This window comes from Cannabis sativa, chromosome 6 (assembly GCF_029168945.1).
Source record: "Cannabis sativa cultivar Pink pepper isolate KNU-18-1 chromosome 6, ASM2916894v1, whole genome shotgun sequence".
Lineage (NCBI taxonomy): Eukaryota > Viridiplantae > Streptophyta > Magnoliopsida > Rosales > Cannabaceae > Cannabis > Cannabis sativa.
This window is the reverse complement of record NC_083606.1, coordinates 1,363,474-1,435,562: the sequence shown is the minus strand read 5'-3', so window position 1 is coordinate 1,435,562 and position 72,089 is coordinate 1,363,474. Positions and strand designations below refer to the sequence as shown.

Genomic DNA, 72,089 nt, shown 5'->3' with positions numbered 1-72,089 from the left:
TAGGGATATAATTGAGGAACTTATTGAATTTCACAACTTGGGAAAAGTTTATTTGAATCTTACTCCATCAAATATTTTGGTTCAAAAAGAAGTGAATGGTATTCTTAGAGCAGAATTGGCCAAAAATACTTGTATGACTAAAACAAGTGAATATTCTTCATCAGGTAATTAATTAGTTGAAATATTTATTTAACCCACTTTGTAATAAAGTTTATATATGTATATTCATTGTACTAACTGAGAAATTATAATTATATATTATGTTAGATTGTAATAAATTTGGTTGGAAAGCAAATGATGCTGCGGAAACAATCAAAGGAAATATGTTTAGTTTCGGATGCATTTTATTTTTCATTATCACCAACGGTAGACATCCTTTTGGAGACAATTCTTACTCTCGCCAATACAATATTGAACATAATAACATGGTGAATGAAAATATTTTGATCAATTTTCCCGAAGCCCTAGGTCTTATTTCTCGCTTGTTGAGCGTCAATCCTCTAGACAGGTACTTACATATATAAATATAATATATATGAATGGATTTTATTTAAATTATTTATTTATAGAAAAATCAAATGCTTTGTGTTGTTCAAATATATATGAATAGAAATTTTAATGTGAAGTGTACTTAACAAATTATAACTAGTATATTGAATTTTAATTGTTACAGACCAACAGCTGTAGATGTGTTAAACCATCCGTTCATGTGAAAATCAGAGAAGAAAAAAGACTTAATATGTGATGCTGGTGATCTAGAAAAGAGTCATCATTTACTATCGCAAGCACTTGAAAGTATTTCTATTGAAGAAATAATTGCAACTGATTATCAAAAACGTACCGATTCCACCACTACTTGGGATCAATTTATTGACGAGGCTATAATTAGTCATATGACTCATTTTAGTCAATATGACTTTACAAGTGTGCGATCGCTCATACGTTTCACCAGAAATTTGTGCATTCATTACAAACAACGTCCTAAATATATTAAGGTACCTTACAATAACCTAGATATAGAATTGAATATCTATTTCAATATAAATATAATTAATTAATTAATTGTTTTGATTTCATATCAGGATCTTATAGGTGTAAGGAATCGGAACGATTTGTACGACAATTATTTTACAATTATATTTCCAAAGCTTTTTATGAAGGTTTACGAAGCAATTTATATATATTGTCGAGGAGAAGAAGACTTTGAAGAATACTTTGAAGATAACAACCAAGAAGACTTCAATATTCTACTACTTTATCAAAATAAAATTGAATAATTTATAGTACATTATAATAAACTTTGTTGGGATTAAACTTACTTAACCTGTCAAGTCAGCATGTCCATCTATTTGCTCATCAGATGAATCTGAAGAAAGCTGCTGCAAGTTATAACAGTTGGCTTTAATACCAACTTAAAGGGGACCCACCAGCAACTATATATAGGGATTCCTCTATTCTCAAAGACAGGTTTGAGTAGAGAGTTCTGATCTCTAATCTCCAAAGCTCATACTTTAGATTCAGTTTAGAGAGAGAGAGAGTCCAAGATCATAATGAGTGTGTGTGGAGGGATGTAAAAGGGAGTATCACTCTTGAAGTGATTTTCCTTAATGTGAGGTATTTCTTTGTAATTACTTACTGTGTTGAGTTGTAATTTTGGACTCATTCTATTGTGTACTACTGACTATTCCTATTCAATAAAGATCCACAATTCATTCATTATTGAGTTACGTTTTTTTTGTCTTATTTTCAATTAAGTTCAAGTTTTAGTTTTGTGATTTGTTTTAATTTTGAATTATTTTTTTTGGACATTATTATTGTTGTAACAACTTGTTTTAAGGGTGGGGATTCACCAGAAACTTATTACCTAATTTTTTGTTTAAAGAAAAAGTTATTGGAGGGATTTAGTATTTATGTTTTAAATTAATTTTATGGTTGAAGAAAGGTATTATGACTCATATTATATACAATAAAATCTTAATCAACTTCAATTTCTAGTAAATTAGACAAAGTGATTAGTTGCATCAAATTAAAAGGTATAAGTACAAAAGTGATTAGCTAAGGAAAAAGATTTCCTCACAACAATTGAACTGGCCATTTGGAGTCATTCAAGATTAATCGAAATGCTATAATAATTATTGATCAATCTTGTGACTTTGTGACTCAAAATAGTCTAAATAGTGTACGAAATTTTATACAAAATGCATAATTTTAGAAAAATGTTGTACAACACAAAATTTTTAGCACCATCTTGAATTGTACTAATTAGATATTTGGATTGAAATTTTTTTTATAAACGCTGAAAGTTTAGGAGTACGATTTGATAGATATTAAATTTTGGAGGTACAATTCAGTACATGGGCAATCGACATATTAATAATATTGAACAAAATTAGATAGAAGTCTTTGAATCTAACAATCTAAATATTTAAAAGGAATTTTTAATGAAATGAGAAATTTGAGGACATGATGTGGTACATGTCAAAGTTCGATTTTTTTTTAACGACCTAAAAGATTTGGTAACATGATTTGATACATATTAAAATTCGATAGACAAAATCCTAACTAACCCAAATAATTAAATATCAAATCACATACATTTTAGAGATAATTACGCCAGCAGACGAAAATTTGGAAAAAACATCATAAGTAACGCTGATAATTTTTATTGTAGAATATACCCTTAATTTTATAATATTTTTTGACAAGTATATACATGCTTATTGTTTTCTTTTTCTCTCTTTTTATATGTACGCTAGTTTATTTTTTCTTTTTTAAACATATATATGTATCTCCTCTCTATTTTTTTTTTTTTATAGACTCATGTATTTCCAAGCTATATATATGTATATATATATATATTTTTCATTTTATAATAATAGTCTGATTCTTTTTTAAAAGATGGGATACTTATCAATATTTTCTCTATTATTTTTTTAATAAAATCTTTTCTAATAACACAAGTCATTGTTTGGTCTCAAAAGTTATACCATTACAACATACTCTTCAATTAAATTATTTGAATATGTGGAAAGCATATATTTCTTTACCGTTACTAGAAAAGATAATCGAAATTAAAAGTAACATTTTAATTTCTTTTGGTTTAATTGACAAACAAAAACAATCAAAATTTATGTTTAAACAAAATAAAATATAACTAACTAATTTCATTGGTTATTAAAAAATATTTTGATATTTAATATTTAAAAGTTACTAAATTGTATGCTACATAAGTTTACTTTATAATGCAATGTTGATCGATTTCTGTAATATATTTCAGTTACATCTTTTGATATGTGGGAAACATATATTTTTTAAGACTAATATTTTTTAGTAACATTTTAGTTACTAAATTGTATTCTCTTTTTTACAGAACAATTTTGGTAGATTTTTAAAATAACTTATAAGGAAAACATAAGAAAAATAAAATTCAAGTTACACGGCTATTTGTTTGAGCTCAAGAGTGACACCATTTTGATCTATTTTTTCAAGATAATTCTTTTGATATGTGGAACCATAGATTTTTTCACCGAATAAAATTTTCAGAATTAACCTTATAGTCCTTTTTATATTTTTTAATGAAAAAAAAGCAACCAATAACTTAAATAAAATCCAATATGTCAACTAATTTCATATTACTAAAACTAATTTGTAATTTTATACATAAAAGTTACTGTATGGTATACATTCTTTATAAATTTATTTTATAGAATTATTTCAATAACATCACACAATAATTATATAAATATTAAAAAATATGTATTTATTTTGCTAATATAAACTATTTAGTACCTTATTAGATTTTAAATATATTTAAAGGTAACGTAAAAGTTACTATAAAAATAAACAAGTAAAAAAGTAACATAAGTGTATTTTGATCAACAATTTATACCTATTTATTATTATAATTATAATTAACTAGCGAGAATAAGAAATAAATATATATGAGATAATATTATCTCACAAACTATTTAATATCTTAGTATCTTATTTTCTTTAATAACATCTCATAATTTTTAAATATAATTTTTTTTATTAACAACATTTAATAAATTAAAATGTTGCTTTTTATTTTAAATATATATTTTCCATATATTAAAATGGTTACATTAAGAAATAGGTTGGAATGATTATATTTTTAAGGCCACTAAACTAACGGTGTAGTTTGAAAAAATAATAAGGATAAATATTAAAAAAGAAAAAAAATAAATTGTTATTAAAAAAAGAAAAGAAAAGAAAAAAAAAAGAGAAAGAAAAAAAAAAGTGGACAGAAAAAAAAGATAGCAAAAGTGGCTCACAACACAATACAAGAAATATGAGTAATTGAGTATATTATTTATATTTCGGTAGAACTAACACTCTTTTAAACTAATTAAATTAATTTTGTTATTTTCATAAATAATTATGTAATCAAGTATATATATGAAAAATCCCCTACATTTTAATTGAATGATTAGTATAAAACTTCACTAACCATTTCCAAAATTTCACCATATTGAAAATCACTTATAATACCTAAATAATTTAGCAAATCTAAAGATTTTAATGTCAAAAATAAAACTTTAGTTTTTTTCTATAGTTTTCTAAAAGGTAACAAGTAAATTAACAATTAAGTTTCAACTTTCACGTGCCAAAAAGTCACAAAGCCAAAATGTTCAATCATATCAATAAAAAAACATATCTTTATTCATCAACAATGAATAAAAATTACATCTTTACCAAAAAAAGAGAAAAAGTTTAATCTTTGAAAGTGTCAAACAAGCTTAGAGTAGAAGTTAGAGACAATAATCTCTGCCATTTTTGAGTGTAATAAAGAAAAGCTTCAAGCTTCAAGCTAAGGTTGGTTATGGCTGATTCCAAGGTTGAGACCATATCTGGCTTAGCTCATACAAAAAATCAGACCCATTTAAGGTTGGCACTAAACTCAATAGCCATTAATGTTTTATCTGAGAAAGTTTGAATTTTGATGAAGTGGGTTTTGAGTTCAGGCATTTGTCTGTGGAGAAGAATCGTTACAAATTAAGTAATGTTGGTTTCTTCTAACTTAAGTAATGTAAAATTTTCTTTTTCTTTTTCCAAATTAATAACTTAAACTCAGCCTTAAAATAACCCCAAATACGACAAAAGAAATCTTTGCATAAAGACCTCCTTGCCCTTCAAGCTAATTTAAATAATTATAAACTCCAAAGGGTAAATTGGTCAATTACCAAATCCCAAAAAATTCTAACGCCTCTAATATCTAACAATGATATCCCGATAATATTCTAAATCATATAAAATACGACTCTCTAAAGACCCAACGTCGCTTTCCACAGCTTCCGAACACAATCACAGAAATTGAGAAATTTACATAAATAACATAATAAACATATACGAACTCAAATAAATTCCCATAATATGTATTATATAAATAATAACAAAATCTCATAGATAAACCCTAATTATTTAATAATCCAAGGTATTAATCATATGCGGTCTTTACAGTTAGTCTTTGTATAGAGTTAGTTATACAGTTGTTTGTAGCTGTTAACTAACACCTTTTTCTATTGAATTTAGAAGTGGATGATGAAATTTGTTTGTTATTTTTTTTTTTTGGGTAATTGAGTTTTGGGCTTGTAATTTTTGGAATAAAGTTTGAAACTTGATCCGTTGTTCTTTCTAAAGTTCATTAGTTCATTAGTTTTCCATGCTTGTGTTTTTGTGATATCTGAGATTCTAACCTAAGCTTTGATGAAAAAGGGAAAAGGGTGTTCTTGTTTTTTTGGTAAAATTGTAGTTTTTGGTTTAATTCAAGTTGGAAATTTGACAAGTAATTTGGTTGTTATTGTTTATAAATTATAGTACTATTTTGGAAGTTAGTCAATCTCTGTGCAGAGTTAGTTATAGAGTTGTTTGTAGATGTCAACTAACACCTTTTTGTTTCTTTCAGTTAATTTTGGATTCTTGATATGATTGTATCAGTGTAAAAATATCAATGAGACTTTTCTTTCTTCTTCTTTATCTCTTTCCTTTCACTATCTCAGCTGTGTCTAAACCCTATAACTAGGATACTTCATTTTCTACTGAATATAGAAGTGGATGCTGAAATCGGTTTTTGTTTGGGTAATTGAGCTTTTGGGTTTGTAACTTCTGGATAAAGTTTGAAACTTGACAAATAGTTTTGATTTGGACTCTGTTTTATCAAGAGGGAAACCAAATTCATTGTTTTTTCGTTTTTTAAGATGGTAGTTACTGAAAGCTTTGATAGTGTCTTTCATGAGCTTATGCTTGTTGATTGTTACTACATATGGTTTTCGGACTATTACTGCGTAGAAATTTACGTTCTTTATAGCGAATTTAGAAGTTGATGCTGAAATTGTGCTGTAGTCTCTTCCAGCTGTAGAAAAGAGGAATTTTTTTTAAGGAGTAATTACAGCTTGGGATTGCAATTCTTGGAATGAAAGTCGAAACTTGGACAATTACTTTGATCTGGGTTCTGTTTATCAAGAGAGAACCTAATTCATTAGTGTTTTTTAATGGTAATCTTATCTCATAAGTTGATGCATGTTGATTGTTACTAAGCATGATGCCCTATTATACTTAGGTTGGTAAGTTAGCTGGTTCGATGATTTTCCTTGTTTTGAATTTCTGGTTCGATGATTTTCCTTGTTTCGAATTTCTGGTTTCTATATATTAGTCTTTTGTTACTCATAGAATTATTCGGAAATCTCTATACTATCTCTAATACTACTTAGCAATTTAGATTCTTCATCCTGAACTTAGGCTTGCTTCTAAAGATGTCCTTGAATTCTTTCGAGGAAATAAGGAAGCAAATCTCAAAAAGTTGAAGAAAATGTTGCAGTCTGCTAATGTTCTACTCAATGATGCCGAGCAGAAACAACTTGGAGATGACAATGTGAAGAAGTGGCTTGAAGATCTTAAAGAAGTAGTTTATGAAGCTGATCATGTGATGGACAAGATCAACACTGAAGCCTTGCGAATCAAGATGGAGAAAGGTGAACTCGAAAGCACAACAAGTAAGTCCTTGAGCTTTTTCAAAAAGTTTTATAATCCATTTAAAAAAGCTTTGACATGTGAAGTAGAGAAGATTCTTGATACATTAGATGATCTTTTAGCTCACACAAAATACCTTGATTTGAAAAAAGTAGATATGAAAACAACTTTACAACATAGACCACATGCCCCTTTGCTAGAGGATTCTAATTAAGGTCTATGGAAGGGAGAGTGATAGAAAGGCTATTGTTAAGCTAGTCTTGTCTCATGATGTTGGTGACCATAACATCTCTGTTATTTCTATAGTAGGGATGGGTGGTATAGGCAAAACTACGCTTGTCCAAAGCGTGTATGCAGATGCCAGTGTCAAACAACACTTTGACTTGAAAGCATGGGTAACTATCTCCGTCGATTTTGATGTTTTAAAAATAAGCAAACTTATTTTGGAGGCAATCACTAAACGAAGATGTGATGCAGAAGAGGTACATCAACTTCAAAATGAATTGAAAAGTGCATTGTTTGGGAAAAAGTTTTTTTTTGTTCTTGATGATGTATGGAATGAGAATTATTTGTTGTGGGACTCTTTGAAAAGTTGTTTTCAATTTGGCGAGCAAGGAAGTAAAATTATTGTGACCATGCGGAGCAAGGATATTGCATTGATGATGAAGACAAATGTTCAACCTTACGATCTTCAAGTAATGTCTGACGATAATTGTTGGAAGTTGTTTGCAGAACACGTCTTCGATGATATAGACTCCAATGAGGTACATCTAGAATTGGAGGAATTTGGAAAGCAAATTGTTGAAAAGTGCAAGGGTCTTCCTTTAGCTGTAAAATCGATGGCTGGACTTTTGAAATGTACGTCAAATCATGAAGAATGGAGGCATGTATTGCAAAGTGATATCTGGGAGTTGCCAAATCGCCTTAACATTAGAATTGTTCCGGCTTTATGGTAGAGCTACCACTTCTTACCTCCTTATTTGAAACCATGTTTTTCTCATCTTTCAATCTTTCCCAAAGATTATGAATTTCAAAAAGATGACAAAGATAAAATAATCTTAATTTGGATGGCAGAAGGTCTTTTGCAACCTCAGAAAGGGAAAAGAATTGAAGATGTTGGGGAAGAGTATTGGAATGCTTTAATATCAAAATCGTTTTTTCAAAGAAACAATACATGGAATCTTAATATTTCTATGCATGATCTTATGCATGATTTAGCTATGCATATATCAGGTCAAAGTTGCTTTATTTATGATAGTTGTAACGACTCTGGCAAGCTAATAACCAATAGCAAGATTCGCCATCTATCATACATGAAGGACTTGAAAGATACAATAGAATTTGACAACTTCTCTAGAGTGAAGCATTTGCGTACCCTGTTGGCTTTGCCATTACGACATATATGGAGATCACTTGAGACCCAATTTAAGCTTGAAATGGTGTTAAAGGATGGAGGATGCTTAAAAACTCTTTCTTTGTCACAATCGCATATCACAAACTTGCCTGATTCAATTGGCAATTTAAAACAACTCAGGTATTTGGATGTCTCTGGCACAAAAATCAAAGAGTTACCTCTTTCAATTTGTGAGTTATACAATTTGGAAACACTCTTATTGATGTATTGTAATGATCTCACACAATTGCCAACCAACATTTCCAACTCAATCAACTTGCGTCATCTTGTAACAAGGTGGACTCGTTTAAAAGAGATGCCACCAAATATCTGTAATATGACAAATCTTCAGAGGTTAAGTGATTTTGTTTTGTGTAAAAGTGGTGGATCGAGGATCAAAGAGTTGGGTAAGTTGGAGAATCTGCATGGAAGCTTACATGTTTCAGGCCTTAGCTATGTTAATGATGTGAGTGATGTTTTGGAAGGCGAACTGAGGAACAAAAAGTATCTTGACGAGCTCATTCTTTCATGGAATGGCACGAAAGATAACTCAACAAAGGAAAAAGAAGTACTTAATGCACTCCAACCACATGTAAATTTAAAGAAACTCGAAATTATTGGTTATAACGGTACAAGTCTGCCAGATTGGGTAACGCATCCATCATATCGTAACTTGGAAGAGGTTGATCTACACTGTGAAAATTGTTGCCAGCCGCTGTTATCATTTCAACAACTAAGTTCACTGAGATATTTTCGTGTTACCTGCATTGATATGCATGATGAATTTCGTAGTATTTCTTTGAATAAGCCCTTTCTATTCTTAGCAAGATTAGAACTTGTTAGAATAGATATGTTGGATTGGTCGTTTATTAATAAGAGTGACAAACAAGTGAGATTTTTCGTTGTTTAAAGCAATTTGATTTGAAAAGATGCGGGAAGCTAAATGTGGCATTACCTGGGTGTAATTTTCCATCATTAGAAGTCATCAACGTTGTACATTGTGATGAAATGGTAACTATATTTCCAACAAGTACTCACATTGACTCTGCATATTCTTCCCTCAAAACGTTGAGCATAAATAATTGCTCAAGGTTGGAAACCTTTTCAGTGATGGGGTTGCCACCTTCTTTAAGAAGTCTATACATCACATCATGTGATATGCTCGTGGATAATCGCATGAAATGGAATTTACAAAGTCTCCCATCATTGAATGATTTAGATCTCTGCCGTTGTGAAGTTGTGGTGGATTCATTTCCAGAGGAATGGCTGCTCCCACCATCTTTAAAAGCTCTTAAGGTTTTCAACTGCAATAACCTCAGAGCTCTAACACCTCACCTCCCTTCGTCGATTAGAACTTCGATTTTTGGAAAAGCTGGAGTGATTACCACCAACAGAACTGCCTCAAAGTATTAATTATTTGTCAATAGAAGGATGTAGTCTGTTAATTCCGAGGTGCAAGGAAGGAACAGGGGAAGATTGGTCCAAAATTCAACACATACCAAACATACTAACCCAAGAAACAGAACATAATAAGACATACTTTGAAGACAGGTAATTGATTTCAGCAAATACATTTTGATTTATATATGTTTGTTTGAATACTAATCAACATATTTGCAGGGAGGAAACAGTACTTATGGGTGATGATGATTATAATTGAGTCTCAAAGATTTTCATCAAATTGCTTCTTTTAATTCACTCTGCCAATTGGGATTATTCAAGCTAAAGTCATGTTCAAACTTTTAATAGCAATAATTAGTTTGATGTTTTGGTTTTAATGTGTTATTCTAATTTCAACCAGTTGATTGGTAAATAAGTAACTATTTTGACAAGGAGTAATGGTGATTTAAATCTTCTTGTATATTTACTTAAAATATTTCACAAAAATGTAACAAGTTGTTAAATAATTACAATGTATAATCTAATGATAATTTTCTCTTGCCAATTATTTTTTTTTTGGGCAAAAGTTAATTATTAGAAATAATTATGGGTGTGTTCTCTGACTCTTAACCATTTTTAAACATTTTTTTTATTTCTAATTAGAGAAGTGGAGATAATTTGAAAAAAAAAATCATATTTTGTAAAACTATTTTTATATTTTAATTTAAAAATTTTGAAAACAAATAAAAGTCACTTTTAACCACGAATGCTGGCCCCGACCCTAAAATTTAGTGGGTTATAGGAAAAATAAAATATTTTAGGCTTTTATTTAAAAAAAATGTGAATTTTTAAAAGGAGATAATTATTTTTAAGGTGCTGGGCTAGGTGGACTCTAGGCACAGGCTTAGTCTATGCTTGGGGTGAAGCCTGCTCGGCTTCTGGTCTGAACCTCAACCATGGCCCCGACTTGGATTTAGGCTCAGACCGTGATCCCAGTCTAGCCTCGGGACCCCGACTTGACTTGACCCTTGAACCCAGACCCGACTCAAATCTGGACCCAAACACAGACTCGAATTTGAACTTGAACCTCAGTCCAGATCGAACCTTAGCCCTGACTTAGACCCAAAACCCAACTTGATTCCCGACCCTCAGACCCTGACCCTCAAACTTGCACCACGACCCCTATACTTAAATTGCGACGCTCGACCTTTCCCCGAATGTCAACCCTAGGTTGAACCCTTCCTGGACTTAGACCGCGACCTCCTGCTGAGACCCTATCCTTAGTTTGAACCCAGACCTAACTTGGACCTCGGCATCCAACCACCAATCCTAGCCCCAACTCGGACTCGGACCCTAACACCCGATCCTGAAATGAAATAATCAAAAGCAATTGAGTCATGAATAAGAGAGTAGTATAGATCATGAAATGAAATAGGATGAGTACAAAAAATTTTCTGCTTGTTAAATGGTATTTGGAAATTTTATACTTGGAAGCTAAGTAGCAAGTAATTTGGATCTCATATTACATATTTTATGTCTTTGAAAGTTTTATCCCATATTGATTAGAGAGTACTAACTTTACTCTTTATTTTTTATATAATCAAATCAACTTAATATGACTCATATTATATACAATACAACCCTAAGCAACTTCAATTTCTAGTAAATTAGAGAAAGTGATTTTCATATTAGCTCCGACAATCATTACCAAGTACCAAAATGCATACCTCTTCCATATGTTAAAAATAAAACAAAATCGAAAATTATTAAAAAAAAAACAGAACATAATATAGACAAAGTTAACATATCCCTGCCATTCTGAAGATTGCACATCTGCACTCGAACTCAAAAATGATCAGCTTCTCAATGTTTCTTCGTATTATTATTATTATTATGGTCAAAACTCAAAAAAAATCTCTTCACAATGATAGATCAGACCAGAGCAAGCTCCAAACCAAGACCACGAATTTCGTCGCCAACCTTAAAAATCACAGTCTCCTCCCTTCGCGTTGGTTTCTCTTCCGACGGAGGTGAGATCGGGAGCTTCATCGCTGGCTCCCTTCTCTCTCTTTCTCCATGCTGCGAACCCCTCTCACGCTCTCTCCGTCGTTCTCTTAGCCACTCGATGCATCTCGACCTTGTTGGTCTCGGTCTCTTCCATTCTCTCTATCTCCATCAGCTTCATCTAACAAGGAGTATCTCAATGATGAAGCCACCGTCCGCATTGCCCGCATTGAGACCAACAAGATCGTCCGCCGCCACCGTCCGCGCCCACTGTGAAAAATGTGTTCTTTTGATATATGATTCTTTTGCTTTATTTATATTATTATTATTTTAGGGGTTTTAATTAACTAATTTGTATATGTTTTTAGTATATTTGGGTATGTAATTTTTTTCTTTTTTTTTAATTTCCAGAACATTCTAGCAACCGTATAGATCTCCCACATATATATATAGTATTTTTGTACTTTGTGTGAGTAGATTGCTTTCTCTCTCTCTCTCGTAGTGTTCAGTGATCATAGCCTTCATCGTTTTACAATTAAATCTTTCTTCCTTTCTTTTACGATTAATATAACTTGAAAAGGTAAAGTATTATATATATATAATCCATCTAATTAGTTATAATTGTAGGTAAATATGTCTTATAAATCAAGAAAATAACTTTTATAAACTGTTTTTTTTTTTTCAAACCTTGATTTGAGTTTTTGTACGTAGGATTCATACATTATTCTTCTTTATCTATATATTTGAATATTAATGTATTTATCCTATATTAGACTCTTTTATTCTTCTTTTTTTCTAATATAATTATTAATTAGTTTAAAAAAACCTATTAATTTTTTGTCAAGTTTTTCTTATAATTATTTTTTTAAGTTTTTAAAAAAAATAGGATCAAAAGAGATGGAAAAAAAGAAAAAAAAGAAAATTTGTAGATAGAAATAAGTTGTAATTTATTTTTAAAAATAATTACTATGATAACTATTTAATTAAATTGTTCACTTTATCTTTTTCACATTTTTCTAAAATATAAATTTTTGATCACTTTAACTTATCAATACTTTTTTTTTTTCAGTTTTAAACAAAATATCTATAAGTAAACTTTATTTATGTTTATAAAACAAAATATCTATAACTATTTTTTTTTCAAAAATAATAAAAATAAGTATAAGATACTATAAATTGACATTAGCATTTTAATAAAATACTAAATTCTGATAGATTTTCAGTTATTTAAATCTAAATTCTTAATTTAATATTATTATATATTTTTTTCAAAATATTTTAAAGTATTCATGATATTTTTTTTAATGAAATCATAAATTTTTAAACATTTATAGCTATTTTAAATTCAAATCCTAAATTTGATACTTAAAAATTTACTAATAAATTACAAAAAACACACAAAAATGTGTGTAATTAAAAATAATATCATATAATAAATAAACAAATTGAACATGAGGATAGGGGTGCTATTTCTAAGCGCGGTTTGTTTCCTAATTATCAAATAAACATTAGTAAAAAGAGAGTATATATTTATTTTATTATAAATTTTGGTAATAATTTAATGATAATATTTTTAAAAGACTATTATTTTTTACTCTCCAATAATAATCTATGTCATTTTTTTTATTAACCTAATTATTTTTTTTTTCATATATTTACAGATTTTTCAATAATGGCAATTTGTTCTTCAAACCTATACTACCCTTCCCAATCTCTTGGGTGGGGAGTGTTGACACCTTCAACAACACAAATAAAGGTTTTTTTCTTTTAAAAAAATAAAATAAATAAATTTGTTGATTTTATTAATGGTACAAATTAAAAAAGAGAAATTAATTATTATTATTATTTATTACGTATACACGAAAATAATATTTATAAACCAATTTGGTACTTACTATGGGAAAAATTATGCGGCAATATTCGATGTTGGAATTGCGTAAGTAATATTATTTTTTTCTTTATATTTAAAAAAAATTAAAAATTAAAAAATTATGATATAAAATGTTATAATATATATTAATACATAGAAATGTTATTGAAATACAGAATGCAAATATAACAATTTCTGGATATGATCACAACCAATATATTGGTAATTTGGGAGACTTGATGGCTAATCAATTTGAAAATATTACTGAAACTTTTACTGCTCGACCAACTTCTAAGGGCTTAATATTCATAAGGTATAAATAATATTTTCTATTGTGCTATTTTTATATTGTCTTCTTAAATTATTTAGAGATTTTTACACCACATACAAGTTTTCAACTTTTTTACCTTTTTATTGTGGGACAGAATTTTTTTCAAAAATAATGTATAATTTTTTTACTGTTTACTGTGATAATTTTTCATTGTTATTCGGTTGTTTTTTAGTTATTTTACTGTTGTTTTAATTATTCAGTTTTATTATTTTACGGTTGTTTTATAAAAAAAAAAATATTTTTGTAAGAAATTTTATGTGACAGTAAAATTATAAATTTTTATCAAAAATTCTATATTTTTGTAAAAATCTTATTATTTATTTAATTAGTAATTGCACACTATGAAATTTAAGAGCATTGGAATAAATATACAATATTTTAGGTTTATATATATACTAATTATATATTTTTTTCAGCAGCTAATATACTTAATATCAATTTTTGTCTATTTTTGTTATTACTTATTACTATACAATATGTTTGACTTTGTCTTTGGAGAAAAAATGAAAATAAAATATTATTAAAAAATTAATAATTTATTTTATACATGTTATTTATTTTGGTGTTAGAACTGTGTATGAAAAAAATATAATTAATTGTTAAATAATTAGTTAGAATATAGTGTAAGTTTGCAACAAAATATAATTAGAAATAGTTAATTAATTATGAAAAAAAAAGTGAGTGGCAATACTCTTAATTTTGTAATTAAATAAATTAATATATATTTTATTTGTTGTGATTAAATTTATTAAAAAGAATTTGATGAATTTAAAAATATTTATATATTTATATTTATAGGGATATAATTGAGGAACTTATTGAATTTCACAACTTGGGAAAAGTTTATTTGAATCTTACTCCATCAAATATTTTGGTTCGAAAAGAAGTGAATGGTATTCTTAGAGCAGAATTGGCCAAAAATACTTGTATGACTAAAACAAGTGAATATTCTTCATCAGGTAATTAATTAGTTGTAATATTTATTTAACCCACTTTATAATAAAGTTTATATATGTATATTCATTGTACTAACTGAGAAATTATAATTATATATTATGTTAGATTGTAATAAATTTGGTTGGAAAGCAAATGATGCTGCGGAAACAATCAAAGGAAATATGTTTAGTTTCGGATGCATTTTATTTTTCATTATCACCAACGGTAGACATCCTTTTGGAGACGATTCTTACTCTCGCCAATACAATATTGAACATAACAACATGGTGAATGAAAATATTTTGATCAATTTTCCCGAAGCCCTAGATCTTATTTCTCGCTTGTTGAGCGTCAATCCTCTAGACAGGTACTTATATATATAAATATAATAAATATGAATGGATTTTGTTTAAATTATTTATTTTTAGAAAAGTCAAATGCTTTGTGTTGTTCAAATATATATGAATAGAAATTTTAATATGAAGTGTACTTAAACAAATTATAACTAGTATGTTGAATTTTAATTGTTACAGACCAACAGCTGTAGATGTGTTAAACCATCCGTTCATGTGGAAATCAGAGAAGAAAAAAGACTTAATATGTGATGCTGGTGATCTAGAAAAGAATCACCCTTTACTCTCGCAAGCACTTGAAAGTATTTCTGTTGAAGAAATAATCGCAACTGATCATCAGAAACTTATCGATTCTACCACTACTTGGGATCAATTTATTGACGAGGCTATAATTAGTCATATGACTCATTTTAGTCAATATGACTTTACAAGTGTGCGATCGCTCATACGTTTCATCAGAAATTTGTGCATTCATTACAAACAACGTCCTAAATATATTAAGGTACCTTACAATAACCTAGATATAGAATTGAATATCTATTTCAATATAAATATAATTAATTAATTAATTAATTGTTTTGATTTCATATCAGGATCTTATAGGTGTAAGGAATCGAAACGATTTGTACGACAATTATTTCACAATTATATTTCCAAAGCTTTTTATGAAGGTTTACGAAGCAATTTATATATATTGTCGAGGAGAAGAAGACTTTGAAGAATACTTTGAAGATAACAACCAAGAAGACTTCAATATTCTACTACTTTATCAAAATAAAATAGAATAATTTATAGTACATTATAATAAATTTTGTTGGGATTAAACTCACTTAACCTGTCAAGTCAGTATGTCCATCTATTTGCTCATCAGATGAATCTGAAGAGAGCTGCTGCAAGTTATAATAGTTGGCTTTAATACCAACTTAAAGGGGACCCACCAACAACTATATATAGGGATTCCTTTATTCTCAAAGACAGGTCTGAGTTGAGAGTTCTGATCTCTAATCTCCAAAGCTCATACTTTAGATTCAGTTTAGAGAGAGAGAGACCAAGATCATAATGAGTGTGTGTGGAGGGATGTAAAAGGGAGTATCACTCTTGAAGTGATTTCCCTCAATGTGAGGCATTTCTTTATAATTACTTACTGTGTTGAGTTGTAATTTTGGACTCATTCTATTGTGTACAACTGGCTATTCCTATTCAATAAAGATCCACTATTCATTTATTATTGACTTAAGTTTTCTTTGTCTTATTTTCAATTAAGTTCAAGTTTTAGTTTTGTGATTGATTTTAGTTTTGAATTTTGTTTTTTAGACATTATTACTGTTGTAATAACTTGTTTTGAGGGTGGGAATTCACGACAAACTTATTCACTAATATTTTGTTTAAAGAAAAAGTTATTGGAGGGAAATGGTATTTATGTTTGAATTAATTAATTATATGATTGAAGAAAGATATTAACCCAGCTTAATATGACTCATATTATATACATAAAACTCTAATCAACTTTAATTTCTAGTAAATTAGAGAAAGTGATTAGTTGCATCAAATTAAAAGGTATAAGTACAAAAGTTATTAGCTAAGGAAAAAGCTTTCCTCACAATTGAATTGGCCATTTGGAGTCATTCAAGATTAATCCAAATGCTATAATAATTATTGTTCAATCTTGTGACTTTGTGACTCGAAATAGTCTAAAAAGTGTACGGAATTTTATACAAAATGCATAATTTTAGAAAAATTACAACACAAAAATTTTGTAGCACCATCTTGAATTGTACTATTAAGATATTTGGATTGAAATTTTTTGTGTAAAAGCTGAAAGTTTAGGAATACGATTTGATAGATATTAAATTTTGGAGGTACAATTTAGTACATGGACATTAATCGACATATTAATAAAATTGAACAGAATTGGATAGAAGTCTTTAAATTTAACAATCTCAATATTTGAAGGGAATTTTTAATGAAATGAGAAGTTTGAGGACATGATATGGTACATGTCAAAGTTCGAAATTTTTTTTAACGACCTAAAAAATTTGGTAACATAATTTAATACATATTAAAATTCGATAGATAAAATTCTAACTAACTCATAGTAAGATAGTTAAATATCAAATCACATACATTTTAATTGAATGATTATGATAAAACTTCACTAACCATTTCCAAAATTTCATGTAATGATATTGAAAATCACTAATAATACATAAATAATTTAACAAATAATCTAAAGATTTTAATGTCAAAAATAAAACTTTAGTTTTTTCTATAGTTTTCTAAAAGGTAACAAGTAAATTAACAATTAAGTTTCAACTTTCACGTGCCAAAAAGTCACAAAGCCAAAATGTTCAATCAAATCAATAAAAAACATATCTTTATTCATCAACAATGAATAAAAATTACATCTTTACCAAAAAAAAAAAAGAAAAAGTAAATCTTTGATAGTGTCAAACAAGCTTAGAGAAGAAGTTAGAGACAATAATCTCTGCCATTTTTGAGTGTAATAAAGAAAAGCTTCAAGCTTCAAGCGAAGGTCGGTTATGGCTGATTTTGAGACCATATCTGGCTTAGCTCATACAAAAAATCAGACCCATTTAAGGTTGGCTTATGGAACCGGTACGTACTACACTAAACTCAATACCCATTAATGTTTTATCTGAGAAAGTTTGAATTTTGATGAAGTGGGTTTTGAGTTCAGGCATTTGTCTGTGGAGAAGAATCGTTACATATACATTCGTTTATTTCCAGGGCCTTCTAGACTCTCCAAAGATCAACTAAAACCTTTTTGGTTCTTTCAGTTAGCTTTGGATTGTTGATATATATGATTGTATCAATGTGTAAATATCAATGAGACTTTTCTTGCTTGTACTTTATCTCTTTCCTTTCATCATCTCAGCTATATATGCCTAAACCCTAGGGTACTTCATTTTCAGGTAACTATTCATCTCGACCTCAACCTTGAATTTATTTCAGCAAATACATTTTAATTTATATATGTTTCTTTGCTTATATCAATTTAAGAATCTAACATAACATATTAATTCAATTATTCCAACTCTCACAAGTAAGCTTCTTTAAATTCTCTCTTTGAACATTATTGCTGTTGTATTGTTGTGACAATTAGTTTTTTGTATTATCTTTTCTTAATTTCATAATGTTTTGTGGATGGGTGAGTATGAGATTGTATGTTAAAAACTATATATAGCTTAAATGTATGTGTAGGAATCAATATGAATGTTTCACATTATGAATGAGATGAGAATGTTAAGCTCCTTGTTTCTTAATTATTATGAAAATTAGTTGTTTGAAATTCTATAGGCATGCAATTAGATAAAACCATATGATATGAGACAATATTTTTCTACAACTACATTGTCTTGTTCTACAATGGTTAAGTACTGTGATGATATTTCAATATTTTTTTTTCTCTTTCTCTTGTCTTTAGAGCATTTGAACCACACAATACATGAAGTGATGAGCCTTTTTCAACTTCAGTATCTGCATCGGAGTTGTTTTTCTACTTCACTCTTCAATCTTATGATGTCTTTGGCCTAGTGTCGCTCTGCTCTGATGAGGTCGGGTGTCTTCTTTTTCGATACATTCTGTCTTTACTCAAAACCGTTATGTTAGATGGAAGTTTGTTGACAGTTGAAAACATGGTAGATCCTTCTCTACTACACTCTTCACTTGACCATTTCGTCTGATGCAACATTCGACCAACCACCCAGCAACCTTCGGCCAACTACCCAGCAACTATCGTCTGATTGTATAAGAGGTATTTTGGTAATTAAAAATACATAAAAAGTATAAATATTGTCCACACCTTATGGAGATATTTTTGTAAATAAAGTATCAATTTGTGTTTTCCATGTAATAATTCTTAAAATATATATTAAACTGTTTGTTTTTAAGATATTAGTTATTTTTTTTTAAATAACAAAATGTAAAAGAAATTACAACGTTAATTAACTTTATCCAATTGCTCGCGGTGTTGCCGTAGAAGATTGTCCTATTGTTTTTTTATCTTAATTAATACTTCAATTGTGTGTGTGTTTTTTATTCTTTCTCAGTTTGTACAATTTTTTTAAGTTAATTATTGTTATTTTATGGTTCATAAAGGGTTCAAGATGATTATGGGTGTGTTCTCTGACTCTTAACCATTTTTAAACATTTTTTTTATTTCTAATTAGAGAAGTGGAGATAATTTGAAAAAAAAAATCATATTTTGTAAAACTATTTTTATATTTTAATTTAAAAATTTTGAAAACAAATAAAAGTCACTTTTAACCACGAATGCTGGCCCCGACCCTAAAATTTAGTGGGTTATAGGAAAAATAAAATATTTTAGGCTTTTATTTAAAAAAAATGTGAATTTTTAAAAGGAGATAATTATTTTTAAGGTGCTGGGCTAGGTGGACTCTAGGCACAGGCTTAGTCTATGCTTGGGGTGAAGCCTGCTCGGCTTCTGGTCTGAACCTCAACCATGGCCCCGACTTGGATTTAGGCTCAGACCGTGATCCCAGTCTAGCCTCGGGACCCCGACTTGACTTGACCCTTGAACCCAGACCCGACTCAAATCTGGACCCAAACACAGACTCGAATTTGAACTTGAACCTCAGTCCAGATCGAACCTTAGCCCTGACTTAGACCCAAAACCCAACTTGATTCCCGACCCTCAGACCCTGACCCTCAAACTTGCACCACGACCCCTATACTTAAATTGCGACGCTCGACCTTTCCCCGAATGTCAACCCTAGGTTGAACCCTTCCTGGACTTAGACCGCGACCTCCTGCTGAGACCCTATCCTTAGTTTGAACCCAGACCTAACTTGGACCTCGGCATCCAACCACCAACCCTAGCCCCAACTCGGACTCGGACCCTAACACCCGATCCTGAAATGAAATAATCAAAAGCAATTGAGTCATGAATAAGAGAGTAGTATAGATCATGAAATGAAATAGGATGAGTACAAAAAATTTTCTGCTTGTTAAATGGTATTTGGAAATTTTATACTTGGAAGCTAAGTAGCAAGTAATTTGGATCTCATATTACATATTTTATGTCTTTGAAAGTTTTATCCCATATTGATTAGAGAGTACTAACTTTACTCTTTATTTTTTATATAATCAAATCAACTTAATATGACTCATATTATATACAATACAACCCTAAGCAACTTCAATTTCTAGTAAATTAGAGAAAGTGATTTTCATATTAGCTCCGACAATCATTACCAAGTACCAAAATGCATACCTCTTCCATATGTTAAAAATAAAACAAAATCGAAAATTATTAAAAAAAAAAACAGAACATAATATAGACAAAGTTAACATATCCCTGCCATTCTGAAGATTGCACATCTGCACTCGAACTCAAAAATGATCAGCTTCTCAATGTTTCTTCGTATTATTATTATTATTATGGTCAAAACTCAAAAAAAATCTCTTCACAATGATAGATCAGACCAGAGCAAGCTCCAAACCAAGACCACGAATTTCGTCGCCAACCTTAAAAATCACAGTCTCCTCCCTTCGCGTTGGTTTCTCTTCCGACGGAGGTGAGATCGGGAGCTTCATCGCTGGCTCCCTTCTCTCTCTTTCTCCATGCTGCGAACCCCTCTCACGCTCTCTCCGTCGTTCTCTTAGCCACTCGATGCATCTCGACCTTGTTGGTCTCGGTCTCTTCCATTCTCTCTATCTCCATCAGCTTCATCTAACAAGGAGTATCTCAATGATGAAGCCACCGTCCGCTGCCCAGATTGAGACCAACAAGATCGTCCGCCGCCACCGTCCGCGCCCACTGTGAAAAATGTGTTCTTTTGATATATGATTCTTTTGCTTTATTTATATTATTATTATTTTAGGGGTTTTAATTAACTAATTTGTATATGTTTTTAGTATATTTGGGTATGTAATTTTTTTCTTTTTTTAAATTTCCAGAACATTCTAGCAACCGTATAGATCTCCCACATATATATATATAGTATTTTTGTACTTTGTGTGAGTAGATTGCTTTCTCTCTCTCTCTCGTAGTGTTCAGTGATCATAGCCTTCATCGTTTTACAATTAAATCTTTCTTCCTTTCTTTTACGATTAATATAACTTGAAAAGGTAAAGTATTATATATATATAATCCATCTAATTAGTTATAATTGTAGGTAAATATGTCTTATAAATCAAGAAAATAACTTTTATAAACTGTTTTTTTTTTTTCAAACCTTGATTTGAGTTTTTGTACGTAGGATTCATACATTATTCTTCTTTATCTATATATTTGAATATTAATGTATTTATCCTATATTAGACTCTTTTATTCTTCTTTTTTTCTAATATAATTATTAATTAGTTTAAAAAAAACCTATTAATTTTTTGTCAAGTTTTTCTTATAATTATTTTTTTAAGTTTTTAAAAAAAATAGGATCAAAAGAGATGGAAAAAAAGAAAAAAAAGAAAATTTGTAGATAGAAATAAGTTGTAATTTATTTTTAAAAATAATTACTATGATAACTATTTAATTAAATTGTTCACTTTATCTTTTTCACATTTTTCTAAAATATAAATTTTTGATCACTTTAACTTATCAATACTTTTTTTTTTTCAGTTTTAAACAAAATATCTATAAGTAAACTTTATTTATGTTTATAAAACAAAATATCTATAACTATTTTTTTTTCAAAAATAATAAAAATAAGTATAAGATACTATAAATTGACATTAGCATTTTAATAAAATACTAAATTCTGATAGATTTTCAGTTATTTAAATCTAAATTCTTAATTTAATATTATTATATATTTTTTTCAAAATATTTTAAAGTATTCATGATATTTTTTTTAATGAAATCATAAATTTTTAAACATTTATAGCTATTTTAAATTCAAATCCTAAATTTGATACTTAAAAATTTACTAATAAATTACAAAAAACACACAAAAATGTGTGTAATTAAAAATAATATCATATAATAAATAAACAAATTGAACATGAGGATAGGGGTGCTATTTCTAAGCGCGGTTTGTTTCCTAATTATCAAATAAACATTAGTAAAAAGAGAGTATATATTTATTTTATTATAAATTTTGGTAATAATTTAATGATAATATTTTTAAAAGACTATTATTTTTTACTCTCCAATAATAATCTATGTCATTTTTTTTATTAACCTAATTATTTTTTTTTCATATATTTACAGATTTTTCAATAATGGCAATTTGTTCTTCAAACCTATACTACCCTTCCCAATCTCTTGGGTGGGGAGTGTTGACACCTTCAACAACACAAATAAAGGTTTTTTTCTTTTAAAAAAATAAAATAAATAAATTTGTTGATTTTATTAATGGTACAAATTAAAAAAGAGAAATTAATTATTATTATTATTTTTTACAGATACCTGAAAATAATATTTATAAACCAATTTGGTACTTACTATGGGAAAAATTATGCGGCAATATTCGATGTTGGAATTGCGTAAGTAATATTATTTTTTTCTTTATATTTAAAAAAAATAAAAAAATAAAAAATTATGATATAAAATGTTATAATATATATTAATACATAGAAATGTTATTGAAATACAGAATGCAAATATAACAATTTCTGGATATGATCACAACCAATATATTGGTAATTTGGGAGACTTGATGGCTAATCAATTTGAAAATATTACTGAAACTTTTACTGCTCGACCAACTTCTAAGGGCTTAATATTCATAAGGTATAAATAATATTTTCTATTGTGCTATTTTTATATTGTCTTCTTAAATTATTTAGAGATTTTTACACCACATACAAGTTTTCAACTTTTTTACCTTTTTATTGTGGGACAGAATTTTTTTCAAAAATAATGTATAATTTTTTTACTGTTTACTGTGATAATTTTTCATTGTTATTCGGTTGTTTTTTAGTTATTTTACCGTTGTTTTAATTATTCGGTTTTATTATTTTACGGTTGTTTTATAAAAAAAATATTTTTGTAAGAAATTTTATGTGACAGTAAAATTATAAATTTTTATCAAAAATTCTATATTTTTGTAAAAATCTTATTATTTATTTAATTAGTAATTGCACACTATGAAATTTAAGAGCATTGGAATAAATATACAATATTTTAGGTTTATATATATACTAATTATATATTTTTTTCAGCAGCTAATATACTTAATATCAATTTTTGTCTATTTTTGTTATTACTTATTACTATACAATATGTTTGACTTTGTCTTTGGAGAAAAAATGAAAATAAAATATTATTAAAAAATTAATAATTTATTTTATACATGTTATTTATTTTGGTGTTAGAACTGTGTATGAAAAAAATATAATTAATTGTTAAATAATTAGTTAGAATATAGTGTAAGTTTGCAACAAAATATAATTAGAAATAGTTAATTAATTATGAAAAAAAAAGTGAGTGGCAATACTCTTAATTTTGTAATTAAATAAATTAATATATATTTTATTTGTTGTGATTAAATTTATTAAAAAGAATTTGATGAATTTAAAAATATTTATATATTTATATTTATAGGGATATAATTGAGGAACTTATTGAATTTCACAACTTGGGAAAAGTTTATTTGAATCTTACTCCATCAAATATTTTGGTTCGAAAAGAAGTGAATGGTATTCTTAGAGCAGAATTGGCCAAAAATACTTGTATGACTAAAACAAGTGAATATTCTTCATCAGGTAATTAATTAGTTGTAATATTTATTTAACCCACTTTATAATAAAGTTTATATATGTATATTCATTGTACTAACTGAGAAATTATAATTATATATTATGTTAGATTGTAATAAATTTGGTTGGAAAGCAAATGATGCTGCGGAAACAATCAAAGGAAATATGTTTAGTTTCGGATGCATTTTATTTTTCATTATCACCAACGGTAGACATCCTTTTGGAGACGATTCTTACTCTCGCCAATACAATATTGAACATAACAACATGGTGAATGAAAATATTTTGATCAATTTTCCCGAAGCCCTAGATCTTATTTCTCGCTTGTTGAGCGTCAATCCTCTAGACAGGTACTTATATATATAAATATAATATATATGAATGGATTTTATTTAAATTATTTATTTATAGAAAAATCAAATGCTTTGTGTTGTTCAAATATATATGAATAGGAATTTTAATATGAAGTGTGCTTAAACAAATTATAACTAGTATATTGAATTTTAATTGTTACAGACCAACAGCTGTAGATGTGTTAAACCATCCGTTCATGTGGAAATCAGAGAAGAAAAAAGACTTAATATGTGATGTCGGTGATCTAGAAAAGAATCATCCTTTACTCTCGCAGGCACTTGAAAGTATTTCTATTGAAGAAATAATCGCAACTGATTATCAAAAACGTATCGATTCCACCACTACTTGGGATCAATTTATTGACAAGGCTATAATCAGTCATATGACTCATTTTAGTCAATATGACTTTACAAGTGTGCGATCGCTCATACGTTTCATCAGAAATTTGTGCATTCATTACAAACAACGTCCTAAATATATTAAGGTACCTTACAATAACCTAGATTTAGAATTGAATATCTATTTCAATATAAATATAATTAATTAATTAATTAATTGTTTTGATTTCATATCAGGATCTTATAGGTGTAAGGAATCGGAATGATTTGTACGACAATTATTTTACAATTATATTTCCAAAGCTTTTTATGAAAGTTTATGAAGCAATTTATATATATTGTCGAGGAGAAGAAGACTTTGAAGAATACTTTGAAGATAACAGCCAAGAAGACTTTAATATTCTACTACTTTATCAAAATAAAATGGAATAATTTATAGTACATAAACTTTGTGGGATTAAACTCACTTAACCTGTCAAGTCAGCATGTCCATCTGAAGAAAGCTGCTGCAAGTTATAACAGTTGGCTTTAATACTAACTTAAAGTGGACCCACTAGCAACTATATATAGGGATTCCTCTATTCTCAAAGACAGGTCTGAGTTGAGAGTTCTGATCTCTAATCTCCAAAGCTCATACTTTAGATTCAGTTTAGAGAGAGAGAGTCGAAGATCATAATGAGTGTGTGTGGAGGGATGTAAAAGGGAGTATCACTCTTGAAGTGATTTTCCTCAATGTGAGGTATTTCTTTGTAATTACTTACTGTGTTGAGTTGTAATCTTGGACTCATTCTATTGTGTACTACTGACTATTCCTATTCAATAAAGATCCACAATTCATTCATTATTGAGTTAAGTTTTTTTTGGTCTTATTTTCAATTAAGTTCAAGTTTTAGTTTTGAATTATTTTTTTTTTTTTGGACATTATTACTGCTGTAACAACTTGTTTTAAGGGTGGGAATTCACCACAAACTTATTAACTAATTTTTTGTTTAAAGAAAAAGTTAGTGGAGGGATATGGTATTTATGTTTTAAATTAATTATATGATTGAAGAAAGGTATTGATCCAACTTAATATCACTCATATTATATACAATAAAACCCTAATCAACTTCAATTTCTAGTAAATTAGAGAAAGTGATTAGTTGCATCAAATTGAAAGGTATAAGTACTAAAGTGATTAGCTAACGAAAAAGATTTCCTCACAATTGAACTGGCCATTTGGAATCATTCAAGAATAATCGAAATGCTATAATAATTATTGATCAATCTTGTGACTTTGTGACTCGAAATAGTCTAAATAGTGTACGAAATTTTATACAAAATGCATAATTTTAGAAAAATATTGTACAACACAAAAATTTTGTAGCACCATCTTGAATTGTATTAATAAGATATTTAAATTGAAATTTTTTGTATAAAAGCTGAAAGTTTAGGAATACAATTTGATAGATATTAAATTTTGGAGGTACAATTTAGTACATGGACAATCGACATATTAATAAAATTGAATAGAAGTCTTTAAATCTAACAATCTTAATATTTGAAGAGAATTTTTAGTGAAATGAGAAGTTTGAGGATATGATATTGTACATGTCAAAATTCAAAAAATAATTTTAACTACCTAAAAAATTTAGTAATATAATTTAATACATATTAAAATTCGATAGACAAAATCCTAACTAACCCATAGTAAGATAGTTAAATATCAAATCATATACATTTTAATTGAATGATTATTATAAAACTTCACTAACCATTTCCAAAATTTCACCTTGTAATGCTATTGAAAGTCACTAATAATACCTAAATAATTTAGCAAATCTAAAGATTTTAATGTCAAAAATAAAATTTTAATATTTTCTATAGTGTTCTAAAGAGTAATTTGCGATATAAATACCTAAGTTCAACTCTCAGTTGCAAATAAATACCTAAGTTTAATTTTTGGCGGTAATAGTACTTAAGTTATATTTTTTTGAACTTTGTAGGTATCTGACCGTTAAATATTAAATTATTATCCATAAGTCATTTTCTTATTGGTATATTTAAATTACTTTTTTAAAAATCAAAATTTTAATGACTTAGACTAACTAGGAATTGTCACGTGACAATTTACTTAAGACTTAACTGCAAGGTACCTACAAATATTCTAGAATTACAACTTAAGTATTATTACCGTAAAAAATTAAACATAAGTATTTATTTACAACTGAGAGTTAAACTTAAGTATTTATGGGGTATTGTAAAAGGTAACAAGTAAATTAACAATTAAGTTTCAACTTTCACGTGCCAAAAAGTCACAAAGCCAAAATGTTCAATCAAATCAATAAAAAACTTATCTTTATTCATCAACAATGAATAAAAATTACATCTTTACCAAAAAAAACAGAGAAAAAGTTCAATCTTTGAAAGTGTCAAACAAGCTTAGACAAGAAGTCAGAGACAATAATCTCTGTCATTTTTAAGTGTAATAAAGAAAAGCTTTAAGCTTCAAAACTAAGGTGGGTTATGGCTGATTCCAAGGTTGAGACCATATCTCGCTTAGCTCAATGGAGGATCGACAATTTCAGACCTTGCTCATACAAAAATTAGACCCATTTAAGGTTGGCCTATGGAACTGGTACGTACTACACTAAACTCAATACCCTTTAATTTTTATCTGAGAAAGTTTGAATTTTGATGAAGTGGGTTTTGAGTTCAGGCATTTGTCTCTTTGTTGATTTCTAAAGTTCATTACTTTTCTGATTACATGTTTGACTTTTTGTGATATCTGAGAATCTAACCCAAACTTTGATGAAAGAGGGAAAAGGGTGTTCTTATTTTTTTGGAACAAGTTTCTTGTTTTGATTATCTGATTAAATAGTTGTTAATCTTTATAATGTATTAGTTTGGAAGTTAGTTAGTCTTTGTATAGAGTTAGTTATACAGCTGTTTGTAGCTGTTAACTAACACCTTTTTCTATTGAATTTAGAAGTGGATGATGAAATTTGTTTGTTATTTTTTTTTTTTTGGGTAATTGAGTTTTGGGCTTGTAATTTTTGGAATAAAGTTTGAAACTTGATCCGTTGTTCTTTCTAAAGTTCATTAGTTCATTACTTTTCCATGTTTGAGTTTTAGTGGTATCTGAGATTCTAACCTAAGCTTTGATGAAAAAGGGAAAAGGGTGTTCTTGTTTTTTGGTAAAATTGTAGTTTTTGGTTTAATTCGAGTTGGAAATTCGACAAGTAATTTGGTTGTTATTGTTCATAAATTATAGTAATATTGTGTAAGTTAGTTAATCTTTTTGGTTCTTTCAGTTAGCTTTGGATTCTTGTTTCTGCTGAATATAGAAGTGGATGCTAAGATTGGTTTTGGGTAATTGAGCTTTTGGGCTTGTAATTTTTGGAATGAAGTTTGAAACTTGACAAATAATTTTGATTTGGACTCTGTTTTATCAAGAGGGAAACCAAATTCATTGTTTTTTCGTTTTTTAAGATGGTAGTTACTGAAAGCTTTGATAGTGTCTTTCATGAGCTTATGCTTGTTGATTGTTACTAAGTGTGATTTTAAATGCAGTATGAACCACTCGAAAGATTCTTGTGTTGCCAAGTGACTAAATGTTTGTTATGATTACTGGTGCAGTTCATGAGAGGCTGCTTCGAAATTACGATGACTTTGTTTGGCCTGTAGATACCACCTTTGTTGGTCGATTTATCATCGATGTTGAGTTTCTTGATTTGAAGATATGCTCCGTAAATGTGAGTTGCATTACTCTTTTACAGGTTTCATATTTTGTTATTCTTCTCAATGTAATGATTCATTTTGTTCTTAAATTCAGGGCGGTGAAGCTAGTTCTACTTCTATATGGCCAATCGACGGAACAATACTGCAATCACTATCAATGCAAAACACACTTCGATGCCTCTCGAAAAATGCTCGATGAATGAATCCATACTGATGTAACAATCCACGCAGTTAGTGGCACATTAAGTGCTCACAAGGCGATTTTGTCAGCGAGTTCTCCCGTCTTCCATAGCATGTTTCATCACAACCTAATGGAGAAAGAGTCCTCAACGATTCATATCGAAGACATGTCAGTGGATTCTTGTATGGCTCTTCTCAGCTACTTGTACGGAACCATTAAACAAATGGACTTTTGGGAGCATCGTGTGGCACTCCTTGGAGCTGCAAGCAAATACAATATTGCAGACCTTCAAGACGCTTGCGAGGAGAGTCTCATGGAAGATATCAACTCGGGTAATGTCCTGAAGAGGCTTGAAGAGGCCTGGCTTTACCAGCTGAAGAAACTTAAGAAAGGGTGTTTTATGTACTTGTTCGAGTTCGGGAAAATATATGATATTAGAGATGAAGTAAACGAGTTTATGAGGTGCGCCGATAAGGAACTTGTGATTGAGATGTCTCAAGAGTTGCTTACTGAAGAAACAAATGTATATTTGTTATGGTGTATATTTTTAGTGTATATCTTTAACTTGTTTGAACCATGAAAACTTTGTTGGAGCCATCACTATGTAATATATTGGCAGTATTATTAAAAAAAAAAAAAGAAAAGGAAAGTCATTGCTGTTAGGTTCATTCATTATTAGCCATAAAAATCTTATCTTTAAGCGTTGGACCTTTGAATATTACATCAACTCTAAACCAAGGCTCCTTTTGTTCTAACTTCTAAGCTCTATCCATACACTTGTTATCTCTTCCAAGATCTGAAACCATGGCGGAATTAGTGGTGGGAGGAGCTCTTCTTTCGGGTTTGATGAATGTTCTCTTTGATAGGCTTGCTTCTAAAGATGTCCTTGAATTCTTTCGAGGAAATAAGGAAGCAAATCTCAAAAAGTTGAAGACAATGTTGAAGTCTGCTAATGTTCTACTCAATGATGCCGAGGAGAAACAACTTGGAGATGACAATGTGAAGAAGTGGCTTGAAGATCTTAAAGAAGTAGTTTATGAAGCTGATCATGTGATGGACAAGATCAACACTGAAGCCTTGCGAATCAAGATGGAGAAAGGTGAACTCGAAAGCACAACAAGTAAGTCCTTGAGCTTTTTCAAAAAGTTTTATAATCCATTTAAAAAAGCTTTGACATGTGAAGTAGAGAAGATTCTTGATACATTAGATGATCTTTTAGCTCAGACAAAATACCTTGATTTGAAAAAAGTAGATATGAAAACAACTATACAACATAGACCACATGCCCCTTTACTAGAGGATTCTAAGGTCTATGGAAGGGAGAGTGATAGAAAGGCTATTGTTAAGCTAGTCTTGTCTCATGATGTTGGTGACCATAAGATCTCTGTTATTTCTATAGTAGGGATGGGTGGTATAGGCAAAACTACGCTTGTCCAAAGCGTGTATGCAGATACCAGTGTCAAACAACACTTTGACTTGAAAGCATGGGTAACTATCTCCGTCGATTTTGATGTTTTAAAAATAAGCAAACTTATTTTGGAGGCAATCACTAAACAAAGATGTGATGCAGAAGAGGTACATCAACTTCAAAATGAATTGAAAAGTGCATTGTTTGGGAAAAAGTTTCTTTTTGTTCTTGATGATGTATGGAATGAGAATTATTTGTTGTGGGACTCTTTGAAAAGTTGTTTACAATTTGGCGAGCAAGGAAGTAAAATTATTGTGACCACGCGGAGCAAGGATATTGCATTGATGATGAAGACAAATGTTCAACCTTACGATCTTCAAGTAATTTCTGACGATAATTGTTGGAAGTTGTTTGCAGAACAAGTCTTCGATGATATAGACTCCAATGAGGTACATCTAGAATTGGAGGAAATTGGAAAGCAAATTGTTGAAAAGTGCAAGGGTCTTCCTTTAGCTGTAAAATCGATGGTTGGACTTTTGAAATGTACGTCAAATCATGAAGAATGGAGGCATGTATTGCAAAGTGATATCTGGGAGTTGCCAAATCGCCTTAACATCAGAATTGTTCCGGCTTTATGGTTGAGATACCACTTCTTACCTCCTTATTTGAAACCATGTTTTTCTCATCTTTCGATCTTTCCCAAAGATTATGAATTTCAAAAAGATGACAAAGATAAAATAATCTTAATTTGGATGGCAGAAGGTCTTTTGCAACCTCAGAAAGGGAAAAGAATTGAAGATGTTGGGGAAGAGTATTGGAATGCTTTAATATCAAGATCGTTTTTTCAAAGAAACAATACATGGAATCTTAATATTTTTATGCATGATCTTATGCATGATTTAGCTATGCATATTAGGTCAAAGTTGCTTTATTTATGATAGTTGTAACGACTCTCGCAAGCTAATAACCAGTAGCAAGATTCGCCATCTATCATACATGAAGGACTTGAAAGATACAATAGAATTTGACAACTTCTCTAGAGTGAAGCATTTGCGTACCCTATTGGCTTTGCCATTACGACATATATGGAGATCACTTGAGGCCCAATTTAAGCTTGAAATGGTGCTAAAGGATGGAGGATGCTTAAGAACTCTTTCTTTGTCACAATCGCATATCACAAACTTGCCTGATTCAATTGGCAATTTAAAACAACTCAGGTATTTGGATGTCTCCGGCACAAAAATCAAAGAGTTACCTCTTTCAATTTGTGAGTTGTACAATTTGGAAACAGTCTTATTGATGTATTGTAATGAACTCACACAATTGCCAACCAACATTTCCAACTTAATCAACTTGCGTCAACTTGTAACAAGATGGACTCGTTTAAAAGAGATGCCACCAAATATCTGCAATATGACAAATCTTCAGAGGTTAAGTGATTTTGTTTTGTGTAAAAGTGGTGGATCGAGGATCAAAGAGTTGGGTAAGTTGGAGAATCTACATGGAAGCTTACATGTTTCAGGCCTTAGCTATGTTAATGATGTGAGTGATGTTTTGGAAGGCGAACTGAGGAACAAAAAGTATCTTGACGAGCTCATTCTTTCATGGAATGGCACGAAAGATAACTCAACAAAGGAAAAAGAAGTACTTAATGCACTCCAACCACATGTAAATTTAAAGAAACTCGAAATTATTGGTTATAACGGTACAAGTTTGCCAGATTGGGTAACGCATCCATCATATCGTAACTTGGAAGAGGTTGATCTACACTGTGAAAATTGTTGCTTGCCACTGTTATCATTTCAACAACTAAGTTCACTGAGATATTTTCGTGTTACCTGCATTGATATGCATGATGACTTTCGTAGTATTTCTTTGAATAAGCCCTTTCCATTCTTAGCAAGATTAGAACTTGTTAGAATAGATATGTTGGATTGGTCGTTTATTAATAAGAGTGACCAAACAAGTGAGATTTTTTGTTGTTTAAAGCAATTTGATTTGAAAAGATGCGGGAAGCTAAATGTGGCATTACCTGGGTGTAATTTTCCATCATTAGAAGTCATCAACGTTGTACATTGTGATGAAATGGTAACTATATTTTCAACAAGTACTCACATTGACTCTGCATATCCTTCCCTCAAAACGTTGAGCATAAATAATTGCTCAAGGTTGGAAACCTTTTCAGTGATGGGGTTGCCACCTTCTTTAAGAAGTCTATACATCACATCATGTGATATGCTCGTGGATAATCGCATGAAATGGAATTTACAAAGTCTCCCATCATTGAATGATTTAGATCTCTGTCGATGTGGAGTTGTGGTGGATTCATTTCCAGAAGAATGGCTGCTCCCACCATCTTTAAAAGGTTTTCAACTGCAATAACCTCAGAGCTCTAAACATCAAAGGCTTCCAACACCTCACCTCCCTTCGTCGATTAGAACTTCAATTTTTGGAAAAGCTGGAGTGCTTACCACCAACAGAACTGCCTCAAAGTGTTAATTATTTGTCAATAGGAGGATGTAGTTTGTTAATTCCGAGGTGCAAGGAAGGAATTGGGGAAGATTGGCCCAAAATTCAACACATACCAAACATACTAACCGAAGAAACAGAACATAATAAGACATACTTTGAAGACAGGTAATTGATTTCAGCAAATACATTTTGATTTATGTATGTTTGTTTGAATATTAATCAACATATTTGCAGGGGAGGAAACAGTACTTATGGGTGATGATGATTATAATTGAGTCTCAAACATTTTCATCAAATTACTTCTTTTAATTCACTCTGCCAATTGGGATTATTCAAGCTAAAGTCATGTTCAAACTTTTAATAGCAATAATTAGTTTGATGTTTTGGTTTTAATGTGTTATTCTAATTTCAACCAGTTGATTGGTAAATAAGTAACTATTTTGATAAGGAGTAATGGTGATTTAAATCTTCTTGTATATTTACTTAAAATATTTCACAAAAATGTAACAAGTTGTAAATGATTACAATGTATAATCTAATGATAATTTTCTCCTGCCAGTTATTTTTTTTTTTTTTTGGGCAAAAGTTAATTATTAGAAATAATTATGGGTGTGTTCTCTGACCCTTAACCATTTTTAAACATTTTTTTTTTATTTCTAATTAGAGAAGTGAAGATAATTTGAAAAAAAAAATCATATTTTGTAAAACTATTTTTATATTTTAATTTAAAAAATTTGAAAACAAATAAAAGTCACTTTTAACCACGAATGCTGGCCCCGACCCTAAAATTTAGTGGGTTATAGAAAAAATAAAATATTTTGGGCTTTTATTTAAAAAAAATGTGAATTTTTAAAAGGAGATAATTATTTTTAAGGTGTTGGGCTAGGTGGACCCTAGGCACAGGCTTAGTCCATGCTTGGGGTGAAGCCTGCTCGGCTTCTGGTCTGAACCTCAACCATGGCCCCGACTTGGATTTAGGCTCAGATTCTGATCCCAATCTAGTCTCGGGACCCCGACTTGACCTGACCCTTGAACCCAGACCCGACTCAAATTTGGACCCAGACACAGACTCGAATTTGAACTTGAACCTCAGCCCAGATCGAACCTTAGCCCGGACTTAGACCCAAAACCCAACTTGATTCCCAACCCTCAGATCCTGATCCTCAAACTTGCACCACGACCCCTATACTTAAATTGCGACGCTCGACCTTTCCCCGAATGTCAACCCTAGGTTGAACCCTTCCTGGACTTAGACCGCGACCTCCTGCTGAGACCCTATCCTTGGTTTGAACCCAGACCTAACTTGGACCTCGGCATCCAACCACCAACCCTAGCCCCAACTCGGACTCGGACGCTAACACCCGATCCTGAAATGAAATAATCAAAAGCAATTGAGTCATGAATAAGAGAGTAGTATAGATCATGAAATGAAATAGGATGAGTACAAAAAATTTTCTGCTTTTTAAATGGTGTTTGAAAATTTTACACTTGGAAGCTAAGTAGCAAGTAATTTGGATCTCATATTACATATTTTATGTCTTTGAAAGTTTTATCACATATTGATTAGAGAGTACTAACTTTACTCTTTATCCCATATTAATAAAAAAATATTTTAACTTTTGAGTTGTTAGTTAATCTATCTTCTATATCTTTTTTTTTTGAGAGAAATGTATCTTCTATATATTTTAACTTTTGAGTTGTTAGTTAGTTATAAATATTAAAATTAATCTACTGTATTATTATATACATATATACTCTAAAACTAAAACTTATAATTATTAATAATATTAAAATTAAAATATCCCTAATCGACCCTATTATATATATATATATACCCTAAAACTAAAACTAATAATTTATTTCAGAGCAAACACTTCTGCAGAATTGTGGCACAGCAAATAATTATTTTTGTTTTTTGTTCAAAAATAATTATTATTGAGGTGAGAAAGGTTTCCTTTTTATCATCCATGATAAATTTCAATCTTAATTATTTTTTGTTTCTAATATAATTACAGTATGGGGATGGAGTTATAATTACAATCTTAATTATTCTATATTTTAATTTTTAATTTTTTTATATTTATGTGACTATTTGTCAATAAATAAAATCATTCTACATATATATGATACAATTAATTAGAGCTAGTAAAAATACCTAACATATATTATTTATGATTAAAAAAGCATCTCAATCATAATTAAGATTGAACTTTGTGCCATCATATTCTCGAAATTATGATATTAAGTATTTATTTATAATCTTATAGTTATCAACACCAACTACATAAAAAGTTATTCACATTTTTTTAAAAATAAAAATTTCAATTATAATTAAAATTGAACTTTGTGCGGTTTTTTTTTTTTTTTTATAATGAACTTTCATTGAATATAGTCAGAGTTTAGTACATCATAGAGAAATGGAGGAAAATCATCTATCCAAACTAATTCGCCATCCACCCTGAGTGCACGAACTTTGTGCGGTTATATTCTCTAAATTATGATATTTATTTTTTATTCTTTTTTTCTAATATAATTATTAATTAGTTTAAAAAAACCAATTAATTTTTTGTCAAGTTTTTCTTATAATTATTTTTTAAAAGTTTTTTAAAAAATAGGATCAAAAGAGATGGAAAAAAAGAAAAAAGAAAATTTGTAGATAGAAATAAGTTGTATTTTATTTTTAAAAATAATTAGTATGATAACTATTTAATTAAATTGTTCACTTTATCTTTTTCACATTTTTCTAAAATATAAATTTTTGATCACTTTAACTTATCAATACTTTTTTTTTCAGTTTTAAACAAAATATCTATAACTAAACTTTATTTATGTTTATAAAACAAAATATTTATAACTATTTTTTTTTTCAAAAATAATAAAAATAAGTATAAGATACTATAAATTGACATTAGCATTTTAATAAAATACTAAATTCTGATAGATTTTAAATTATTTAAATCTAAATTCTTAATTTAATATTATTATTATATTTTTTTTTTCAAAATATTTTAAAATGTAAACAATTTAAACATTCATGATATTTTTTTTATGAAATAATAAATTTTTAAACATTTACAGCTATTTTAAATTCAAATCCTAAATTTGATACTTAAAAGTTTACTAATAAATTACAAAAACACACAAAAATGTGTATAATTAAAAATAATATTATATAATAAATAAAAAAATTGAACATGAGGATACGGGGTGCTATTTCTAAGTACGGTTTGTTTTCTAATTATTAAATACACATTAGTAAAAAGAGAGTATATATTTATTTTATTATAGATTTTTGTAATAATTTAATGATAATATTTTTAAAAGTTTATTATCGGGGTGTTCATTCGATCCAATCCGCACTTTTTTAGTCAAATAACATCCAATCCGCACTAAGTCCGGATTTCATATTTTGGATCCAATCCGATCCACATAACCGTTTAAATCCAATCCAATCCGCAATAGTGCGGATTGGATCAGTTGTTTTTTTTATCATAAATTATTTAATATTTCATAGAAAAAAAATTAAAAAATATCATCATTTTTTAGTCTCCAATAATAATCTATGTCATTTTTTTTTCTTAACCTAATTATTTTTTTTCTTCATATATTTACAGATTTTTCAATAATGGCAATTTGTTCTTCAAATATATACTACCCTTCCCAATCTCTAGGATGGGGAGTGTTGACACCTTCAACAACACAAATAAATGTTTTTTTTTTTAAAATATAAATAAATTTGTTGATTTTATTAATGGTACAAATTAAAAGAGAAATTAATTAATTATTATTATTATTATTTACAGATACCTGAAAATAATATTTATAAACCAATTTGGTATATACTATGGGAAAAATTATGCGGCAATATTCGATGTTGGAATTGCGTAAGTAATATTTTTTTTTTATATTTTAAAAAAATAAAAAATTAAAAAATTATGATATAAAATGTTATAATATATTTTAATGTATAGAAATGTTATTGAAATACAGAATGCAAATATAACAATTTCTGGATATGATCACAACCAATATATTGATAATTTGGGAGACTTGATGACTAGTCAATTTGAAAATATTACTGCTTCCAATAATAATATTACTGATCTCAAAGATTCTTGCTAATCGAATGAGATCACTGCTTCCAAGGATAGTCTCTCCAAACCAAACGGCTTTTGTCAAGGGCCGAAGTATCACAGAAAACACAATGATTGCAAGAGAAATTGTCCACTCAATGAAGAAAAAACGAGGCTCGAGAGGCTTCATGATGATAAAAATTGATATGGAGAAGGCCTATGACAAGTTAGATTGGAATTTTTTAATCCAAGTCCTATCCTTACTCGGATTTCCTACTCAATTCCAAAATTGGATAAAGGCTTGCATCACAGTAAAGGAGATTAAGCTACTTCTCAATGGTTCAATAATGGGGAAATTCAAACCTACTTGCGGGCTACGGCAAGGGGATCCGCTATCTCCCACCCTTTTTATATTGGCGGCAGAAACACTTTCGAGACTATTCTTTGAAATGGAGAATAAGAACCGGATTAAGGGCTTTAGAATGGGAAGACAAGGAGATTCGGTTACCCACCTTATGTTTGCGGATGACATCATCCTGTTTGGACAAGCTACTCTGAAGGAAGCCAAAGCGTTTATGGATTGTCTCAACGAGTATTGCAACTGGTCGGGCCAATCAATAAACCTCATGAAATCAACCGTTACATTCACTAGGGGAGTTCCACGGCCTAGGACGCATGCTATCTCCCAATTCCTTTCGATGAAAAAAATGGCGCCTGATGCTTCGTACTTGGGGATCCCACTTTTCAAGTCAACCAAACGAACCAAAGACACAGAGTTCATTATCGACAAAGTGCTGAAGAGGGTCCAAGGTTGGAAAACAAGACTATTATCTTCTGCTGGGAAGACCTGTCTCGTTAAATCGGTTGGTTCATCAATTTCCAACTATGTTGTTGCTTCGGATGTCCTTCCTTTACACAATGCCAGGAAAATTGATAAATCGCTCCGTGATTTCTGGTGGGGAGATATGCCAGGAAAGAGATCGATGCATACGATTGCTTGGGATGTACTATGCCGCCCTAAGGTCTGTGGTGGATTAGGCTTTCGCTCAACGGAATCCATTAACACTGCCTTCCTTATGAAATGGGCTTGGAAAGCTCTTACTGACAATACCAGTCTGTGGAGTAAGGTGGTCAATGACAAATACATTCATAACCGTGATTTCATGGACATTCAAGCTAGCTCTACGGATTCTACTCTATGGAAAGCAATCTTGAATACGAGAAACCTCTTATCTAAGGGGATGTGTCGTAAAATCGGTGATGGTAAGACCACTTCAATTTGGTTCCATCCGTGGGTTCCCAATGGCATTCTACAGCCCCAACCCCGTTTGGATGCCACGGTTGGTATCAGCTTAGTGGAAAATTTCATAGGACACAACCAGTGGAACGAAGATTTGGTCCGAAGGTGGTTTAATCATTATGACGCCAAAAGAATCCTAAACATTACCCTTCCTAACATCCCGTCCCCTGACTCGTGGATTTGGCTCCCAGAGCATAATGGTAAATTCTCTATCAAATCTGCTTATAGAGTAGTTAAAAACGTGAATGCCAACGTTACCAATGATGCTAAGTGGAGAATTATTTGGGGGGCCAACATCCATAGTAGACTTAAGATGTTATGGTGGAGGATTCTCTCTAACAATCTCCTCACTCGGAGTAAACTCAACTCAATGTTCTCCATTAGGGACACCGAATGTCCTCTGTGCTCTTCGGACGTAGAAGATTCATTTCACCTCTTCTGGAAATGCCACTATGCAAGGGCCTTGTGGTTTAGTTGTATCTGGAATTTGAGAACTGATCGGCCAGGCATCTTACACTGGGATGCTTGGTTGACATGGTTCAAGCTGGATGCCAACCGGCCAAGAGGTCTCAACTTCAATGCCTTTCTCGAAGGTGCAGCAATCATTTTTGAGAAAATATGGACTGAACGTAACAACAGAATTCACAATGCGAAAGATACTCCGTTGAATGTTGTCCTCTTCCACACTAATAGAAGGCTTTTGGAAATGCTCAATCTCTGCAACCAAGAGAGTTCTCAGAATCAATACTTGCTGCAGCCCCCTCCTGGGTGGACCTTCTGCAACACAGATATTGCAATTGGAGACAACTTCTCTGTTGGGGCTGCTATTTTCAGAAATGACCAAGGTAGAGTATTCCATGCCTGCACTAAACGATTCTCCTACTCTGATGCATTGGCAGGGGAAGTTGCTGCGTTATCCTGGGGTGCGGAATCGGCCAAAGCTATGGCCATCAACAATATAATCTTCCTCAGTGATTCGGCCGAAGCTGTCAAAGCAGTTTGTTGCACTAAACTTCGAGATCGTTCAACCATGTTACATCATAATATTCAGGACCTAGTCTACTTGTTTCTGGATTCAGCAAACCTCCTGGGACTCTGGGAGGCCTCTTGGATCCCTCGGACGAACAATGGTGTGGCGCACTCGGTAGCCAAGTGGGCACTCGATACAAACCAGTTTGGGAGTATTGATCTGTCCAATTTTGACAGTTCCCTGCTTCCTCCTTGAGCAGATGGCTGTTTGTTTATTTTAGGTTATTTTAGTTTCTTAGCTTAGTCTTCGTTCCTAGCTTGTTTAGTTTAAACCTTTGTTTTTGCTTTGTTCTGTTTGTTCCACTGGGACTTTGCTTTGTTCTGGGCTGGTTTACTCCAGTTTTTTGTTCTCTTGTCTTTCGTTTTGTGCTTTCTTGAAAAGCCAGTAATCAAAAAAAAAAAAAAAAAAAATTGAAAATATTACTGAAACTTTTACTGCTCGACCAACTTCTAAGGGCTTAATATTCATAAGGTATAAATAATATTTTCTATTGTGCTATTTTTATATTCTCTTCTTAAATTATTTAGGGGTTTTTACACCACATACTAAAGTTTTTAATTTTTTTATTTTTTTATTGTGGGACAAAATTTTTTTCAAAAATAATGTATAAATTTTTTACTATGTGCTGTGTTAAGTTTTCATTGTTGTTCGGTTATTTTTTAGTTGTTAAACTGTTGTTTTAATTATTCAGTTTTGCTATTTTACGATTGTTTCATAAGAGAATATTTTTGTAAGAAATTCTATGTGAGAGTAAAATTATAAATTTTTGTCCAAAATCCTATATTTTTGTGAAAGTTTTATTATTTATCTAATTAGTAATTGCATACTAGAAAATTTAAGAGCATTTATGGCATAAATATATAATATTCTAGGTTTATATATATACTAATTATGTATTTTTTCAGCCGCTAATATACTTAATATCAATTTTTTTTTTCTATTTTTGGTATTACTTATTACTATACAATATGTTTGACTTTGTATTTGGATAAAAAATGAAAATAAAATATTATTAAAAATTAATAATTTATTTTATACATGTTATTTATTTTGGTGTTAGAACTGTGTATGAAATAATATAATTAATTGTTAAATAAATAGTTAGAATATAGTGTAAGTTTGCAACAAAATATAATTAGAAATAGTTAATTAATTATGAAGAAAAAAGTGAGTGGCAATACTCTTAATTTTTGTAATTAAATAAATTAATATGTATTGTATTTGTTGTGATTAAATTTATTAAAAAGAAAAATATTTATTATTAACATATTTATATATTTATATTTATAGGGATATAATTGAGGAACTTATTGAATTTCACAACTTGGGAAAAGTTTATTCGAAAAGAAGTGAATGGTATTCTTAGAGCAGAATTGGCCAAAAACACTTGTATGACTAAAACAAGTGAATATTTTTCATCAGGTAATTAATTTGTTGTAATATTTATTTAATCACTTTATAATAAAGTTTTATATATGTATATTCATTGTACTAAATGAGAAACTATAATTATCTATTATGTTAGATTGTAATAAATTTGGTTGGAAAGCAAATGATGCTGCGGAAACAATCAAAGGAAATATGTTTAGTTTCGGGTGCATTTTATTTTTCATTATCACCAACGGTAGACATCCTTTTGGAGACGATCCTTACTCTCGGGAATACAATATTGAACATAATAACATGGTGAATGAAAATATTTTGATCAATTTTCTCGAAGCCCTAGATCTTATTTCTCGCTTGTTGAGCGTCAATCCTCTAAACAGGTACTTATATATAAATATAATATATATGAATGGATTTTGTTTAAATTATTTTTTTTTAGAAAAGTCAAATGCTTTGTGTTGTTCAAATATATATGAATAGAAATTTTATTATGAAGTGTACTTAAACAAATTATAACTAGTATGTTGAATTTTAATTGTTACAGACCAACAGCTATAGATGTGTTAAACCATCCGTTCATGTGGAAATCAGAGAAGAAAAAAGACTTAATATATGATGCTGGTGATCTAGAAAAGAATCATCCTTTACTCTCGCAAGCACTTGAAAGTATTTCTGTTGAAGAAATAATCGCAACTGATCATCAGAAAGTTATCGATCCCACCACTACTTGGGATCAATTTATTGACGAGGCTATAATTAGTCATATGACTCATTTTAGTCAATATGACTTTACAAGTGTGCGATCGTTCATACGTTTCATCAGAAATTTGTGCATTCATTACAAACAATGTCCTAAATATATTAAGGTACCTTACAATAACCTAGATATATAATTGAATATCTATTTCAATATAAATATAATTAATTAATTAATTAATTGTTTTGATTTTATATCAGGATCTTATAGGTGTAAGGAATCGGAACGATTTGTACGACAATTATTTTACAATTATATTTCCAAAGCTTTTTATGAAGGTTTACGAAGCAATTTATATATATTGTCGAGGAGAAGAAGACTTTGAAGATAACAACCAAGAAGACTTCAATATTCTACTACTTTATCAAAATAAAATGGAATAATTTATAGTACATTATAATAAACTTTGTTTGGATTAAACTCACTTAACCTGTCAAGTCAGCATGTCTATCTTGTGACAATCAGTAGTCCCGTGATCCGTAAGGGGAAACACCGGGTAAGTTGTGCAATCCCACACCGCCTGGGGAAGGTCAAGTGGGATGATTCTGAGACTGTGTAGGTATGGGATTACACAGTTGAAGAGAGCTTAAATGGATTGATTGGTACTACCTATGTCAACAAGGTGCATCTTGTTTTTCGGTAGCCCATCTCGAAAGAACTCCACAGTTAAGCGTGCTTGGCCTGGAGCAATTTCAAGGATGGGTGACCTCCTGGGAAGTTTTCCCAGGATGCGTGTGAGTGAGGACAAAGCACGCTGAAAACACTCGTGTTGGTCTGTAGGGTCAGTCATCAATCTAGGAAGCAGCCAGAGTGGCGTACTCGTGTATAAGAGCCATTAGTCCGTGGGTGTAAGGGCCCAATGGAGGCTTGAAGCGGGGACGTTACAAATGGTATCAGAGCCTTGACCCAGCCGGAAGTGTGGTCGACGAGGACGTCGGACCCCGTAAGGGGGGGTGATTGTGACAATCAGTAGTCCCGTGATCCGTAAGGGGAAACACCGGGTAAGTTGTGCAATCCCACACCGCCTGGGGAAGGTCAAGTGGGATGATTCTGAGACTGTGTAGGTATGGGATTACACAGTTGAAGAGAGCTTAAATGGATTGATTGGTACTACCTATGTCAACAAGGTGCATCTTGTTTTTCGGTAGCCCATCTCGAAAGAACTCCACAGTTAAGCGTTCTTGGCCTGGAGCAATTTCAAGGATGGGTGACCTCCTGGGAAGTTTTCCCAGGATGCGTGTGAGTGAGGACAAAGCACGCTGAAAACACTCGTGTTGGTCTGTAGGGTCAGTCATCAATCCAGGAAGCAGCCAGAGTGGCGTACTCGTGTATAAGAGCCATTAGTCCGTGGGTGTAAGGGCCCAATGGAGGCTTGAAGCGGGGACGTTACATATCTATTTGCTTATCAGATGAATTTGGAGAAAGCTGCTGCAAGTTATAACAGTTGACTTTAATACCAACTTAAAGGAGACCCACCAGCAACTATATATAGGGATTCCTTTATTGTCAAAGACAAGTCTGAGTTGAGAGTTCTAATCTCTAATCTCCAAAGCTCATACTTTAGATTCAGTTTAGAGAGAGAGAGAGTCCAAGATCATAATGAGTGTGTGTGGAGGGATGTAAAAGGGAGTATCACTCTTGAAGTGATTTTCCTCAATGTGAGACATTTCTTTGTAATTACTTACTGTGTTGAGTTGTAATTTTGGACTCATTCCATTGTGTACTATTGGCTATTCCTATTCAATAAAGATTCATTATTCATTCATTATTGAATTAAGTTTTCTTTGTCTTATTTTCAATTAAGTTCAAGTTTTAGTTTTGTGATTGATTTTAGTTTTGAATTGTGTTTTTTTGGACATTATTACTGCTGTAACAACTTGTTTTGAAGGCGAGGATCCACCACAAACTTATTAACTAATTTTTTGTTTAAAAAAAAAGTTATTGGAGGGATATGGTATTTATGTTTTAAATTAATTATATGATTGAAGGAAGGTATTAATCCAGCTTAATATGACTCATATTGTATACAATAAAACCCTAATCAACTTCAATTTCTAGTAAATTAGAGAAAGTGATTAGTTTCATCAAATTAAAAGGTATGAGTACAAAAGTGATTAGCTAAGGAAAAAGCTTTCCTCACAATTGAACTGGCCATTTGGAGTCATTCAAGATTAATCGAAATGCTATAATAATTATTGATCAATCTTGTGACTTTGTGACTCAAAATAGGCTAAAAAGTGTACGAAATTTTATACAAAATGTATAATTTTAAAAAAATGTTGTACAACACAAAAATTTTGTAGTACCATCTTGAATTGTACTATTAAGATATTTGGATTGAAATTTTTTGTATAAAAGCTAAAAGTTTAGGAGTACGATTTGATAGATATTAAATTTCGGAGGTACAATTTTGTATATGGACAATCGACATATTAATAAATTTGAACAGAATTGGATAGAAGTCTTTAAATTTAACAATCTTAATATTTGAAGGAAATTTTTAAAGAAATGAGAAGTTTGAGGACATGATATGGTATATTGTGGACAATGTCCCACATGGAATAAATGGTAGAGAATTGAGCCAAAGATGAGCTACTCCACTCATTGCCAATTGGTTATGAGATGGAACCCTGTGATTCTCAACATGGTACATGTCAAAGTTCGAAATTTTTTTTTAACGACCTAAAAAATTTGGTAACATAATTTAATACATATTAAAATTCGATAGATAAAATCCTAACTAACCCAAGATAGTTAAATATCAAATCATATACATTTTAATTGAATGATTATTATAAAACTTCACTAACCATTTCCAAAATTTCACCTTGTAATGATATTGAGAATCACTAATAATACCTAAATAATTTAGCAAATCTAAAGATTTTAATGTCAAAAATAAAACTTTAGTATTTTCTATAGTTTTCTAAAAGGTAACAAGTAAATTAACAATTAAGTTTCAACTTTCACGTGCCAAAAAGTCACAAAGCCAAAATGTTCAATCAAATCAATAAAAAACATATCTTTTTCATAAAAAATGAATAAAAATTACATCTTTACAAAAAAAGAGAAAAAGTTCAATCTTTGAAAGTGTCAAACAAGTTTAGACAAGAAGTCAGAGACAATAATCTCTGCCATTTTTAAGTGTAATAAAGAAAAGCTTCAAGCTTCAAAGCTAAGGTGGGTTATGGCTGATTCCAAGGTTGAGACCATATCTCGCTTAGCTCAATGGAGGATCGACAATTTCGGACCTTGCTCATACAAAAAATCAGACCCATTTAAGGTTGGCTTATGGAACTGGTACGTACTACACTATACCCATTAATTTTTTATCTGACAAAGTTTGAACTTTGATGAAGTGGGTTTTGAGTTCAGGCATTTGTCTGTGGAGAAGAATCGTTACATGTACATTCGTTTATTTCCAGAACCTTCTAGACTCTCCAAAGATCAACCTCCACTTGCTCGCTTTGTTCTCAAAGTCTCCAATTCAGCTGGTTCTCGCAGACCTTACATCTCTCCTGGTTTGTCTCTTTGTTGATTTCTAAAGTTCATTACTTTTCTGATTACATGTTTGACTTTTTGTGATATCTGAGAATCTAACCCAAACTTTGATGAAAGAGGGAAAAGGGTGTTCTTATTTTTTTGGAACAAGTTTCTTGTTTTGATTATCTGATTAAATAGTTGTTAATCTTTATAATGTATTAGTTTGGAAGTTAGTTAGTCTTTGTATAGAGTTAGTTATACAGCTGTTTGTAGCTGTTAACTAACACCTTTTTCTACTGAATTTAGAAGTGGATGATGAAATTTGTTTGTTATTTTTTGTTGGGTAATTGAGTTTTGGGCTTGTAATTTTTGGAATAAAGTTTGAAACTTGATCAGTTCTTCTTTCTAAAGTTCATTAGTTCATTACTTTTCCATGTTTTAGTTTTGGTGATATATGAGAATCTAACCCAAATTTTGATGAAAGAGAGAAAAGGGTGTTCTTGTTTTTTTGATATCTGAGAATCTAACCTAAGCTTTGATGAAAAAGGGAAAAGGGTGTTCTTGTTTTTTGGTAAAATTGTAGTTTTTGGTTTAATTCAAGTTGGAAATTTGACAAGTAATTTGGTTGTTATTGTTTATAAATTATAGTATTAGTTTGGAAGTTAGTCAATCTTTGTGCAGAGTTAGTTATAGAGCTGTTTGTAGATGTCAACTAACACCTTTTTGGTTCTTTCAGTTAATTTTGGATTCTTGATATGATTGTATCAGTGTAAAAATATCAATGAGACTTTCCTTTCTTGTTCTTTATCTCTTTCCTTTCACTATCTCAGCTGTGTCTAAACCCGATAACTAGGATACTTCATTTTCTACTGAATATAGAAGTGGATGCTGAAATCGGTTTTTGTTTGGGTAATTGAGCTTTTGGGCTTGTAACTTTTGGATAAAGTTTGAAACTTGGCAAATAGTTTTGATTTGGACTCTGTTTTATCAAGAGGGAAACCAAATTCATTGTTTTTTCGTTTTTTAAGATGGTAGTTACTGAAAGCTTTGATAGCGCCTTTCATGAGCTTATGCTTGTTGATTGTTACTACATATGGTTTTCGGACTATTACCACGTAGAAATTTACGTTCTTTATAGTGAATTTAGAAGTTGATGCTGAAATTGTGCTGTAGTCTCTTCCAGTTGTAGAAAAGAGGAAATTTTTTTTAAGGAGTAATTGCAGCTTGGGATTGCAATTCTTGGAATGAAAGTCGAAACTTGGACAATTACTTTGATCTGGGTTCTGTTTATCAAGAGAGAACCTAATTCATTAGTGTTTTTTAATGGTAATCTTATGTCATAAATTGATGCATGTTGATTGTTACTAAGCATGATGCCCTATTATACTTAGGTTGGTAAGTTAGCTGGTTCGATGATTTTCCTTGTTTTGAATTTCTGGTTCGATGATTTTCCTTGTTTCAAATTTCTGGTTTCTATATATTAGTCTTTTGTTACTCATAGAATTATTCGGAAATTTCTCTACTATCTCTAATACCACTTAGCAATTTAGATTCTTCATCCTGAACTTAGAAGTTAATGCAGAAATCGGTTTCTGTTTAGAATTATATACTTATTGCAGCAAGGAAAATTGTTTTTGTTATTTCATTTAGATGGGTTTTGAACTTATTGAAACCGATATGTTTAATCAATTTGGCCATGTTGATACTAATGATTTTAAATGCAGTATGAACCACTCGAATGATTCTTGTGTTGCCAAGTGACTAAATGTTTGTTATGATTACTGGTGCAGTTCATGAGAGGCTGCTACGAAATTACGACGACTTTGTTTGGCCTGTAGATACCACATTTGTTGGTCGATTTATCATCGATGTTGAGTTTCTTGATTTGAAGATATGCTCCGTAAATGTCAGTTCCATTATGCTTTTTTCAAATCAATAGAGATTTATTATTGTTATTGTTCAAAATATAATGATACATTTTGTTCTTAAATTCAGGGAGGTGAGGCTAGTTCTACTTCTATATGGCCAATCGACGGAACAATAATGCAATCACTATCAATGCAAAACACACTTCGATGCCTTTCGAGGATGCTCGATGAATCAATCCATACTGATGTAACAATCCACGCTGTCGGTGGCACATTAAGTGCTCACAAGGCGATTTTGTCAGCGAGTTCTCCCGTCTTCCATAGCATGTTTCATCACAACCTAATGGAGAAAGAGTCCTCAACGATTCATATCGAAGACATGTCGGTGGATTCTTGTATGGCCCTTCTCAGCTACTTGTACGGAACCATTAAACAAATGGACTTTTGGGAGCATCGTGTGGCACTCCTTGGAGCTGCAAGCAAATACGATATTGCAGACCTTCAAGATGCTTGCGAGGAGAGTCTTATGGAAGATATCAACTCGGGTAATGTCCTGAAGAGGCTTGAAGAGGCCTGGCTTTACCAGCTGAAGAAACTTAAGAAAGGGTGTTTTATGTACTTGTTCGAGTTCGGGAAAATATATGATATTAGAGAGGAAGTAAACGAGTTTATGAGGTGCGCTGATAGGGAACTTATGATTGAGATGTTTCAAGAGTTGCTTACTGTTTGGAAGCCTCCTTAATAACCGAAACAAATGTATATTTGTTATGGTGTATATTTTTACTGTATATCTTTAACTTGTTTGAACCATGAAAACTTTGTTGGAGCCATAACTATGTAATATATTGGCAATATTATTTAAAAGAAAAGAAAAGTTGTTAGGTTCATTCATTATTAGCTATAAAAATCTTATCTTTAAGCGTTGGACTTTTGAATATTGCATCAACTCTAAACCAAGACTCCTTTTGTTCTAACTTCTAAGCTCTATCCATACACTTGTTATATCTTCCAAGATCTGAAACCATGGCGGAATTAATGGTGGGAGCAGATTTCGGGTTTGATGAATGTTCTCTTTGATAGGCTTGCTTCTAAAGATGTCCTTGAATTCTTTCGAGGAAATAACAAAGCGAATCTCAAAAAGTTGAAGAGTATGTTGCGGTATTCTGATGTTCTACTAAATGATGCTGAGCAGAAACTTGGAGATGACAATGTGAAGAAGTGGCTTGAAGATCTTAAAGAAGTAGTTTATGAAGCTCAATTGCCTGATTCAATTGACGTATCTGTTTGCGTGTTGGAAGCACTCTCATTGGGAAGTTGCCAAAAACTTACTCAATTGTCTACTAACATTTCTGAGCTAATCTTTCTTCGCTATCTTTACATCTTCTATGACACACCCTTAAAAGAGATGCTACCGATGATTTGCAATATGATCAAAGAGTTGGGTAAGTTGACAAATCTTCATGGAAGATTGTTTATTTCAAGGCTTGAGTATGTTAAAGAAGTGAATGATGTCTTAAAAGACAGCTTGATGAAGAAAAAGTTATCTCACAGAGCTTATTGTGAAATTCATGGTATTTCTTTAAATAGTTCTTTTCGAGTTTTAGAAGAGATACATCTCAGAAACATAACTACATCAGATTGGTCGTTTATCAATACAAATGATCATCACAATGGTGAGATTTTCCCTTGTTTGAAGCGATTTCATTTGAATTTACAAAGACTCTCATCGTTGACTGAGTTATCACTTTGGAGATATGATCAGGTGGAAGTGAATTCATTTCCAGAAGAATGGGATCCACAATTTTGAAGAGTGATTTGATGTAATGAATGAGTGGAATCAATAAGACAGACTTTAAAGACAGGTAACTATTCATCTCCACCTGCTATTTTTTAAACCTTGAATTTATTCTTTTTTTCATAAAAATAAAAATCCTTTTCACTGATTTTTAGAGTTTCTATTTTCAAGAATACTAATCAATATCACTGAGTCTCAAAGATTTCATTTCAGAAAATTGGACAATTCCAGCCCCCAACATTTTGTGGCTTATTTATACACAAGTAGGCCTTCTTTAAATTCTCTCTTTGAACATTATTGCTGTTGTAATGTTGTGACAATTATCTGTTCTTAATTTCATAACATTGTTTCTGTGCTGTCTTATTCTCCAATAGTTAAGTGTGATGTTTTTTCCTTTATGTTTTCTTTTTCTTTATCAACTTAATATCTGCTGGTGTAAGTGTTGCCTTCATCGGAATTGTTTTTCTACTTCGCTCTTCGTTCTTATGATGGGGGTTTCGATTACAGAGCTGATCATTGGTTTGGTTACTTGTAACTCTAGAAGAGGATAATGATGTTCTTCTTTGTTAAGGTAATAACAATTTTCATGAGCAACTAGTTTGATGTTTCATGGCTATTTTTTTAATCTATTAAGATAGAGTCCTTCTTATTACTCTTTTATTTCAGTTTTTTATTTTTTATTAACGTAATAAAATTTTATGGGTCCAATACGAGGACTTTTTACAAAGTCACTCATTCTAGTACTACTCTCGCTTAAGCATGCTTAACTGCGGAGTTCTTATGAGATCCGGTGCATTAGTGCTGATATGATCGCACCTGCATTCATTTGGGGACACAGCGAAAGTGGCTCAACTACTACTCTCTTATTTCGGTTACTTTGGCAAAATAATAATTGGTGATGATATTTTCTACAATACAATGCCTAGATTTCAAGGTAGATCATGATTTCATTTCTGATTTGGCAATGTAGTATCTTTCAGACCTTGAATTTATTGTAGAAAAAAAATGTAGTATTTTCAAAATCAGTAAAAAAATGTGCATTTTTAAAAGAGGATAGTTTTTTTGGGCCTTTGGGCTAGGTGGGTCCTAGGCATAGGCCTAGCTTGCCTATGCCTGGGGTCGGGCCTGCCCGACTCCTGGTCTGAACCTCAACCATGGCCTCGACATGGACTTACACTCGAACCCTGACCCCAGTCCATACTTGGGACCACGACCCGACCCTTGAACCCAGACCCCAACTTGGATCTGGGCATTGACCCAAATTCGAACTTGAACCTCAGCCCGGACTTAGACCCCAAACCCAATTTGGCCCCTGACCCTTGGGCCTTGACTCTAAAACATGGACCACGACCCTCATACCCTAACCCAACCCTAGCCCTCAGACTTAGATTCCGACGCATGACCTTTGCCTAAATGTCAACCTTGGCTTGAACTCGACCTGGACATAGACCACAACTTCCTGTTGAGACCCTGTCTTCAGCCCGAACCCAGACCTGAACTTGGACCCCGGCATCCAGCCACTAACCCTAGCCCCAACTTGGACTCGAACCCCAACACTCGATCCTGGAATGAAATAATCAAAATGAGTCAAGAATAAGAGTAGTAAAGATCATGAAATGAAAAAGAATGAGTACAAAAATATTTTGCTTGTCAAATTGTAAATATTACTGTCTTTGTTTGGAAATTTTACTACACTTGGAAGCTCAAGTAGCAAGTAATTTGGATCTCATATTACATATTTTATGTGTTTGAAAGTTTTATCCCATATTGACTAGAGAGTACTAAGTTTACTCTTTATTTTTTATATAATCGAATCATTACATCTATCTTTTGCAACAAAATTATTTCACTTCTTCTACTTTGTAAATGATTCTAGCAGCTAATATTCTTCGGTTATAACATAATATTTGATGCTTATCGATATTATCATTTTTACAACTAAGTTATCGAGATATGTTTGTGTGTACTGCCTTGATATTCATAATCAATTTGAAACAATTTCTTTGAATCAGTTCTTTCATTATTAGATGTAGGTTATTCTCTTGTTTAAAATTATTTGATTTAACTTGAAGTGAAGCTAAATGTGGCATTACCTAAGTAATTTGAGTGCAATTTCTAGATACAGGCCATTGCTCTTTAATTAATAATATTATAATTAATCATGTTGTAACGCTTTATAATGTGTCTTTGTTGGGTAATTTTATTATTAATTGATATATTATATACTAAAGTAAGTTAAAGGATAACTTATTCTTGGTAACTAATTGGTGGAACAATACTTACTATTTCTTCTTTTTCTCTGAACAACCACTATTTTTTAGCAACAAAGCAAAAGGAAAAAAACAACCAAACAAATTACTTATTTCTTGGCAACTTCATCATATTATTATTAATATGCCAAAAGAAAGACTAATTGATCATTTAATAATAGTCTAAGTGTGTTGGACGGTTGGACCTATATGAATCTTTGTCCACATCTCAATTGATGATAAGAATAACTCTATTTGCATGAATTAATAATTAATAAAGTTCATCACTACTTTCAACACAACCAACTCCTCTCATTCTTCATACCTTTTGTTTTCTCAAGAAAGACTCACCACATTAGTGATATTATTATGCCAAGAAAGACTAATTAATTGGTCATTTGATAATAGTCTAAATGTATTGGACTGTTGAACTAAGATTCTTTGTTCACATCTCAATTGATGATAAGAATAACCCAATTTGTATGAATTAATATTAAAATAAGATCACCTTCCCACCATCATAAGTCTTATGGTTCATGCTCAGAAAAATAATAAAGTTCATCACTATTTTCAACACACAACCAACTCTCTCTCTCTCTCTCTCTCTCTCTCTCTCTCTCTCTCTCTCTCTCTCTCTCTCTCTCTCTCTCTCTCTCTCTCTCTCTCTCTCTCTCTCTCTATTCATACTTTGTATTTTCTGATCAAGAAACTGATCAAACCAATATGGCTGACTTAATGGTGGGAGGAGCTCTTCTTTCTAGTTTGATGAATGTTCTCTTTGATAGGATTGCTTCTAAAGATGTCCTTGAATTCTTTCGAGGAAATAAGGAAACGAATCTAAAAAAGTTGAAGACTATGTTGCAGTCTGCTGATGTTCTACTGAACGATGCCGAACAGAAACAACTTGGAGACAACAATGTGAAGAAGTGGCTTGAAGATCTTAAAGAAGTCATTTATGAAGCTGATCATGTGATGGACAAGATCAACACTGAAGCTCTACGAGTCAAGATGGAGAAAGGTGAACTCGAAAGCACAACAAGTAAGTCCTTGAGCTTTTTGAAAAAGTTTTATAATCCATTTGAAAAGGAAGTGTCATCTGAAGTAGAGAAGGTCCTTGTTACATTAGATGATCTCTTAGCTCAGACAAAATACCTTGATTTGAAAAGGGTAGACATGAAAACAATATTACTAGATAAACCACATGCTCCTTTGCTAGATGATTCTAAGTTTTATGGAAGGGAGAGTGATAGAGAGGCTATTCTTAAGCTAGTCTTGTCTCATGATGTTGTTGAGCATGGGATCTCTATTATTCCTACAGTAGGGATTGGTGGTATTGGCAAAACTACAGTTGTCCAAAGGGTATATGCTGATGCCATAGTTCAACAACACTTTGACTTGAAGGCATGGGTAACTATCTCTGTCGATTTTGATGTTTTAAAAATAGCTAAACTTATTTGGAAGGAAATCTCCAAGAATGGATCATGTGACGCAGAGGAGCTGCATCAAGTACAAAATGAATTGAAAAGTGCATTGACAGGGAAGAAGTTTCTTTTTGTTCTTGATGATGTATGGAATGAGAATTATCTGTTGTGGGACTCTTTGAAAAGTTGCTTCCAATATGGCGAACAAGGAAGTAAGATCATTGTGACCACGCGTAGCAATAATATTGCATTGATGATGAAGACAAATGTTCAACCTTACGAGCTTAAGGAGATGTCTGAAGATAATTGTTGGAAGTTGTTTGCAGAACACGTCAATGAAGGACGCCCAGAATTCGAAGAAATCGGAAAGCAAATTGTTAAAAAGTGCAAGGGTCTTCCTTTGGCTGTAAAGTCTATGGCTGGACTTTTACGATCTATGCCAACTTATGAAGAATGGAGGCATGTACTGCAAAGTGATATATGGGAGTTGCCAAATCGCCTTACAATGGGAATTGTTCCAGCTTTATGGTTGAGCTACCACTTCTTACCTTCTTATTTGAAACCATGTTTTTCTCATCTTTCGATCTTCCCCAAAGATTATGAATTTCGAAAAGGTGACAAAGATAAAATAATTTTAATTTGGATGGCAGAAGGTCTTTTGCAACCTCAGACAAGGAAAAGAATTGAAGATGTAGGGGAAGAGTACTGGAATGCTTTAATATCAAGATCGTTTTTTCAAAGAATAACAAGAAGGGCTATTTCTATGCATGATCTTTTGCATGATTTAGCTATCTATGTATCAAGTCAATGCTGTTTTATTTATGATAGTTGTTACGACTCTCGCAAGCTAATAACGAGTAGCAAGATTTGCCATCTATCATACATGAAAGACTTGAAAGATACAATAGAATTTGAAAACTTCTCTAGAGTGAAGCATTTGCGTAGCCTGTTGGCTTTACCATTGCGACGTATACAACAATCACACGAGACCCAATTAAAGCTTGAAATGGTGCTAAAGGATGGAGGATGCCTAAGAACTCTTTCTTTGTCACAATCACGTATCACAAACTTACCTGATTCAATCGGCAATTTAAAACAACTCAGGTATTTGGATGTCTCTGACACAAAAATTAAGGAATTACCTCTTTCAATTTGTGAGTTGTACAATTTGGAAACACTCTTATTGGCAAGTTGTTTGGTCGAACAATTGCCCACAAACTTTTCCAAATTAATCAACTTGCGTCATCTTGTAACTAGATGGACTAATTTAAAAGAGATGCCACCAAATATTTGCAATATGACAAATCTTCAGAGGTTAAGTGATTTTGTTCTGTGTAAAAGTGATGGATCGAGGATCAAAGAGTTGGGCAAGTTGGGGAATCTGCGTGGCAGCTTACGTATTTCAGGCCTTAGCTGTGTTAATGAAGTGAGTGATGTCTTCGAAGGCGAACTGAAGAACAAAAAGTATCTCGATGAGCTCATTCTTGATTGGAGTGGTATGGCAGATAACTCAACAAAGGAAAGAGATGTACTTAATGCACTCCAACCACATGTAAATTTGAAGAAACTCGAAATACACGGGTACAAAGGCACAAATTTGCCAGATTGGGTAACAGATCCATCGTATTGTAACTTGAAAAAAGTTTATCTACACTGTGGAAATTGTTGCTTGTCGTTGTTATCATTTCGACAGCTAAGTACACTGAGATATTTTCGTGTTTTCTGTCTTGGTGTGCTTGATGAATCCCGTAGTATTTCTTCAAATAAACCCTTTCCATTCTTATCATCAATATGTCTTTATGGAATAGATATGTTGGATTGGTCATTTATTAATACAAGTGACCAAAGATGTGAGATTTTTTCTTGTCTAAAGCAATTTGATTTAGAAAGATGCGGGAAGCTAAATGTGGCATTACCTGGCTGTGATTTTCCATCATTAGAAGTCATCAACGTTCTACGTTGTTAACTATATTTCCATCAAGTACTCACATTGACTCTCCATATCCTTCCCTCGAAAGGTTGAACATAATGAATTGCTCAAGGTTGGAAACCTTTTCAGAAATGGGATTGCCATCTTCTTTAATATATCTACACATCACATCATGTGATATGCTCGTGGAAAATCGCATGAAATGGAATTTACAAAGGCTGACATCATTGCAATTTTTAGATCTAAGTCGATGTGGCGTAGTGGTGGATTCATTTCCAGAGGAATGGCTGCTCCCACCATCTTTAAGAGATCTTAAGATTTTCCATTGTAATAAGCTCAATGCTCTAAATGGCAAAGGCTTTCAACACCTCACCTCCCTTCATCGGTTAGAACTTCTTTATTTGGAAAAGCTAGAGTGCTTACCTGCTACAGAATTGCCCCAGACTCTTACTGCTTTGTCAATAGAAGGATGTAGTCTGTTAATTCCGAGGTGCAAGGAAGGAACAGGAGAAGATTGGCCCAAAATTCAACACATACCATACATACTAACTGAAGAAACAGAATATAATAAGACATTCTTTGGAAACAGGTAACTATTCATCTCGACTTGCTATTTTTTCAACTTCAAATTTACTTCAGCAAATATATTTTGATCTATATATTATTCTTTTTTACTGATTTTCTGAGTTTCTATTTTCAAGGTTACTAATCAATATATTTGCAGGACTGGATGTATTATTTATTGTGCGAGGAGGAATGATGATGATGATTATGATTGAGTCTTTCAGATTTGAAAAGAATAATGGGATAATTCCAACTCTCAACATTGACTGCTACATATAAGTGAGCCTTCTTACTTTATTGAATTTCTCTCTTTGTTGCTATTATTGTTGTTATGATTGAGATTATGGCCTTGTTTGGTGATTTGCTTATGCTTTTAACTACTCAGAAAAAACTACTTTAGAGCCAACCAGCAACAATGATGCAGCTAAATTAATTTTGTCTTTTGATTGGCCTACCATGTTTTTGACTACTGAAGTCTCTTATTGGTTATAAGAATCTATACATGTAATTTTTTTTTCTTAGGCTAAGGCTAATTTTGACAATTTTCAACAGCAACTATCCGAAATTTTCAATATTTTTGCTTGTGAAGGGTTTTGTAATCAAATATAATATGGTATCCATTTTAATTTGTTACTTTAATTTCAACCAGTTATGGCGAATAATAATCCTGGACAAGGCAATGAGCTCACACTTTCAGTTATGACCGTTAAAGATCAAGACTACATCTTATTGATTGAAACCAGTAGCTGAATGGAGAGAATTTCGGGTTTTGTATCGAGAGTGTTGGAGGGTTGTACAGAGAATTAGGTGTTTCTTATCCTAGTCTCTGATCATGTGAGGTTTATGTAATCTAATCTGTTTTGAATTAATTTCAGTTTAGAATTGTAACTCTCTTGATCATCAATAAAGCTCATTGCCTTTGGTTTGTTTATTTCTACAAGGAATATGTCTTTATAGTTAATGGGAATTGTATATGGTTACAAGGAAAGCTACAAGGAACTAAAGTTACTCAAAAAGAGAGTAATTGTGTACTCTGATAGTCAATCTTCAATTGGTTTATGTAGAAACTGTTGTGTATCATGAAAAGCGTAACCCTATTAACATAAGACTATTTTGGAATATTCGAGATTCGATTGAGCAAGGTGTCATAAACGTGGGCACTAAAGTTTTTACTTTCATCTCGAGTTCATTCAACATCGACTTCCCTCCACTGTCTAACATTTGCAAAGATTCGACAACAACTTCCCTCCTCGAGAAATTCCTTAGTCACAACATCAACCACATTGTAAGAGAGACTTGGAAAACAGCTAACTATCCATCTTATTTCAGTAATTTTTCTTGGATTTTCTGAGTTTCTATTTTGAAGAATACTAATCAATAGATTTGCAGGAGTGGATGGCGTATTTATAGTGAGCATATCAGTGATGTTGATGATTATTAAGATTGAGTGTCAAAGATTTCAGATTGGATAAATCCAAGTCTCTCAACAACATTTTGGGTTATATATAAGTAAGCCTTCTTAAATTTCTATTGTTGTTATGACTTCTGACTGAGATTTGCTGTTGTGAACATTATTTCTTGGAATTATGTTTCTTAACATTCTCATAATTCGATCTTTGACTCGTAATTAAGAAATAATAGAAATTGGTAGTGTAATACTAACCTACTTAGTCTTCTTCCCAAAATCTCTAACAAAACCAGATTATCTAATTGTGATGAGACAATATGTATTATAAAGTTTGGTATTAGTTGACAAATTTCAAGAATAGCTATCTGAAATTTTCAAGAAGATTGTCTTGTTTAGTGACACATTTGGTCTAATTTCAATCTTTGCTCGTGAAGGTTTTTGGTAAACAGATTCAACTTTCATGGTGGTAGATCTTTCAATGGCTTTGTGGAATTGCTTTCCTTAATTCACTTAACAAATTTGGATTATCCAACCCCCATCAAACTTATATGGTAAAGTCATGTACCATGGGATTTTGATTTTGATTTTGATTTTGTATACAATTAAATTAGTTGTTATTCATTACAGAGTTCAACTTTCGTATTTTTTGTTTTTGAATTGGTCTAATTAAATATATGATATCCATTTTAATTTGTTACTCTAATTTCAAACCAGATAATTGGAAAAGTGAAGGACCTTATCTACCCTATTCATTGAGTGTTCTCAACAAATATATGGTGACTTCTTGACAAGAGCATTAAGGAGCTGAGATGGGGTCTCCCTCGACCAAGCAGAGTTGAAGCTAATGTTGATTTTGTTGTTCTGTTCGGTTTCGACATTCTCTTGGATCTTCAAAATCAGTCACCAGAATTAGTTATTAATGATTGTCAAAGGCTTTTGCATGTCTTTAGCTATTAGTTTTCACAAATTCTTTAGTTTCATCTTTTGTGTAGACTTTTGTGTTTCTTGGGTTGGCCTTGACCATGGTTTTCTTCGATTATGGGGGGTCGATTATGGGGGGTGAGTCCTCGTGTGCTCACCAGAATTTTATTTTCTTTCTAATGAATCTTTTGAGGTAGTCCGTCTTCAATTGGGTTATGTTGAAATCATGTGTAGTATGACGCTTAGTTGATTCATCTCGAGTTCATCACATCAGATTTGAAGAATGAAGGCTGAATTATTTGTGGGAGATGTGTTGCTTCGTAACTTAAAAACTGTTTTAACTTTTTAAAATAGAAAATTGATTTTAAAAACCAATCGGAGGTGTCTGACCAAAATTTTCGAAAATAATTTTATGAAAAACCGAGTTAAATAAAAAAACAAAAAATAAAAAATAAAATAGAAAATATCAAAATGTTGCTTTCTACTTCACAAATATATTTTTTACATTTTCTCTCACATACTCGGGTCCGTGTTCAGGGTTCAGGGTCTGGGGCTGGGGTCGGGTTCGGGATCCAAATCCATATCCAGAGTTTGGGTCAAGTTTCTAGGTCTAACGTTGTGTTCGGGGTTCGAGTTTAGGGTCGAGGTTAGGATTTGGTCCAGGTTCGCATTTGCGTTTAGGGCCCGGGGTTCAAAATCTAGGGTCCGGGTCTTGGTCTAGGTTCCAAGTTCTGGGTCCTGGTCGAGGTGGTAACTCGTGTTTGAGTCTAGGACCTAAAGAGTGGTGCCTCTTGAGGCTTTGATTGCACAACTTAACAGGGTAAGGTTACATTATTTAGTGATTTTTTTTGTCTCATCTATGTCTGGTCATTAGGGTCGACTCTGAGTAATAATGGGCCCAAGACATTTTTTTGTGTCTATTATATCTAAAGTGGAGTATGAGTATTATTGGACCTCTTTTAATAAAATTTTACAAAAAAATAAAATTTTTCAATGCACAAAAGTATACTATATAAAATATGCGGTAATCACACTGGTGGAAATTCTTTGGCCCTAAAGATTATGCAGTAGGGACACTTTGTGCAGATGCAATCAGTTTTGCTAAGAGGTGCGACAAGTGTCAACACATTGCTACATATGTCAATAGCCAACTGTTAGGCTATTTTTAGCCTATATTTTGGATCGATTTTATGTGCGTTTTTCACTGTGTTGGGACAGAATTATGCTTGTTTTCTATGTTTTCAGGTTCTTTGGAATAATAGAGGTCTCGGGATGAAAAAGTCCAATAAAAGACGAGCTGAGCCAAGAAAAACACTTTTTGAGGAAAAATGCATATCTGGCCGCGGCTAGATCGTGAAGCAGGTGCAGGATTTTCGAGGCTACAGTCGCCGCGGCGAGATACACCCTCGCCGCGACCATTTGAAACTTACAGAGAGGTATTTTTAGGCACTTATCTGGCCGCGACGAGAGAAAGCTTGGCCGCGGCGAGATCCCGTACGGCCCAGGGGTATTTTTGTCCATCGAACCCTAAAAATTAGTTATAAATGGAAAACTGTGATTGGAAGTGAAAAAAAAGCGATTTAGAACCCTAAAAAACAGCAGAGAGCGGCAGGAAGACAAGAGTGATTCAAAGTGAAGATCCAGAATTCATCCACCCACAGTTTCTTTCTTTATTCCTCTTTAATTTATTTATGTTGAATATTGTCATAGGAATGGTTATGGATTTATTTCTGAACTAAATTTCCCATTTAGGGAGGATGATGATTGTTGTTTAATGTTTTGCCTAGTTAATGTTTAATTGCCATTCCTTCATTCTTGTTTGTGAAATTATCTTAGTTTGTGCTTAATTTCATGTTTAAGATTGATCACCTTGTGCATGCTTTATGATCTCAATTCGAAATCTGAAAAGTGAGAATTGAGAATGCTAAAATTTGGATAATCGATGTTCTATGTGGAACGAGAGTATCCACATGACTTATGTGATGAGTAGATTATTACCTAATGCTGATATTATGTTAGTTTAATTAAGGAATTAATTAGATAACATGTGATTTAGTACCTAGAAGATCTGAAAAGAGCTAGGTTACTTTATAATCTGTCATTCACTTCAAGAATAGGATAGCAATTAGGCATTAACAATTTGGGTAAACAACAGCAGGATTATCTCATCTTGCTTAAACTTTAACTGTGTTATAAGTTTTCTGAATTACTTTAATTCTTTTAAATTAAAATTATTTTCGATTTGCCAAATAGAATTATAGGTATAGTTTAGTAGTAGTTAATCCAATTCCCTGTGGTTCGACCTCACCTGAGTGAGTTTACTACTTGATTGCGTATACTTGTGTAGTGTTTATAATTTTCGTAACAAGTTTTTGGCGCCGTTGCCGGGGAAAGAAAATTATGAAAAGTAAAATTATGAAAAAATATTAGGTAGGCATAGGGAAAGAATATGCAATCTCTTACTATTGTCTTTGGGATATATGAAAAGAAAAAAATGAATGCGGGTGCTTGCTAGGTTAATTGTGCTTATGGTATAACATAGCTTAAATGACTTGTCACCTACCCATGTACCTAAGCCACGTTGTGATAACCGAAAAAGACCTATTGATTCCAAAGAAAAAATTTGTCAACATTAGTGGAGAGAGGTATGTCATCCAAACTTATTGATCATGTGTTAGTGGAATGTCGGGAAGTGTAAAATGGTTGTGATATGAACGTCAAATGCGATGTTTTGTGTTTGTATGAATTGCTTACTTCTAAATTGTACATCCAAATTAGTTCTTAGAGTTAGCGAGTTGAAATTCTGGTTAATGATGGCTTGAAGTTGTGTAGGTGGTGGTAGCAATTCAATCGTTGGAAAGTTTGGTTATCTAATGTGTTGTTTGTTTTTAGTTTGCGTCTTAGTTTACTCGGGGCGAGTAAAGATTCAGTTTGGGGGAGTTTGTTAGGCTATTTTTAGCCTATATTTTGGATCGATTTTATGTGCGTTTTTCACTGTGTTGGGACAGAATTATGCTTGTTTTCTATGTTTTCAGGTTCTTTGGAATAATAGAGGTCTCGGGATGAAAAAGTCCAATAAAAGACGAGCTGAGCCAAGAAAAACACTTTTTGAGGAAAAATGCATATCTGGCCGCGGCTAGACACAGCTTGGCCGCGGCTAGATCGTGAAGCAGGTGCAGGATTTTCGAGGCTACAGTCGCCGCGGCGAGATACACCCTCGCCGCGGCCATTTGAAACTTACAGAGAGGTATTTTTAGGCACTTATCTGGCCGCGGCGAGAGGAAGCTTGGCCGCGGCGAGATCTCGTACGACTGTAAAGACCGCTTAGTTTAATTTGGAAATTAGCAGTTAATCATGTTTAATTATGAAAATTATTTATAGCTATTTAAATAATTATTTATACTGTTATTATTGAATTCTGAGATGCATTTTATGTCATTTAGTAGTTTTCATAATTTTGCATTTTCCAGTGCCCGGTAACATGGAACTCGGTGTTTGGCTCAGTAAAATCACAACTTAGTATGTTAGTAGATTGGGACGGTTTATTAGACATTGAGAATGTCGGGAATGGCCGAGAATTTAGAATTTCCCAAAAAAAAAATACCCCTTTAGTGTTATTTATGCTATGTTAGTGTGAAGGGGCAAAATGGTCATTTTGCCCCATTATTGTTTTGTCCTTTTGTGGACTTTAATTAGTTGAATTATGTGTTTATTAATGCTTTATGTTGGCTGAAATGAATAAGTGGAATTGTTACTTTCATTTTACAAAGTTTCGAAAAAATATCAAAGTTAGAAAAAATTCTCAAAAAGCTCTCTTTTCCTCTCTCTCTCTCTCTCTCTCTCTCTCTCTCTCTCTCTCTCTCTCTCTCTCTCTCTCTCTCTCTCTCTCTCTCTCTCTCTCTCTCTCTCTCTCTCTCTGGTGTTCTAGGGCTGGGGTTTCCTTGATTTTCAAGCTGTTTTTCTTTCAATCTAAGTGTTCTTCAAGAGCTTGGTAAGACCTTTGTATCTCTCTTTAAGTTTCTTTAAATTTTGATGAAAAGGATGATGTTGCATGCATAATTTAGGTTGTTGTTCTTGCTGTGATTTTTGTTGTTGTTTGCAGTGGATTAAGCATGTTTAAATGAGTTGAATTGAGCTGCTAGCTAGTAATGCATGATAGTTAGGTTGATTGAGTTATGGTTTTTCTATGAAAAAGTTTAGTTTTCAAAGGGAAATTTCGAAATCTGTTGCTGTGATTATTGCATGAGTTAGAGTTTGTTTTCTGCAGTGTTTTTATGCATGATTATGTGGTTTTAATCTAGTTTTGAGGGTTGTAGGTGAGCTTTAGCCAAGTTTGAGTTTGAAACTCAAAGCTTGGAGCTCACATGGCACTTTTTGATTCTGTGAATTCTGGGTGGTTTTGTTGCTTTAGAAATGTTCTATAGGATGTTTAGAACAGGTCTGGAAGTTTTGGTATTGTTTGGATTGGATTTGTGCAATGTGTGAATTTTTGAAAAGTTCCTGCGAGGAACCGGAATTCCGGTTGTGTAACCGGAATTCCGGATGAGGGTTCAGGGATTCCCAGAACCGGAATTCCGGTTGCAGAACCGGTCTACCGGTTGGGGAATTTTCAGGAACCCTAGATTTCCTCGTTTTTATGTTATTTGGGATATTGCCATGCTTTTTATCGATAGGAAAACTTTTAGTTCCTAGTTTAAGTCCCCGGGAAGTGATTTAGCGTATCACTTATAGTGTTGTGATTTTTATGGTTTAGGAGCCTGTAATCCGCCGCGCAGATAGTTCCAGTCAGGTTGACCGGTACACCTGAATTCGGAATTGAGGTAAGATTAGTATAACAGTATGCATATGTAGATTACATGTTTAGCGTGCATGTTAGGAAGCCTGTTAGATTACATTAGATATGTATGTTGGCTTCGAACCATCCGACTGTGTCACATCGGTATAGGCTAGAGTATGACTAGCAGCTGGAGTATGACCAGTTTGACCGAGTATAGGCTGACACTGTATCACATCGGCACAGGCTAGAGTATGACTAGCAGCTGGAGTATGACCAGTGTGCCGAGTATAGGCTGATACTTAGGTTGGTGGTTCCGTACTATTTAACGTATCACATCGGTACAGGCTAGAGTATGACTAGCAGCTGGAGTATGACCAGTTCGACCGAGTATAGGCTGATACTGTAACACATCGGTACAGGCTGGAGTATGACCAGCAGCTGGAGTATGACCAGTTCGACCGAGTATAGGCTGTTACTTGTCAATAGTATCGTCCCTATGAACGTTCAGGACTCAGTATCGTGTTGGACACGGCAGTTAGGGTTATGGTCAGGGGTATGGGCGTCTGATCATGACCGGGATTTATGTATGTTTATTATTATGCTTTTCTTACTGAGTCTGTCGACTCACAGTGCTATGTTTATGTGTAGGTAAGGGCAAGACTAAGCTGTGGAACCGTGAGGACGAGCCTATGAAGATTGTACATGTCGGGGCGGTTAGGCCTGGAGCGTACGATCCTCGGGACAGCAAGGCTATTTTTGTAATTAGTCGCTAGGCGACAAGTATTTTGTAAATGATTTTGTAATCGGGATCCCGAGTATTTTGTATAAATATTTATAAGTTTAATTAAAAAGCAAAAATTTTAATTAATCACGTTTTCCATAAACCTCGTTGATTAGCAACGAGCTGGACAGTATGTTTAAAAATCACGTAATACGCCTATGCTAGTTAGGGTGTTACAACGGCCCAGGGGTATTTTTGTCCATCGAACCCTAAAAATTAGTTATAAATGGAAAACTGCGATTGGAAGTGAAAAAAAAAAAGCGATTTGGAACCCTAAAACACAGCGGAGAGCGGCAGGAAGACCAGAGTGATTCAAAGTGAAGATCCAGAATTCATCCACCAACAGTTTCTTTCTTTATTCCTCTTTAATTTATTTATGTTGAATATTGTCATAGGAATGGTTATGGATTTATCTCTGAACTAAATTTCCCATTTAGGGAGGATGATGATTGTTGTTTAATGTTTTGCCTAGTTAATGTTTAATTGCAATTCCTTCATTCTTGTTTGTGAAATTATCTTAGTTTGTGCTTAATTTCATGTTTAAGATTGATCACCTTGTGCATGCTTTATGATCTCAATTCGAAATCTGAAAAGTGAGAATTGAGAATGCTAAAATTTGGATAATCGATGTTCTATGTGAAACGAGAGTATCCACATGACTTATGTGACGAGTAGATTATTACCTAATGCTGATTTCATGTTAGTTTAATTAAGGAATTAATTAGATAACATGTGATTTAGAACTATAAGATCTGAAAAGAGCTAGGTTACTTTATAAACTGTCATTCACTTCAAGAATAGGATAGCAATTAGGCATTAACAATTTGGGTAAACAACAACAGGATTCTCCTCCCTATCATCTCATCTTGCTTAAACTTTAACTGTGTTATAAGTTTTCTGAATTACTTTAATTCTTTTAAATCAAAATTATTTTCGATTTGCCCAATAGAATTATAGGTATAGTTTAGTAGTAGTTAATTCAATTCCCTGTGGTTCGACCTCACCTGAGTGAGTTTACTACTTGATTGCGTATACTTGCGTAGTGTTTATAATTTTTGTAACACCAACCAAGCAATCTAAACCTCATCAACAACCCATGGCCATTTGCAGTCTGGGGCATAGATTTAATTGGCAAGCTGCCAAAAGGCAAGAGAAGAGTTAAGTATGTCGTCGTCACAGTTGATTATTTTACCAAGTGGGCCGAAGCAGAAGCACTTGCCACCGTCACTGTTGTAAAACTTTCGAGCCATAATATGTAGGTTTGGCATACCCTACAAATTAATTTATGACAATGGCAAACCGTTTGATTGTGAAGAGATGCAGTCCTCATGCAACGACTTGGGAAAACAAAAGGCTTTTTCTACAGTCGCATATCCCCAAATGTAAAATTGTAAATGAAAAAAAGTCCATCAAAATGTAAAAAAAAAAAAAATAAAATTGTAAAAAAAGACATTATGATCCTCTATAATTATATAAGTAATTATTAAATTGTAAGTAAGTAGTTTTTTCTTTTTGAAAAATAATAATAATTATATAAATGAAATCACTAAATAATTTACTGTTTTTTTTAAAAAAAAAATTATAAAAATATAAATATATTTTGTAATTTTCTTTTTGCTGAAAATTATGTTTTGTAATTAAGTTCACAAAAACATTTTTTTTTCTAAATTGTTAACATAAAATATTTCAAAGATATTGTAACTCTTGTAACTCTTGGGAAAACAAAATGCTTTTTCTACATGTCACTTTCTGGCATATTTTCACTCACTATATATATACATATTAACAAAACAAAATTGGTGAAATTACAAAATTATCCCTAAAAGATTCATACTATATTGAAAAAGTAGCATCCATAAATATAAAAACTATTTTTTAACATATCTATACTGCACAAACAAGTTGCAAAATGATTGTTTTTAACTAAAAATGTAAAAAAAACAATATTTTTCAATAATATACTTTGTCCTATTTGAGGTATTTGAGGAAAGTCCGAATAAAACTTACATCATCAGATAGAAGTCAACTACAATAACGATCGATGTCCTTTTCTTTTATTAATGCAACCTAAAAGGAAAAGAATGAAGCAAGTGAAGTGAGTGCGAGAAGTACTTGCGGGTGGGAGGGTGGGAGGGGTCAAGTATATAATTGTATAAAATTTTAAATATTTTTACGATTACATATTTAAAGAAAATATAGTATTTTTATACATTTTTATGTTATATTTTTGTTAATTTTTTATTATTTTTATGTTATTTTTTGTTGTCTTGATGTTGTTTGAATGTTATATTACTGTCACTTTTATGTAGTTTTCTTATTAATTTTTTAAATTTAGTAATTTTTTTTTTAAAAAAAAAACAAACGTAAAAATATATAACTTTTACAAAAATAATAATATTTGCTTCAAATTTATTTTATTTGAAGAATGACAAAATACACTATTGCAGACATAAAATTAAATCAAATAAAAAAAGGAGAATTTTTATAAATATAAGAATTGAAAGTATAATTTATTTTTTTATGACATAAATGAATAATACGGGTTATGGGTTTTTTTTTTAGATTCTTATGGGTTTTTTTAGGGAAATTTGATTTTCTATACTTATTAAACTTAAATTTTTTTTTTTAAAACCAATACATTTTACACTATAAAAAATATGCCAATTTTTTGAACCCCAAAAATACCCCCTCATAACTCAAACCCTTTCTCTCTCCCTGAAACCGAATGAAAACAAAAAAAAAATAAATAAATAAAGCCCAGGTCCGATGGTCGGACCATGCGGTCCGATGGGGTCCAACCAATCGGACCCATCGGACCCCATGGTCCGACCATCGGGCCACTATCTCTCTTCCTCTCTCTGAAAACGATTCAAAACAAAAAAAGGCCCTGGTCCGATGGTCGGACCATGGGGTCCGATGGGTCCGATTGGTCGGACCCCATGGTCCGACCATCGGACCAGGCCCTTTTTTTTCAATCGTTTTCAGAGAGGAAGAGAGAGAAGGGGGCTGGGGCTGGGGCTTCGACCGCGGTGGAGAAGAAGGCTTGGGCGGCGATTCGTGGGTGCCGTGGGTTGAGCGGGGGTTGGGGATTTCGTGCGTGTCGTGGGTTGAGCGTGGGTGAGGGTCGTCGGGGTTGGGGTTTTCGTGGGGGAGGGTGGTGGCTGTCGTGGGTGAGGGTGATGGCTGCCGTGGGTGAGGGTGGTGGGTGTCGTGGGTGGTGGGTTGGTGAGTTGAGAGAGTCGGCTGAGAGTGAGGGAGGAGAGAGAAAGGATTTGAGTTATGAGCGGGGTATTTTTGGGGTTTTTAAAAAATTGGCATATTTTTTATAGTGTAAAATGTATTGGTTTTAAAAAAAATTAAGTTTAATAAGTATAGAAAATCAAATTTCCCGTTTTTTTATGCTATATTTTTGTAAAAAAAAAAAAAAGTGGAAATCCCATATTTGTAAAACAACAATAAGTTTTGCTGAAAAAATTATCGTCGCCAAAAAAGTCACTAGAAAAGTTACTAGAAATAGATGTCTCGGGTATAACTAAAAATATAACAGGTTTTATGAATAAAACCTAATACCTCAAACCGGTTATAATTGAAATATAATTGGTTCTGTAACATAATAAATAAAATAAATAACATAAAATAACTCAAACCGGATATAATTAAAGTAGAACTGGTTCTATAACAGTGTTATAATGAATAAAAACCAATAACACGAAATAACTCAAAACCGGTTAGAACTAAAATAAAACCGGCTATATAACATAATGAATACAAACAAGTAACACACAATAATTCAAACCGATTACAATTAAAATATAAAAGGAAAATCAGTTCCTAAAACACTGAAACATAAATTTAAAATAAAACTACTTCTACAATAAAAAAAACCTCATAATACATAATACATAATAAAACCGATTATAATTTTATTTTTAAAAAATAGAGATCAATTTCAAAAAATATTGAGGCATAAATATGAAAAGAACTAGTTTCATAACAAAATAAATAAACACAAATAATAACACACACTAACTCAAATATAATATAAAAAACATGTTATATTTATCAACTAGTTAAAAATTTAAGACAAAAAAATTAGTTTCGTAAAGCAGCTAAGATAAAAACTCGCACACAAAAATCAGTTAAATAAAATAGCTCAAACAAAAATATTCATTCAACATGCTCCAACCCATCAAATAATTACACTAATACCATATCTACCTCAAAAATACTCATTCATTATGTTATATAACCGGATCTATTTTAGTTATAATAGGTTTGAGTTATTTCGTGTTATTTGACTTTATTCATTATAACATTGTTATAGAATTGGTTCTAATTTAATTATATTTTTTTTACGAGTAATTGAATTATAATTAATTTGAGTTATTTTATTTTATTTGTTTTTATTCATTATGTTACAGAACCGGTTATATTTCAATTGTAACCGGTTTGAGTTATTTTGTGTAATTTATTTTCATTCATTATGTTATAGAACCGGTTCTATTTTTGTTTATATTTTAGACATCTACTTCTGGTGACTTTCCAGTGACTTTTTCCAGCGACAGTGACTTTTCCGGCCACGGTGACTTTTTCGGCAACGCTAACTTTTCCAGCAAAACTTATTATTGTTTACAAATATGAAATTTCCATCTTTTTTTACAAAAAATATGGCATAAAAAAACTCATATAAATATATAAAAAAAAAAAACAAAAAAAATATATAATCCTTAGCATTATTTGTTTATGCCATAAAAAAGTAAACTTTTATAATTTTTCCATATATAGTGTAATTTCTACATAAAAAAAAATTGAACTAAAAAAATTTGATTAGAGAACTCTCATCAATTTCTCTACTATATCTTTCAAAATACATTATCAACACTCTACTTTCTCTATTTTACCTTAAACTTTTACATTACACTATTGTTGTGGTAATTTCAACACACAAATGTACGTATCGTTAACAAGTAATAAACTCACTAAGAGTGAGGTTGATCCCACAGAGATTGTAGTTAAGTACTTTAAAATTAAACTTTTACTTCTATTTGGTTGAATAAAAATTAAGAAAGAAAATTAAAATAAGAAAACTAGTAGAAGTATGAAGCAAATAACTAAATAAAAGAAATTAACAGTTAATAAAAAATAGGGCTTCGATTTCAATTGTTTCTATTGATTATGGTCTAATATGATTATCTTCCTATTATCAATTTCTATGCAATAGCAGATTTACTAAGGTAATTTATAGTCTTCTCAGATATATAAATCTCAATCACATGCAAACTTTCTACTCTCGTGATAAATTTAACATGCAACAGGCATTAAACACAGAAATCCTATAAGCTATCTAAACCATATAGGTACTCTCGTCCTATATCGAAATTCAATTCTATTTCACTATAGCATAATCGACACTCACTTCTTAGATCTCGCATCGAAATCATAAAACAGTTAATTGATGACTAGACAATTAAAAGTAATTAAGCACGAATGAAATAAAATACATAGAAATTAGGGGGAAAATAAATCATATTAAAACCATAAAGCAATGTCAAACAACATCCATCTAACCCTAATCAAGTGTTTAGCTACACATGTTCATGGAAGCAAAATCACACATATTAACTTTAAGAAAGAGAAGAAGATAGAGAATAAAATAATACTGAAAACTCTCTGCAGAATGCCTCCGGTATTGACTTTTGTCTATGAAATTCGTACTCCTTTTTTCCCTCTGAATTGCTTGCCCAAAACTATTGAAGTCCACTTCTTTTATAGCCAAAAATGATAAAACAAATTAAAAACGTTGAAGAAAAAAACCTATACTTAGGATTAGAAAACCTATTCTGCTTAGGATTAAAAGATGATGTGAGTTTTCTGCTGCGTTGACTGATAGTATTTTGGCCATAACTCTCTCGATATTGCTCGGAATTGGACAATTCAAGATGTTCCGGAAAGATAAAAGAGGATGTTCCGTCGAATTCAAGCTTGAAGTTTCAGCTTTATTTTCTTGCACAATTTTCTCTATTTTATATATTATCTTTTTGTGAGATTTTGTTATCTTTTTTCCATCTTATTCCTTTGATATTTTTTAATCTTCCTCTATTTTAAATATGTAAAAATAAAAAATAGCAAGCGTGAAAATGCTCCAAACACGATTTAAAACTAATTAAAAATATACTAAATTTAATCTAAAATTAATACTAAAAATAACCTAACAACTATACATAAACTTCTTTAAAATATATAATCATAATTCTACTTTTTCAAATGTTAATATAGTTTATTTATTTTAAATATACAATATAATAAAACTATGCCTAAATCGTAACAACTACTTCTTCTGGCATTCTCAGGTGCTTCCAACTATATGGGCTCACGATCTTGAACGGATTCTTCTCAATCAAACTCCCCCACAACCATGAATTCGTTAACCTCCTGAGCAAACAACAATGGTGAGCAACCTTGAATTCACTCAATGGATGAGATTAGATCAATTTCTTCTTTCTTGGCTAATATCTTCCACCTCTAAAATTATGCTGGGTCATGTTATCAATTGCCCCTCTGCTCATGAGTTATGGTACACTCTTGAACAGCTGTTTGGAACAACATCATGAGCTCGTCTTATAAATCTGATGAGTCAACTACAGAACACCAAGAAAGGCTCACTGCAAGTTGATGAATACCTCCTGAAGATGAAAAATCTGGCTGATGGCTTAAGAGCAGCTAGAAACCCCATCACTAATGACCAACTGATCATTCTATATTTTCTTGCTGGTTTGCGACCTAAATATGAATTTGTAGTTGTTAATCTTACCTCCTGAGATCACTTTATTATCCAAGAAGTTCAATTCTTGCTGCAAAATCATGAAACTCGAATTGAATCCAATGTTGTCTCCCTTAACTTTGATCTTGCTAGTGCATCTGTCAACTACACTTGTAATTTTTTTTTAAAAAAATTCTTAATAGTTCACAATGTTAAAAATGAATTGTAAATATTATATATTTTTTCTTTAACATATAGTAAATAACTGTTTAAATCTTATTTTTTATCATTATAAACTATTTAGAATTTTTGAAAAATTTATAAATAGTTTTATGTTGACCAAAAAAAATCCTTTGACACCGAAATAAATAGAGAATATACGAAAATGACCCTTTTAAAAGTGTACTATAGATTTTTTTAATATATATATATTATTTATATAAACCTTTATTTTGTGGGGTATAGCACTTAACTCACTAAATGGGCTTTATATCCTTTCTACGGAGAGAAGTTGAAGAATATCTATTTTTTATACATTAATCAAATTTTATTTTCAAATAAAATTTAATTCAAACATACTTTTTTTTTATGATTATTGTATCAAAATTTTTCTCACACACTCATATAACTATAAGACATAATTTCAAACATAATAGATTTGTATTCTTTGTAGTAGATGTGTAGGTTTGTAAGAAAATTCAGGTAAAATTTTGATTAGAGAAGAATGAAAATTATCGTGAAGTGATAAGAGTAAAATTGGTAAAATAATTAAAAAAAATAAAAAGTAAACATAATAGATTTTACAAGAAAGAGTAAAAATTAAAAACATCAAATTAAAAAAAATATATAGTGTATTTTCCCCTATCCATTTGGTGAACTCAGTTCTCAATTCTCATCAAGTCATCAAAACCTAAACTTTATTAAAAATTCAGATGCAAACATCACTACTTGCATATGCTTAATTATTACACATTTTAGTTAAAGTAATAATTAAGTCATATCTCAAAATGAACAATGATCATCACAATTATATTCTATGCAAATAATAGTTTCAAAAATTGTAATTAATTCACATATGTATGGTTAAAAAAAACACAGCACAAGTATAACACTGAGAAAAACAAGAATTATAATTAAGAAAGAGATGTGTCAGCATTATGGATGCACATTTTTCCCATGGGGATGGGCCCGTGGGGACCCGCCCCTAATGAGGCGGGGATTCCCCATCTAAATGGGGAACGGGGCGGGGACGGGGATCAAATTTTGTCCCCGAATGTTAAACGGGGCAGGGACGGGGATGACACTCCCCGCTCCGACGGGGACCCGTTTAATTTATTAATTATTTTTTTATTAATAATTTATATTTTATATATGCGTTTGTATTTTTTTAGTATATTAATATCATTTTTACAATTTTTGAAGTTGTGTTTTATATAATAATTACTATATTGAATAGTAAATAATATGTAATATTTTATCTTTTATGTAATTTAATAATTTTATACATTTAAATTTTTAAAATAAAATTTATTTTACAATAGGGGATTCCCCATCCCGTCCCCGCCCCATTAGGGGATTCCCTGCCCCGTTCCCGATGGGAAATAAGCGGGGATGGGGATTAAAATTCTTAACGGGGATGGGGACGGGAAGAGCACTCCCCGCTAATTCCCCGCCCCGTGTGCATCCCTAGTCAGCATACATTCTAGTAGTTATTAAAATATAAGAAATATTTAAGGGCGCGTTTGGAAAGCCACCTGAGAATTGGAATTGGATGTAATTGGAGGTAATTACACAGTTTAACGTGTTTGTGTGGCCACGTAATTACATAGTAACTGTGTAATTAGAGGTAATTGGGAGGCCTCAATTACTCTCTCCAATTCTCATACCCCCCATGAGAAATGGGTGTAATTACAGTGTGTAATTACATACCAAAAATAAATTCAAATTATTTTAATTAATTAATATGATATTTTAATTAATTAATATGATATTTTAATTAATTGATATGATATTTTAATTATTTTTAATGTTTGGACTTTCCCTTTTTCTATCAATCATCAAAAAACATGGTTGGATTGTATTAGCATGTTGTGTACTTCACAACTTTATTCGCAAGTGGAATTGGGATGATGAATTTTTCGAAGAGGACATGGAAAATGAAATAGCTAGGAAATTGTGAAAGTTTGAATAATATTGATTTTGATTCAGATTCAGATGAAGAACTTGGTGACGGGCCAACAGATGATGACAAGCAATATATGTTTAATTTTAGAGATATAATAGCTCAAAATATATGGAACGCAAGACCAATTAGATAGTCTTAAAAAAATTATTTTAAATATTTGCTACTAAATTGTTATAGTTTTGACTTTATTTTATGAAGAGGTTATTATTTATTTATATATTATTAATTGATGAAATTTATTTTTAAATATTATAATATTAATTTAATGTGTAATTACTAACTATCATACCAAACATGATATTAGGAATTCACATGTAATTACCACTTGACATCCAAACACACCTTGTATTTTAAAATACAATGTAATTACTATACAGTGTAATTACTACCCTAGTAATTACACTACATAGTAATTACACAGTTGTTTCCAAACAGACCCTAACTAGACAAAACTAACAAATACTTTCTTAAAATAAAATAAAAAATAATTAAATAATTAAAGAAAACAAATTACGGTTCCAAAATAAAAAAGCAAATTACTTTATTTCATTTTCAAAGTAAAGATAATTTTTTTTTTTTTTTGACTAACAATTCCAAGATAGCATTGCTATTAGGTATTAGTGTTGTCTAGCATTTTTATGCATGTCACGTTGTAATTGGTCAGCGATACTCCTAAAAGTTATTATATTAAATTATATGAGACCCGATACTTAGTTGAACCAATTGGTATATTGACACATAGAAGAACGATATTTAGTTGAACCAATTGGTATATTGACACATGGAAGAAGGGTGCTAGGCACCACTTATGCCCTTTAACATTTCTCATTCCAAAACTAACAGAACATCTCTAGTTAAAGTGAAAAAAAATAAATTGGACAAATGTCAAATTTTTATTATTGGAAGAGCAATGAGATAAAGAGTTTGAGGAAAAAAAATCACCTGTGCCATTTTTCCTGTTCTACTCCTGTCCCCACTAATTATCTTTT

At 31.5% G+C, this 72,089-nt stretch overlaps 8 protein-coding genes and 1 pseudogene across 9 annotated transcripts in view; 8 read left to right on the top strand and 1 right to left on the bottom strand.

The window, feature by feature from the left end:
* LOC133038974 (putative disease resistance protein RGA3) overlaps window positions 1-8,533 on the top strand; it is a 17,129-nt gene extending 8,596 nt beyond the window's left edge. Inside the window, exons 3-4 of the mRNA XM_061117703.1 lie at window positions 6,740-7,141; window positions 7,191-8,533. Of these exons, the coding sequence (XP_060973686.1) occupies window positions 6,740-7,141; window positions 7,191-7,946 (1,158 nt within the window). The 3' untranslated portion in view covers window positions 7,947-8,533. The remainder of the gene's footprint in view (window positions 1-6,739; window positions 7,142-7,190) is intronic.
* An 18,215-nt stretch (window positions 8,534-26,748) lies between these two features.
* LOC133038680 (putative disease resistance RPP13-like protein 1) lies at window positions 26,749-30,889 on the top strand. The gene is made up of 3 exons (XM_061116813.1): window positions 26,749-27,248; window positions 28,250-28,365; window positions 28,446-30,889. Exon 3 carries the CDS (start codon window positions 29,337-29,339, stop codon window positions 30,876-30,878), a length of 1,542 nt encoding a protein of 513 aa, XP_060972796.1. The 5' UTR covers window positions 26,749-27,248; window positions 28,250-28,365; window positions 28,446-29,336; the 3' UTR covers window positions 30,879-30,889.
* LOC133038973 (BTB/POZ domain-containing protein At1g21780-like) lies at window positions 28,663-29,112 on the top strand. Its single transcript, XM_061117702.1, has one exon. The coding sequence runs from the start codon at window positions 28,663-28,665 to the stop codon at window positions 29,110-29,112; it is 450 nt and encodes a 149-aa protein (XP_060973685.1).
* Window positions 30,890-30,936: 47 nt separating the features above from the next.
* LOC115725183 (putative disease resistance protein At3g14460) lies at window positions 30,937-32,322 on the top strand. Its single transcript, XM_030654616.2, has one exon. It carries the CDS (start codon window positions 30,937-30,939, stop codon window positions 32,320-32,322), a length of 1,386 nt encoding a protein of 461 aa, XP_030510476.2.
* Window positions 32,323-36,538: 4,216 nt separating this feature from the next.
* Window positions 36,539-39,010, top strand: LOC133038972 (uncharacterized). Its single transcript, XM_061117701.1, has one exon. The coding sequence runs from the start codon at window positions 36,539-36,541 to the stop codon at window positions 39,008-39,010; it is 2,472 nt and encodes an 823-aa protein (XP_060973684.1).
* A 4,958-nt stretch (window positions 39,011-43,968) lies between these two features.
* LOC133038681 (BTB/POZ domain-containing protein At1g21780) lies at window positions 43,969-47,183 on the top strand. Its single transcript, XM_061116814.1, has 4 exons — window positions 43,969-44,258; window positions 44,334-44,479; window positions 46,232-46,347; window positions 46,437-47,183. The coding sequence occupies exons 1-4, from the start codon at window positions 44,146-44,148 to the stop codon at window positions 47,049-47,051; spliced, it is 990 nt and encodes a 329-aa protein (XP_060972797.1). The 5' UTR covers window positions 43,969-44,145; the 3' UTR covers window positions 47,052-47,183.
* Window positions 47,184-47,251: 68 nt separating this feature from the next.
* On the top strand, window positions 47,252-48,500 carry LOC133038682 (uncharacterized). Of its 2 annotated transcripts, XM_061116815.1 has the most exons (3): window positions 47,252-47,982; window positions 48,072-48,171; window positions 48,318-48,500. In XM_061116815.1, the coding sequence occupies exons 1-2, from the start codon at window positions 47,370-47,372 to the stop codon at window positions 48,131-48,133; spliced, it is 675 nt and encodes a 224-aa protein (XP_060972798.1). In that variant the 5' UTR covers window positions 47,252-47,369; the 3' UTR covers window positions 48,134-48,171; window positions 48,318-48,500. The 2 variants fall into 2 exon arrangements, 1 of the variants encoding a protein (XP_060972798.1); XR_009688173.1 differs by having other exon boundaries at window positions 47,252-48,171.
* A 303-nt stretch (window positions 48,501-48,803) lies between these two features.
* LOC133039529 (5S ribosomal RNA) lies at window positions 48,804-48,922 on the bottom strand (annotated as a pseudogene).
* A 2,047-nt stretch (window positions 48,923-50,969) lies between these two features.
* Window positions 50,970-55,208, top strand: LOC115723839 (putative disease resistance RPP13-like protein 1). The gene is made up of 3 exons (XM_061116812.1): window positions 50,970-54,293; window positions 54,429-54,547; window positions 54,918-55,208. Exon 1 carries the CDS (start codon window positions 51,077-51,079, stop codon window positions 53,738-53,740), a length of 2,664 nt encoding a protein of 887 aa, XP_060972795.1. The 5' UTR covers window positions 50,970-51,076; the 3' UTR covers window positions 53,741-54,293; window positions 54,429-54,547; window positions 54,918-55,208.
* The last annotated feature ends 16,881 nt before the right edge of the window (window positions 55,209-72,089 follow it).

Bases quoted from the DNA above. Each gene is read 5' to 3' on its own strand.
- LOC115725183 (XM_030654616.2), top strand. From the start codon at position 30,937: ATGAAGGACTTGAAAGATACAATAGAATTTGACAACTTCTCTAGAGTG.
- LOC133038972 (XM_061117701.1), top strand. From the start codon at position 36,539: ATGAGATCACTGCTTCCAAGGATAGTCTCTCCAAACCAAACGGCTTTT.
- LOC115723839 (XM_061116812.1), top strand. From the start codon at position 51,077: ATGGCTGACTTAATGGTGGGAGGAGCTCTTCTTTCTAGTTTGATGAAT.
- LOC133038973 (XM_061117702.1), top strand. From the start codon at position 28,663: ATGGAGAAAGAGTCCTCAACGATTCATATCGAAGACATGTCAGTGGAT.
- LOC133038681 (XM_061116814.1), top strand. From the start codon at position 44,146: ATGGCTGATTCCAAGGTTGAGACCATATCTCGCTTAGCTCAATGGAGG. The intron at 44,259-44,333 runs GTACGTACTACA...TTTTGAGTTCAG, and splicing joins AAGGTTGGCTTATGGAACTG to GCATTTGTCTGTGGAGAAGA. The intron at 44,480-46,231 runs GTTTGTCTCTTT...TTACTGGTGCAG, and splicing joins CAGACCTTACATCTCTCCTG to TTCATGAGAGGCTGCTACGA.
- LOC133038682 (XM_061116815.1), top strand. From the start codon at position 47,370: ATGAATGTTCTCTTTGATAGGCTTGCTTCTAAAGATGTCCTTGAATTC. The intron at 47,983-48,071 runs GTGAGATTTTCC...AGATATGATCAG, and splicing joins TACAAATGATCATCACAATG to GTGGAAGTGAATTCATTTCC.
- LOC133038680 (XM_061116813.1), top strand. From the start codon at position 29,337: ATGGCGGAATTAGTGGTGGGAGGAGCTCTTCTTTCGGGTTTGATGAAT.